Source organism: Bos indicus x Bos taurus, chromosome 8, assembly GCF_003369695.1.
Source record: "Bos indicus x Bos taurus breed Angus x Brahman F1 hybrid chromosome 8, Bos_hybrid_MaternalHap_v2.0, whole genome shotgun sequence".
Taxonomy (NCBI): Eukaryota; Metazoa; Chordata; class Mammalia; order Artiodactyla; family Bovidae; genus Bos; species Bos indicus x Bos taurus.
Window position 1 is genome coordinate 59,976,110 of NC_040083.1, and position 63,060 is coordinate 60,039,169.

The window sequence follows — 63,060 nt, forward strand, 5'->3', positions numbered from 1 at the left end:
TGATTTTACAGAATGGCTGACCACTAGGATTGATTTGTGATCATTTGACCTCTGTCTGGTCTTGCACATGTGGCACAAGCTAGCTGTCAACATAGCTGGTTGTCTCCAACCTCCGTTTTCCCCTTCATTCTCATTATTAGAACAACAGCAACAACAACACAGCCTCCCTCAGAGCTAGAAATGGCCAACAGAAGTGGGGTGCAATGTCTGGAAAATGTCCTTAAATAGGCAGGGTGTACTAGTCTTCTCTTTGATCACTCATAGCTAGAACAAATTAAACGGCAGACTAACCCATCTGTTCCTAGTGAAAGCACAGACCACTGGCAAGAAGCTTAGGAAGGTCAGTAATGGCGTGTGATCCATGAAAGAACTCAGCATTATTCAGTGATTCAGAAGGCGTGGGGGAGGAGAGTTGACCTCCACCTACAAATGATACACTTTGTAATATAAGATACTGTAGCCCCAGGTGCTACTGCCTGTCTGCCAAGAAGGTTGGTGAATAAGTAGACTTCTCTCCAGCTCTGAATTGGTTAGCCTTCTGATTTCTAATTTCCCGGGATCTTTTCTGGAATGTCTGTAATCTTCACTTTGTAGGAACCATACTCCTAGAAGGCTTAGAATGTACTTTATTGCTCTGCCAGCTTAGGGTGTAAATACTGGCTGAGGGAACAAGGGGATTCAGCCTAGGAACGAGATCATGGGAGGTGAACACTGGGGATCAGAGAGCCACTTTCACACATCAAAATAAAAAACGGTTTAGGCTTTTTCATGGAGACTGCCCGGGACCAAAATCAGGACCTATGTGTTAAGGCTGCCAATTTAACTCTTACCTAAAGAGAAATCTCCTACCTACTAGGGCTGGAAGGAGGTAGTGGAGGGGGCACGTCTCCAGTGCTGGGAATACTGAAGCAGAGGATGTTGAAGAAAGAATTTATCAACTGAGCAGCAGTTCCCAATTACCAAGCTGTACATTGGTACCTGTCCATAAAGTTTTCCAGGTCTCATTTTCCTATTAAGAAAGAAAAGACAGTGTGGTACATTTTAAATTTGCAATTTGAAGTACATTTCATTTATTCTGAGACTATGTTTGATCTATCTTCTTGTTGTTAAATAGTAGATAATAGTTGTTATTGTTGTTGTTTAACATCATAACTCAACAAAAAATAGAAAACCTCAACAACTCCATGTAAGTCGCCATTAAAAATAAATAAAATTTCTGTGAAATCTGGAAATCTGGTAACCCGCAAGATGGATGAAATGACTCTCAAACTTTCTCCGACTTGACCTTTCAAGGAGCTGTAGTTCATCCTAGTGGCCACTAGATGGCACTCTTGTGTATTTACAGCAGCTACTACCGCTGCTGCTAAGTCGCATCAATGGTGTCCGACTCTTCGCGACCCCACGGACTGCAGCCCACCAGGCTCCTCCTTCCATGGGATTCCCCAGGCAAGAGTACTGGAGTGAGTTGCCATTGCCCTCTCCGGTACTTACAGCAGATAAATAATTTCCGTGCAAATAGAGAATCCAGAAATGGGATCTACTTTGTTTCAGTTCTGTGCAGTCTCTCAGTCGTGTCTGACTCTTTTGTGACCCCATGGACTGCAGCACGCCAGGCCTCTCTGTCCATCGCCAACTCCTGGAGTTTACTCAAATTCATATCCACTGAGTCGGTAATGCCATCCACCCATCTCATCCTCTGTCGTCCCCTTCTCCTCCTGCCTTCAATCTTTCCCAGCATCAGGGTCTTTTCAAATGAGTTAGTTCTTCACATCAGGTGGCCAAAGTATTGCAATTTCAGCTTCAGCATCAGTCCCTCCAATGAATATTCAGGACTGATCACCTTTAGGATGGACTGGTTTGATCTCCTTGCAGTCCAAGGGACTTTCAAGAGTCTTCTCCAACACCACAGTTCAAAAGCATCAATTCTTCGGCGCTAAGCTTTCCTTATAGGCCAACTCTCACATCCATACATGACTACTGGAAAAACCATAGCTTTACCTAGCTTTGTTGGCAAACTAATGTCTCTGCTTTTTAATACGCGGTCTAGATTTTTTCTTTTTTTAACTTTTCTTCCAAGGAGCAAGCATCTTTTAATTTCATGGCTGCAGTCACCATCTGCAATGATTTTGGAGCTCCCCCAAAATAAAGTCTCTCACTGTTTCCACTGTTTCTCCATCTATTTGCCATGAAGTGATGGGACTGGATGCCATGATCTTAGTTTTCTGAATGTTGAGCTTTAAGTCAGCTTTTTCACTCTCCTCTTTCACTTTTATCAAGAGGCTCTTTAGTTCTTCACTTTCTGCCATAAGGGTGGTGTTATCTGCATATCTGAGGTTATTGATATTTCTCCCGGCAATCTTGATTCCAACTTGTGCTTCCTCCAGCCCAGCATTTCTCATGATGTACTCTGCATAGAAGTTAAATAAGCAGGGTGACAGTATACAGCCTTGACATACTCCTTTCCTATTTGGAACCAGTCTGTTGTTCTATGTCCAGTTCTAACTGTTGCTTCCTGACCTGCATACAGATTTCTCAAGAGGAAGGTCAGGTGGTCTGGTATTCCCAGCTCTTTAAGAATTTTCCACAGTTTGTTGTGATCCACACAGTCAAAGGCTTTGGTATAGTCAATAAAGCAGAAGTAGATGTTTTTCTGGAACTCTCTTGCTTTTTCCATGATCCAGCAGACGTTGGCAATTTGATCTCTGGTTCCTCTGCCTTTTCTAAATCCAGCTTGAACATCTGGAAGTTCGTGGTTCATGTACTGTTGAAGCCTGGCTTGGAGAATTTTGAGCATTACTTTACTAGCATGTGAGATGTGTGCAATTGTGCGGTAGTTTGAGCATTCTTTGGCATTGGAATGAAAACTGACCTTCTACAGTCCTGTGGCCACTGCTAAGTCGGTACATTAAACTTTACTGGGGCTTCCCTGTTGGCTCAAACGGAGAAGAATCTGCCTGCAATGCAGGAGACCCATGTTCAATCCCTGGGTTGCCCCTGGAAAAGAGAATGGTTACCCACCCCAGTATTCTTGCCTGGAGAATTCCATGGATGGAGAAGCCTGGCAGACTACAGTCCAGGGGGTCACAAAGAGTCGGACACAACTGAGCAACTCTACTGACAAAGTACTCATTTTTTCCATGTAAAGCAACGTTTTAATAAATACTAATTTTTATTATTGTTTGAAAACAACATTAACTTTCAAAGTTCTAAAAACAGAAATGGTTACTACCTTAAATGCATTCTCTAAATAAAGGTCTCCAGTATCCTCATAAGTTTAGTGTACCTGCAATAAAGTGTTCCTCTTGGTCAAAAGCTTTCCGTGAGCATCTCAGCTGGCTGATGACTTTATTCACATGAGCAGGGACTACGTCCTGCCCATTTTACAGAGCACACAGCATCTAGCACGACGTCACATTAGTGATCATAATCTGCATTTGTTTGGTGGTTTACACTTTACGGAGTCCTTATAGTTCATTCCCTCTCAATGGTAGTTCAAGTTGCAGAGAATGACCTTTCCTTTGTCCTTCTCTGTAATAAGTCAAAGTGAATGTAAAACAGGTTCTTCACACTGAAAGCTTTCTACCTCATTCATTCATTCAACAAACATTTATTGAGCCCTACTATGTATTAAGTGCTCTACTGTGCCCTGTGTTAGTAATAAACACTTTCATCTGTGGGAGCAATAAATCACGTTCTGTGTCTTCCAGGAGCCTGGTTGCTACAAAGTTAAGATTACAGACATTCCTAAAAAGATCCTGTGAAGCTGTCATATAAAACCAACATGTTTCAAGACATACAAAGCATATTTTGAAAAGCTAAAAATTACGCTTTTCTGCTGAATTTTACTTATTTAGAAGTTACTTCGCTTCTGAATGACAGTTGTATTGACTGGAGAGGGCTTTCCTTCAGCACTTCCTGCTGGTGACAGCATCAGATATCAGATGATAGCTGCTGAACCAGCAGTCCCCTTCTAGAACTCAGTCCTAAGGAAATCATTAAAAAAAGTGGATCAGGGGACTTTCCGGGTGGTCCAGGGATTAAAACTCTGTGCTGCCAATAGAGGGGATGTGGATTTGCTCCCTGGTCAGGAGCTAGATCCTACATGCCCTGCAGTGCGGCCAAAAAAATTATTTAAAAAAAAGTGGATCAAGTTTCCTCAACAAAGATTTTCATCTTAGAGTTATTTACAAGAGAAACATTGTTAGCAAAGTCATTATCTACTAATAAATGGCATCCTCAATAACTGTGGTATATTCATGGAAACAGAAAGTGGACAATTACTCATATTTAAGCATGTCAACAAAGCATTTGCGGTAACATAGTAGAGACGGTTTTGATATAAAATTCAGTGAATTGTAAGATATAAATGTGTACATACAATATAATCTCAATCATAAAAATATTTATGTGTAAGAATGACTGAACAGAAGGAAATTATTTCAAACTTTTTAGAACAGTTAACTATAAGGAGATCAAATTCCTTCTTATACTGCTTTGATTTCAGCTAAACTTGCTAAAAAGGCCACGTGTCATTTTGTGCTCTGGAAAAAAAAAAAAAAACCATCTTTGGATTGAAAATAATGAAAAAGAAATAGGATAAATGAAAAGAACTAACTTTGGCCTGAGGATCAGAGCTAAGGATTTGGGTCACTTCTGAGCTCACCTTTTTTTTTTTTTTTAATTAATTTTATTCTATTCTCAAACTTTACATAATTGTATTAGTTCTGCCAAACATCAAAATGAATCCACCACGGGTATACATGTGTTCCCCATCCTGAACCCCCCTCCCACCTCCCTCCCCACACCATCCCTCTGGGTCGTCCCAGTGCACCAGCCCCAAGCATCCAGTATCGTGCATTGAACCTGGACTGGCATCTCGTTTCATACATGATATTTTACATGTTTCAATGCCATTCTCCCAAATCTTCCCACCCTCTCCCTCTCCCACAGAGTCCATAAGACTGTTCTATACATCAGTGTCTCTTTTGCTGTCTTGTATACAGGGTTATCGTTACCATCTTTCTAAATTCCATATATATGCGTTAGTATACTGTATTGGTGTTTTTCCTTCTGGCTTACTTCACTCTGTATAATAGGCTCCAGTTTCATCCACCTCATTAGAACTGATTCAAATGTATTCTTTTTAATGGCTGAGTAATACTCCATTGTGTATATGTACCATAGCTTTCTTATCCATTCATCTGCTGATGGACATCTAGGTTGCTTCCATGTCCTGGCTATTATAAACAGTGCTGCGATGAACATTGGGGTACACGTGTCTCTTTCCCTTCTGGTTTCCTCAGTGTGTATGCCCAGCAGTGGGATTGCTGGATCATAAGGCAGTTCTATTTCCAGTTTTTTAAGGAATCTCCACACTGTTCTCCATAGTGGCTGTACTAGTTTGCATTCCCACCAACAGTGTAAGAGGGTTCCCTTTTCTCCACACCCTCTCCAGCATTTATTATTTGTAGACTTTTGGATCGCAGCCATTCTGACTGGTGTGAAATGGTACCTCATAGTGGTTCTGAGCTCACCTTTTAAGCAGGAAGGCTTCTTCCTCTGAGCCTCAGGTTTCTTACCTTCAGAATGTGGGTAAGAATTCAGCCTGTCTCCCTCTTGGAGTGAATGTGAAGATATAACTATTATGCCAGCAAAGGGGCTGATTCCAGAGGCAATTCAAAGACTGGAATGTGAGATGGGAACCCCAAGGCTCTAGGGAAGATGTCCTGCCTTCCCACGAGTGCAGAGTTAGTGGGAGAAGGTAACTGAAGAGGGACGGGTTTCATGAGTACAGCATCTCCTCTGGGTACCCTGTTTTGTGCCCCAAGGAAGTGGGCTCAGTCGTCCGCCGGGTGTGGGCCCAATCCTGACTCATTCATGCCTTAGCGCTTTGGTAGTTAGATGGGAGAGATCTCAGCACATATCTGATACTAATACTTATTGTATAGTTGTAGTTATTGAAAATTCACAATTCCTCAGGCACTGAGCTTGGTGCCTTTTTACTAATTTTGTTCATCAGTTCCACCCAACAAATATTTATTGTGCACCTTCTATCTGTCCTACCTGTGCAGTTGGCATTAACTCCATTTTTATGTGGCAGGATTTCCCCTCTCCTTACTCCTTTAGTAGGGCTCATCACACACCAAGTCTCCCTTTTGACATGAGTTAGACTCACCATACCAAGCTGGGATAACAGGAGTTCGCCTTTTGCAACACAAGTTGAAGCACACAAAGAGACAGAGACTTTGTGGCATAATAATACATACATGATATACTAAGGGAATATCAGCTACATGGTAGTGAAGCAACTTGCATTCATTTCTGCAGTTAAGTGATAGAGCTGAAGACAGAACCCAGGACTGTTTGTCTCTATAGCCTGTGCTCTTTATGACAATGTTACTTCACCTGTTTCCAGCCCATCCAGGGTGGGGGCCATTCTCCACAGCATCTTCCACTCAAGCTCTGCTGTCTACATACCTCCCAAGTCAGGGCATCCCATTGGAAGGTTCTTTTCCAGGAGGAGCTATAACTTCGATTCCTTCATCCTGTCTCTTGCTAGAGGAGTCTTCCCTGTCCACTATCACCCCAGGCTAGGTTAGGCAGCCTGTCCTGGATTACCGTCCTTCATGGCACTCACCATACTTACACTGGCTCCTTCAGTGTTCATCTTCTCCTCTTGGCCCTAAGCCCCACAGAGGCAGGGTCTTCCTTGCTACATTCACTGCAGTGTTGCTTGTCACTCAGGCTGTTTGCTTGATGTGGAGGAGGTGACCAGATCACTAAATAAGGATGAGTTCCCTGGAGGGCTGGCATCCTGGAAGACCCCAGTCAGAGGACCCATAAAGTCCTCAGCTCGAAGCCCATGGTGCTTTCTTTGGATTAGAGACACATGTGGTGGGATTGGTACCTAGGGAACCCTGCAAGAATTAGATTATTTCCATGGGGGCTGATATTTTAGAGGTAATTGAGTATTGGCAGTTATCTTTAAAGGCAATAGAATATGAAAACCAGTGAAGGCAAGGAGGAGATGTTTAATCTTATGAACAAAATTGCAACCTCCATCCTAGATCATAATGGGATATTCTTAGAATTGCTAATGAATTGCTGCTTTATCATTTTATCTGCTTTTTTTTCAACGTTGAAAAGCTCCTGAGATTTGGCCAAAGGGATTGGAATTCTAGGTAATGAGCACTAGGATGGAAGATGACTGTAGAAGAGCAATTGGAGTGTGGGTGGAGGGTGCCCAGCACAGGGATTTCAGCCATATGGAATGGCTCTCACCTGATGTTTATGGTCTGGTTCTTAGGGAAGGTGATGACATAGGGGCTTATGGAACTTGTCCTACTTAACTGTTTGGGTAAAAGCTATCTCATGGCAAGGCTTGTTTTCTATGATAATTTTTATTGATTTGTTATTTTTATTTTGTAAATCTAAAGATAAAAGGAAATCTAAATTTGCTATCTGAGGAGACTAAAAGGATAGATTTTTTTCTTCCATCTTGAAAAGAATGTGTGTTTATTCTTCAAGAATAAAAGTTAGTTTCTAATTCCCTTATTTATATTTTAATGTTATTTTCCATTTTTATTTGCATTACCTATTATGAAAGTCTCAATTTTCACTTATGAAACTACACTGATATTTTTTACCATGGTAAAATATACACAACATAATTTTTATGATTTCAAAGTGTACAGTTCAGTAGCATTAAGTACCTTCCCATTGTCCTGAAACCATGATTACTATCCACCCCTAGAACTGTTTGCATTTTCCCACACTGTAACTCTGTACCAGTTAACCACTACGTTCCCATCCCCATCCCCCAGTCCCTGGCAACCACCACTGTATTTGCTGTCTCTATGAACTTCAATACTCTAAGTACCTCATATAAGTGGAATCATACACTATTTGTCTTTTGGTGACTGGCTTATTTCACTTAGAATGTCTTCAGGGGTCATCAGTGTTGCAGCATGCATCAGGATTTTTTTCCTTTTTAAGAATAATATTCTGTTGGATGGATAATTTTTATTTTAAAAATTCTACTATGGCAAATTTCAAACATATATAAAAGCACAGAGAATAGTATATTGTGCTCCCAGGTACCCATTATCCAGCTTCAATAAGCTTGTTTATTCCATTTATATTTCCAGTCCACATCCTACCTTTGGAAGCTAATTCCAGAAATATCATTTAATCTGCAAACATTCAAGGATATATATAAAGGATAAGAACTTTTACTAAAAATGTAACCATAACACCATTATCATATCCTGAAACATTGAACAATGATTCCTTAAATCATCAAATATCAAGTCAGTATCCAAATTTCTGTGTAATTGAAAATGTTTCAGTTGATTATATTCTCTTATATTTGTAACTGGTCATTTTAGGCCTCTAAAGATCTGGATGGTAGTAGAGGGGATTTAGTTCTAAATCAAGACAAGTGGGATTTGAACTAATCAGGCTCCAGGTAAACCTCATGTACAGGTACTTTAAAGAATCTTTGCCTGGCCTGTCTGTTCCAGGATGTTTGCTTTCTTCTAATAGCACAAAGAGTAGTGAAACAACTGTGTCTTTGCAGTTGAGCACCCACCCCCCCAAATTTAACCTTTCCTTTATTTGTGCTCTCCAATTTGCATTTGGCCTCTTATATCCTTCCCTAGGGCAATTTAGTAGTTTCTAGTTTTGAAGCAGGTAAGAGGATGGACTCTGGAATGTACCTGGTTCTGTTAACTGCAACTCGAAACTGAAAAGACTTATGAATTAAAAAGAAAAAAAAGAGAAATGAATGGCTGCTATTGGAGGCTATTTGTAAGACAGACTCAAGGATAAGGGTAAAATAAAGGGACTAGCTGAGCAACTCCTGTGATAAACGGTTGGCAGGGATAGTCCCTGGAGGAAGGGACAATATAAAAGAGGAGACTGAAGGCAGGGTTTTTAACCACAATCCAAGGTAAATATTTCCTTTCTTCTCAGGGTTTTATATTAAATTTGGGCTGCTAGATAAAACATAGGTTGCTGGTAAAATTGCAATTTCAGATAAACAGAGAATGCTTTCCAAAGTTTAAGTATGTCCCAAAGACCCTTTTTCGTGAAGCATTTCTGCTGTAGATATCTTTGCTGCAAGCATTTTCACTGCGATATTTTTGCCACATAACTAATTGGCTCTAAAGCAATTTTGCATGAAAGAGGAAATAATGGGTTGACAGTTTTTGGTTTAACTGGTTGAAATGTGTTAGCATTGCAGTCAGTGACATTATTGATGGCTTTGTGGAGCTGACAGATAAGGATGATCTGCGGCCATAGTCGGCTTCCTGTTTTGAAACATACTGGGATGGCAGGGAAAGAGGCCTGGGACAGCCTTAAAGGCATAGAGTTGAACCCACATTTCCCACAGAACTTTGGAAGGTCTATCAACAGATGTGACGATGTGCCAAGAACAAACAACAATGGAGAGGCTTTCATAATGCAATACAAAGCTTGTTTACAAATATGCCTCATAGTATTTGCAAACTGATACCTCTCTTAAATTTATTCTTATTGAAGTATAGTTGATTGACAATGTTATGTTAGCTTCCAGTGTACAGTGAAGTGATTCAGATACATGTATAGATAGATATTCCTAATCTTTTCCACTATGGTTTATTAAAAGATATTGAAATATAGTTCTCTGGGCTATACGTAGGACCTTATTGTTCATTTATTGTATATATAATAGTTTGCATCTGCTAATCCCAAATTTCCAATCCAACCCTCCCTATACCCTTGACAACCACAAGTCTGTTTTCTATCCGTGAGTCTGTTTCTGGGAACTGACCTTCTCTTAACAAAAGAAGAAAGCAAAAAATTAAAAGCATGATGTTGAACAAGAAGAGGAATCAACAAGCAAAACAAAGGGAGACGGGGGCAGCGGCGGCGGCGGCCAGGGGGCGGGGGTGGAGGTGGGGTGGGTGCCATAAAATACTATGAATGAAAGATTCTGAGGACAAGGGCTTAGGTATGATGTGCAAATAAAATCAGTTATGTGAGCATTATTGCCATGAAATCTACACACATTTTAAGTATATTCAAATATTTTGTAATAAAGTCCTTTTAATTTTGCTATTCATTCCTCATGTTTCATTATGTCCTTTTAAATGTTCGTTCCCCTTTTATTTTTCGTTATTTTATCTTTTACTGCCAAACTGCCTTACGGCCAATGCGGGAGGTGGGGGTAACGCTTGCAGCAAAGGTGATTCTAGTGGACATACCAGACGCAGTCCAGGGTATGTTGATATCTGTACACTAAAAAATGTGTTCATTGTTTATCTGAAATTCAAATTCAATTGACCATTCTGTACCTTTGGGCTTCCCTGATAGCTCAGTTGGTAAAGAATCTGCCTACAGTGCAGGAGACCCAGGTTGGATTCCTGGGTCTGTAAGACCCCCTGGAGAAGGGATAGGCTACCCACTCCAGTACTCTTGGGTTTCCCTTGTGGCTTAGCTGGTAAGGAATCTGCCTGCAATGCAGGAGACCTGGGTTTGATCCTTGGGTTGGGAAGATCCCCTGGAGAAGGGAAAGACTACCCACTCCAGTATTCTGGCCTGGAGAATTCCATGGATTGTATAGTCCATGGGGTCACAAAGAGTCTGACACAACTGAGTGACTTTGACTTTCATTCTGTACTTTTATTTGCTAAATCTGGTAACTCGCATCAATAGGTAAGCACTCCACCAGTCAAACAGGGTGTTTGACCTTTAGGCCTCTCAAGGTTTTCTTCCTTGGAGGATGGTTGGATTTTCATTTCTTTATTCTTTCTTCTTGTTCTCCTGTCTACTTAATACTATAGCTTTATATAAAAAATTGATCTAATTTACATTAGCACCAATAGAATATGAGTATTTATTTCGCTCTATCCACATCAATATCTAAAGCTATTATTAGTCTTAATTTCTGCTAACCTTCCAGACAAAATGTTGGAGAATTGCTGGTTTAGAGCACTTCTTAAATGAGATGAACTTTTCTTTTGTGATTCCTAGCATCAAGATTTTGCTTAAAAAGAAGTTTAAATTTTCTTCTATATTGTGAAAAATTTTACAATGAGAGATAATGACTTACAACACATTAGCTGGTTTAAATTCCAACACTGGATTTCCCAGCAACTCCCACCAAAACTGATATTTTCTGTGCGTACTCAAGGCAACGCTCAAGAATTTCAAATTAGTTTTCACAAAAGCAAATATTTATATTTAAAAAAGAAAACATTTGAACTCAGAACTCGTTAAGATAAAGTTAAAAAGCTGAAGATGTCTTGTGAGTTAATGCCCCTAATGGCAAAGTCAGGGTCAGATAAATTGTAGTGACTTAAAACAGCATTCCTGCTGGCTTTGTGTAACCATATTTGTAAATGTTGCAATAAGGGATTTAAAAAGTCCCCTAGTCTCTCTACATTTCCACAAAAAGCTATTGAAAGAACAAATTTCTGCTCAGTTGTTTTTTCCTTTGCTTAAAAAAAAAAGGTACCAGGAATCCCACCCCACCTTGCTGCTGGGTAACAGTAAATCATTTATTATTCCTGGATCAAACACAGGCATTCATGTCTAGGAAAACATTTTGCAATGAATGGGATCTTGGTCTCTACTAAAAACAAAAAATGGCTAAAAAGAGACTTCAATTTATTTTCAAATTCTATGGCTAAATTCCTATAATTCCTAACTGGTGAAAATATTCGCAAGCTACTAGATTTTTACTTAGAATCAGATTTACTTCTTTGGTGTCTGCCCAGAGGAGCTATTGAGAGCTATTTGTAGCTAGCTTTTAAGAGACCAAATGGACCTCAGATGGAATGAGTGTTGACACGAATGTCCAGTGCACAAGGAAAAGCAGGAGAGAGAATTGAATACTTTTATTTTTTGAATAAGTATAACCAATTTTCACTTCAGAGTTTTAAAATTTGGCAAACCAAAAAGATTACTTCTCACAATGACCAAATATAACTTTGCATTTTGGTATTAAACTGGGAGTTATATATCTTATCAAAATTCTTATCTAATCAACTAATTTAGTCTCACCAAATACAGTCACTGTCAATCCAGACATACTCAATAGTCTTCTTTTCCTCAAGCCTAATTAGGCCTAAAGCTAATAACTTCCCCTAAAGTAACCAATTCCCCTCAAAGTGATCAAATTCCTTCCCCTAGCATTCCCAGTCCGAAGCAGGTGATGGCACCCCACTCCAGTGTTCTTGCCTGGAAAATCCCATGGACAGAGGAGCCTGATAGGCTGCAGTCCATGGGGTTGCTAGAGTCGGACACAACTGAGCGACTTCACTTTCACTTTTCACTTTTATGCATTGGAGAAGGAAATGGCAACCCACTCCAGTGTTCTTGCCTGGAGAATCCCAGGGATGGGGGAGCCTGGTGGGCTGCTGTCTACGGGGTCGCACAGAGTCGGACATGACTGAAGCGACTTAGTAGCTTATCAGCAGCTTTCCCAGTCATCTAGTCAACCACTAGTCATGCTCTTGCAGTCATTAAATAAATGTCATTGCAGCAGAGACCAACAATCTTTCAATATACATTTTTCATTTCCCCTTTCAATAAATAGAAACTCCTAAATTTTAACTAAGCTCTGACTTCCTGGCTGGACACTCTATTTCCTACCATTCTTTGTATCTGGGTGGCCACGTGGGATTGAGTGGAAATGTTTTCAAGTTCCAGGTCAAGTCCTTGAGAAAGAAACTGTCCATGCCCTCTCTGTCCCCGTTTATTTTGGCTGGAACGTTTGAATTGAAGAGATAAACCAGCTTTGATCAGTTGGGTGACGATAACAACATGGGGAGAGTGGAGCAAAAAGAAAGAAGTGGGTTCCTGGATCACCTGGTGGAGCAACATGACAGAAATACCGGTAAAGTCTCGTGGGCATCCTTTCCAGATGCATGTAGGCCAAGGGCCATTTCTTTACACCTACAGTCAAAATACAGCATCTTCCTATCTGACAGGTCAGATCCCAGTGTGGGCAACCTCAGCCAGGTTTTGAAGGGCTTGGTACTTTCCAAGTCCATGTTACTCAGATGCTGAAGCCTGTGATTAACCAACAGGATCAGAAGTTGGCCCCCAAGTACTCCCCGCTTGTAGTCTAGGAAGATGAAGTCACCTAAGACTTCTGATGAGAACTTTATGTTCCCTTAGAGGTGAGCGTTTGTGAGAAACTAGTGAGATCCTTTAGAGTTATAGGCTAAACTAAATCTGGACTGTAAATCTGCGTAGAGTAGGAGCCTTTAGCAAGATCTATGGGTCATAACTATAGGCATTTAACACCTGTGGATGGGTCAAAATGTTATCAGTTCTCAGTATTTTCAAATGGATGGTGAACCAGCCTCAGACACCTCTCTGTAGTCCCTGCAGCCTCCTTGTATGCCCTTGAGTTTGGTGAAATTGGTTTGATTATATCATTAGGCCCAGATACCTCTTGTGACTGGGGATTTTCTGCCAGAACATTCAGTTGTGCACTTTGAGGACTGTTTGCAAGAGTCTGTGAAGTAGAACAGTGAAGTGTTTCATTAGTGGGAGAATCAATTCTGTTCTAAAGTGGTCTTTATGCTCTTACACAGGAAAATTATTAGAGAATCAGAGTGTATGCAGAGACATTTAGTTAGAGTGCAGTATAGGGAGAAGGGAAACTTTGCATAGATTGTCTCCTTGGACAGAGATGAAGGTGAGGTTTATAAAAACAAAACCTGCAGATGATCTTTGTTTGGGGGTAAACTGAATGGCTCCAAGGAAGGAAATTTGTCCTTGAAAAGGGCTGACAGAGTTATGAGGAAAGGCAATTCTTAGTTGTGGGTGGGTTTTTCTGAGAATCCTTATGGTTTCAGCTATAGTGAGTTTGCTCCGTGTCCCTGTCTGTATCATAGCAGCCAGTGTCCTTCCATTGGTACCTGCATGATTTTTCTCATTGGAATTTCTTTGGGGGATTAATAATATGGGAATTCCATGATGGTCCTTTTGGACCCAAATTGAAACATAAACATATATATGTCTGTCATTGCTGTTGATCTCTAGTTTACAAATAAGGGTATGAAGCGAGCATGCTGCCTTTGTTATAAGACTGTAGGTCATCTGGCTGTATGCTTGATGTGGTACAACACATGATGAGCTCCTAGGCAGCCTAGATGCTGGGGAAGAGAATTGTGATAACTATTATAAATACATTTCATATTCTCCAAGAAACACAAAGTGAAGCTTTACTATCATACTTGTTGGGAGCATGTCCCAAAAGGTAAAAGACATTTTAATTATCTGGATCCACTCAAAGGACCTGACTCCACATCCAAACGTATTATTTATTATTTTAGATGTACACATAATCCGAATCATAGTTATGCTACCCAGGTCCATCTCTGATGAAACTGAGTGAGAATTAAAAGTGAAGAATATGTTGATCACTTGATGAAGAAATTTGTAATGCCATATTAGCTAAACTTGATGTGTATTGCCCGTAGTTCAAAGATGTATAATAGCTAATTTATCATGATCTGGCATTGTCCTGATGATTGTGAGACAGGCTGGGAAACAGATACATATGGAGATTTAATTTTTAAGAAACTATTTGGTAACTCTTATTTTTTTCCCAATGCAACTAAGTTTCGATTGACAAAGAGCTTTCTGGGAGTAAATGGCAGCTTTTACGTTTAAAGCAATACAGTGCAGAATTAGAATTATGAGGACTTTGTGGTCAAAACTGTTTAGAAGGAGAAAAAGTGGAAGCAGTAACAGATTTTTACTTTTGAGGGGGCTCCAAAATCACCGTGGATGGTAACTGCAGCCATGAAAAGCAAAAGATGCTTGCTCCTTGGAAGGAAAGCTATGATAAACCTGCTGCTGCTGCTGCTAAGTCACTTCAGTCGTGTCCGACTCTGTGTGACCCCATAGACGGCAGCCCACTAGGCTGCTATGTCCCTGGGATTCTCCAGGCAAGAGTACTGGAGTGGGTTGCCATTTCCTTCTCCAATGCATGAAAGTGAAAAGTGAAAGTGAAGTCGCTCAGTTATGTCCGATTCTTTACGACCCTATGGACTGCAGCCTACCAGGCTCCTCCATCCATGGGATTTTCCAGGCAAGAGTATTGGAGTGGGTTGCCATTTCCTTCTCCAATGCATGAAAGTGAAAAGTGAAAGTGAAGTCGCTCAGTTGTGTCTGACTCTTCACGACCCTATGGACTGCAGCCTACCAGGCTCCTCCATCCATGGGATTTTCCAGGCAAGAGTATTGGAGTGGGTTGCCATTGCCTTCTCCATGATAAACCTAGACAGCGTATTATTAATAAAAATCAAAGATGTTACTTTGCAGACAAAAGTCCGTGCAGTTAAAGCTATTGGCTTCTCCAGTACTCATGTATGGATGTGAGAGTTGGGCCATAAAGAAGGCTGAGCACTGAAGAACTGATGCTTTTGAATTGTGGTGCTAGAGAAGACTCTTCAGAGTCCTTTGGACTACACAGAGATCAAACCAGTCGATCCTGAAGGAAATCAACCCTGAATATTCATTGGAAAGACTTATGCTGAAGCTCCAGTACTTTGGCCATCTGATATGGAGAGCTGACTTATTGGAAAAGACCCTGATGCTGGGAAAGATTGAAGGTAGGAGGAGAAAGGGGCAGCAGAGGATGAGATGATTAGCATCATCAGCTTAGTGGACGTGAATTTGAGCAAACTCTGGGAGATAGTGGAGGACAGAGGAACCTGGTGTGCTGTAGCCCATGGGGTCGCAAAGAGTCAGACATGACTTAATGACCGAACAACAACAATGACATTCCTTCTTTCAAAAATCAAAGAATCCCCCATTTTTAACTAGGTCAGATGTTTGCCCAGAATTGAGGATGTATTTCTCAGCATCTCCTGCAGTTAACTACAGCCACATGACTAAGTTATGGTTAATGGGTTGCAAATAGAATTGAAGCATGACAGTCTCTAGAGACCTTTCTTTTTTAATATAATTTTATTTATTTATATATGTCTGGCTGTGCTGGGTCTAGGTTGCTGTGTGGTCTTTTCTCTAGTTTCAGAGAGCGGGGGGAGCTAGTCTTTAGCTGTGGTATGCAGGCTTCTCAGTGCAGTGGTGTCTCTTGTTGCAGAGCATGGATTCTGGGGTGCACGGGCTTCAGTAGTTGTGGCTCCTGGGCTCTAGAGTACAGGCTTAATAGTTGTGGTGCACGGGCTTAGTTGCTCCAAGGCATGTGGAATCTTCCCAGACTAGGGATTGAACCCATGTCTCCCACAATGGCAGGCGGATTCTTTACTACTGAGCCACCAGGGAAGCCCTAGAAACGTTTCTTATAGGACAGCTGGCATGTGCCCTTGCACCCTGTATTATTCAGAATTCTCCAGAGAAGCAGAATTTATTATGAGGAATTGGCTTACACAAGTATGGAGTCTGGGAAGTCCCACAATATGCTGTATGCAGATCTTGGAGACTCGGTCTGTATCCAAAGACCTGAGATCCAGGGAAACTGATACCGAAAATCCCAGTTTGAGGCAGGAGATGAGATGAGACATCTCAGTGAATTCCTCCTTCCTCCACCTTCTGTTCTAGTCACACCCTCAACATAGTCAATGATGCTGACCCTCATTGGGAAGGGTCGTCTGCTTTATCAAGTTCACAAACGGAAATGCTAATCTCATTGGGAAACACTCTCACAGACACATATAGAAACAGTATTTAATTTGAGCATTCCAGGGCCAGTCAAGTTGACACAAAAAATTAACCATCACCCTCCCTTCTTCTTTGTCATTCTTTCCGTCCCACCACTGTGTGGTGTGGTGTGAGAGCTGGAGCTCTAGCTGCCTTCTTGGACTATGAGGACAACACCACTGGGATAGGAAAGCAGTAAACTAGAAGGAGGTCAAGTCCCTGGAATCTTTGAGGAATAGAGATCCCACAGTATCCCTGGGTTACCTGCCCTGCAGGTCTTTTCACAGGACAGAAAGGAACTGCCGCCTTGTGTGAGCATTGCTAATGTGATGCTCTGCTATATCTGATTAAACCTAATCCTCACTGATCAATAACCTCAGATATGCAGATGACACCACCCTTATGGCAGAAAGTGAAGAGGAACTAAAAAGCCTCTTGATGAAAGTGAAAGGGGAGAGTGAAAAAGTTGGTTTAAAGCTCAACATTCAGAAAACTAAGATCATGGCATCTGGTCCCATCACTTCATGGGAAATAGATGGAGAAACAGTGAAAACAGTGTCAGACTTTATTTTTCTGGGCTCCAAAATCACTGCAGGTGGTGACTGCAGCCATGAAATTAAAAGACACTTACTCCTTGGAAGGAAAGTTATGACCAACCTAGATAGCATGTTCAAAAGCAGAGACATTACTTTGCCAACAAAGGTCCATCTAGTCAAGGCTATGGTTTTTCCAGTAGTCATGTATGGATGTGAGAGTCGGACTGTGAAGAAAGCTGAGTGCTGAAGAATTGATGCTTTTGAACTGTGGTGTTGGAGAAGACTCTTGAGAGTCCCTTGAACTTGCAAGGAGATCCAACCAGTCCATTCTGAAGGAGATCAGCCCTGGGATTTCTTTGGAAGGAATGATGCTAAAGCTGAAACTCCAGTACTTTGGCCACCTCATGCGAAGAGTTGACTCATTGGAAAAGACTCTGATGCTGGGAGGGATTGGGGACAGGAAGAGAAGGGGACGACAGAGGATGAGATGGCTGGATGGCATCACCGACCCGATGGATGTAAGTCTGAGTGAACTCCGGGAGTTGGTGATGGACAGGGAGGCCTGGCGTGCTGTGATTCATGGGGTTGCAAAGAGTCGGACACGACTGAGCGACTGAACTGAACTGAACTGAACTGAATCCTCATTGATACAAAACCTTATCTTGATGTTCACTTGATTCTTCATGGGCCTTATTCAGCAGGTCTCTAGCCATTTCCTCTCAGGGGTAAGAGGCCAAACCTTGGTCCTTAGGATAACAAACCCAACAGGATAAGAACAGGGACAGGTCCAGTGAATGTCTCAAGAATTTAAATTTTCTGGCTGTTTCAGTTGGTTCCGAAGAGAATAGTCATGGGCTCTGTGAGGTAATATGACTATAGTTTTTTTCTTCAGAGAGCATTGCTGATGTAAAATATATACCTATCCTCTGCTTAAAGATGTCAATTTGTTTCTGAAAAACACTGCTAAGGGAAAAAGGCCAATAGATAGAATTTTTTTCTATTGATATTATTCTGTTGTTGTTGTTACTTTGACTTGTTTAGCCACTAAGTCATGCCCAACTCTTTTGTGGCCCCATGGACTATAGTCCACCAGGCTCCTTTGTCCATGGGATTTCCCAGGCAAGAATACTGGAGTGGGTTGCCATTTTCTTCTCCATCTATTCATTTTAATATGAAAAATTAGGATATGTTTCATCCTGACCCAGGATACCCTAACAATATTCACAGATAGAAGAATATATTAGTTTAACAGTGAAAGCAGTTTTATGCAATAAACAGCAGTTAGAAAGCAAATAGAGTTTATATGTAAAAGGTAGTATAATGAAGTTTACAGTACTTTCCAAGGGAGGAAGAAAGACTTGATGGTGGTGGGGCTGGGGTGAGAAGGGATTCTTTGGAAGGTGCAGTCTTCTTCCTGCCCTATTCAACAATATTTCAACATTTTGGAAGTTCATAGTAATTGTGCATTCAAACTGTACTATAAAGTCATATCACAAAATATATGTCTAGGGCAAAATAAAAATAAATACACCAGCGCTTCAAAGCAAAAAGAACAATGCGTGTGCCCAGCCCACTGGAGTCTCAGGAGGTACTGCCTTTTCATCGGTCTCACTTGGCGATGCATTTCAGGTTCACCCCTATGTGTCAGGCAGTTCCTAGCTGTTCCATCTGATACTCTCCAGCTAGATACCACTGTGCTGAGTTATAAGTTACTCATCACAGTAATAAGAAGTTGATGACACTTGATGGCAAGTGTCTTTGCCTGAAACCAAAACCTCAAAATATTACTTCCTATAGTATACTTCTCTGGGTAAAAACATGGTTATTCTGAAAAAAAAAATTTTTTTTTTTAAATTAAAGGAGTCACTGTCTGTAAAGTGGTATAACCTTCAAAGCCATAATCAGATCAGATCAGTCGCTCAGTTGTTTCCAACTCTTTGCAACCCCATGAATCGCAGCACGCCAGGCCTCCCTGTCCATCACCAACTCCCGGAGTTCACTGAGACTTCATGTCCATCGAGTCAGGTGATGCCATCCAGCCATCTCATTCTCTGTCGTCCCCTTCTCTTCCTGTCCCCAATCCCTCCCAGCATCAGAGTCTTTTCCAATGAGTCAACTCTTTGCATGAGGTGGCCAAAGTACTGGAGTTTCAGCTTTAGCATCATTCCTTCCAAAGAAATCCCAGAGCTGATCTCCTTTAGAATGGACTGGTTGGATCTCCTTGCAAGTCCAAGGGACTCTCAAGAGTCTTCTCCAACACCACAGTTCAAAAGCATCAATTCTTCAGCGCTCAGCTTTCTTCACAGTCCAACTCTCACATCCATACATGACCACAGGAAAAACCATAGCCTTGACTAGATGAACCTTTGTTGGCAAAGTAATGTCTCTGCTTTTGAACATGCTATCTAGGTTGGTCATAACTTTCCTTCCAAGGAGTAAGTGTCTTTTAATTTCATGGCTGCAGTCACCACCTGCAGTGATTTTGGAGCCCAGAAAAATAAAGTCTGACACTGTTTTCACTGTTTCCCCATCTATTTCCCATGAAGTGATGGGACCAGATGCCATGATCTTAGTTTTTTGAATGTTGAGCTTTAAACCAACTTTTTCACTCTCCACTTTCACTTTCATCAAGAGGCTTTTTAGTTCCTCTTCACTTTCTGCCATAAGGGTGCTGTCATCTGCATATCTGAGGTTATTGATATTTCTCCCGGCAATCTTGATTCCAGCTTGTGTTTCTTCCAGTCCAGCATTTCTCATGATGTACTCTGCATATAAGTTAAATAAACACGGGTGACAATACACAGCCTTGATGAACTCCTTTTCCTATTTGGAACCAGTCTGTTGTTCCATGTCCAGTTCTAACTGCTGCTGCCTGACCTGCATACAAATTTCTCAAGAGGCAGATCAGGCTGTTCTGGTATTCCCATCTCTTTCAGAATTTTCCACAGTTTATTGTGATCCACACAGTCAAAGGCTTTGGCATAGTCAATAAAGCAGAAATAGATGTTTTTCTGGAACTCTCTTGCTTTTTCTATGATCCAGCGGATGTTGGCAATTTGATCTCTGGTTCCTCTGCCTTTTCTAAAACCAGCTTGAATATCAGGAAGTTCATGGTTCACATATTGCTGAAGCCTGGCTTGGAGAATTTTGAGCATTACTTCACTAGCATGTGAGATGAGTGCAATTGTGCGGTAGTTTGAGCATTCTTTGGAATTGCCTTCCTTTGGGATTGGAATGAAAACTGACCTTTTCCAGTCCTGTGGCCACTGCTGAGTTTTCCAAATTTGCTGGCATATTGAGTGCAGCACTTTCACAGCATCATCTTTCAGGATTTGGAATAGTTGAACTGGAATTCCATCACCTCCACTAGCTTTGTTCATAGTGATGCTTTCTAAGGCCCACTTGACTTCACATTCCAGGATGTCTGGCTCTAGGTCAGTGATCACACCATTGTGATTATCTGGGTCGTGAAGATCTTTTTTGTACAGTTCTTCTTTGTATTCTTGCCATCTCTTCTTAATATCTTCTGCTTGTTAGGTCCATACCATTTCTGTCCTTTATCGAGCTCATCTTTGCATGAAATGTTCCTTTGGTATCTCTGATTTTCTTGAAGAGATCCCTAGTCTTTCCCATTCTGTTGTTTTCCTCTATTTCTTTGCATTGATTGCTGAAGAAGGCTTTCTTATCTCTTCTTGCTATTCTTTGGAACTCTGCATTCAGATGCTTATATCTTTCCTTTTCTCCTTTGCTTTTCCCTTCTCTTCTTTTCACAGCTATTTGTAAGCCCTCCCCAGACAGCCATTTTGCTTTTTTGCATTGCTTTTCTATGGGAATGGTCTTGATCCCTGTCTCCTGTACAATGTCACGAACCTCATTCCATAGTTCATCCAGCACTCTATCTATCAGATCTAGGCCCTTAAATCTATTTCTCACTTCCACTGTATAATCATAAGGGATTTGATTTAGGTCATAGCTGAATGGTCTAGTGGTTTTCCCTACTTTCTTCAATTTAAGTCTGAATTTGGCAATAAGGAGTTCATGGTCTGAGCCACAGTCAGCTCCTGGTCTTGTTTTTGCTGACTGAATAGAGCTTCTCCATCTTTGGCTGCAAAGAATACAATCAATCTGATTTCGGTGTTGACCATCTGGTGATGTTCATGTGTAGAGTCTTCTCTTGTGTTGTTGGAAGAGGGTGTTTGTTATGACCAGTGCATTTTCTTGGCAAAACTCTATTAGTCTTTGCCCTGCTTCATTCCGTATTCCAAGGCCAAATTGCCTGTTACTCCAGGTGTTTCTTGACTTCCTACTTTTGCATTCCAGTCCCCTATAATGAAAAGGACATCTTTTTTGGGTGTTAGTTCTAAAGGGTCTTGTAGGTCTTCATAGAACCGTTCAACCTCAGCTTCTTCAGCATTACTGGCTGGGGCATAGACTTGGATTACTGTGATATTGAATGGTTTGCCTTGGAAACAAACAGAGATCATTCTGTTATTTTCGAGATTGCATCCAAGTACTGCATTTCGGACTCTTTTGTTGACCATAATGGCCACTCCATTTCTTCTGAGGGATTCCTGCCCGCATTAGTAGATATAATGGTCATCTGAGTTAAATTCACCAGCAAGTTATTACTGACCTGTCATTGTTGGGGTAAGTGTGTGGCTGAGAAGGGAGAGATCAGGGAGTGGCAGCAACTCAAATCTCTTTACAGGGGTCTCATACTTGGTAACAGTGAGCTGAGTCTTTATGAAGTGTGGTATAGACCCAAAACTGCCACACCTAGTCTTTTTGCCAGGGTTCTGGGCCTAAAATCTCTCCTATTTTCTTTCAGCCAGACTTGAGAGATATGAGGTGTGTGTTTCCCCTTCTGGGAGAAAGACCAGGATAATTCATGGGTACCTGCTTGCTCACCTCTCCGTTTCCCTGAAACCTCCTGAACGTTAGCAGGGTCTATGCTGGCCTCGGTAAGTGCTGCTGGAGCCAAAAGCATGGACTTTGGAGTTAGACAAAGTTGGATTCAAATCCTGGCATTTCCTACTCTGAACATTTTTAAGTCTTTCTTATTCAGCACCTCCCTCTTCCTTCCCCTCCAAACCTTCCTCTGACCTTGCATTCTCCTCAAATTGCATCATATCGTGTTTTTCCTTCTCTAACTTCACCGTGTTACAAGTGTTCAATCTGCCGTCTTATCAGAAAGACTTTTTGTGCTGGAGTTGACCTCCTAGAGTGCTCTTGGAATGTTTTTGTTCCTCTGGCAGTTCACTTACATCAGGAATCTTGTTTCTCTAGGTTCTGTGTGCGCCTCTGTCTGCCTGCTGGGTGCCCTGCTGCTGGCACTCTTTAGGCAGCCACATCCTGGGAGTGGGGCAGACACTGTAGTCCTCATGTGTGTATTAGAGTGTGAGACACTGGCCACTGTGAGTACTTTAATAGGCCCCTATTACTCACCCCTGCGGAGGTGAGTAAAACCTGGGGCATTCTCTGCTCTGGGCCAGAAAAACCCCTGGGCTCCCTTGGGCTCTTGCAGAGACCCTGACATGGAAGCCATAGCCCTGCCCCTGTGTGGTCCAAGAATCGCCCAGCCTGACTCTCTTAAGACAACCACGGAGTTTCGTCCCTTTCTGCCCCAACACCCTGATGCTTGTCTCCAGGATCTCCTTATACAGAGGAGTAAAATTCCTGCACCACTTCCAACTTTTAGGATCCTAATATAGCCTTAGAATTTCCCACAGCTTTTGAGCCTCAGCAGCTGCTTGTTCTCATAAAGTAGAGCAGATGGATTAGGATTTGATTGTGAAGCATGGGGTTGAACAAGAAGACCTATTATGCGACTCCCCAAGTATCTGAAGTTTGCTTGTATGGCCGCTAGATGTCGCTCTTGTATGTTCGCAATAGCAAGGTTTTTTTTTGTTTTGTTTTGTTTTTCGCTGGGACATAGCAGAAATCAGAAACTTGACAGACTAACAAGATAGTGAAACTTTATTCACAAAATGTGCATCCCTATTTTATACAATTCAATTTTAATAAATATAAAAACTTAAATATCATTTGAAGTAAACATTTCCAAGATCTTCTATATATGCAAAGTTGGGTTTTCTTTCTAAATTTTCTTTTTAAGTTTTCCAATATTCTCAGAACTTTATATAACTTGTCATAAAACTGCTTCTATTCACTTACTGCCATCTTGAATGTCTCATCCATCTTCTGTGTCTGTTTTGGATAGGAACTATATCTTGCTTTGTTCCATATGGCACATTATACTGCATTCATACTTCTAACAATATCTTACATTTCTATGATGCTTACTATTTACAAAGAATTTATTTATGGTATCTTATGTATTCCATGTAAAATAAAGTGGTGATGTTTTCATGAAGAAATAAGCTGAAAGGTGTTAAGCAACCTGCCCAAGGTCATAAGTAAGAAAGTGCTTCCTGGTTTTATTGTGTTAAACTATAGAGATGTTCTTTGGAAGGAATGATGCTAAAGCTGAAACTCCAGTACTTTGGCCACCTCATGCGAAGAGTTGACTCATTGGAAAAGACTCTGATGCTGGGAGGGATTGGGGGCAGGAGGAGAAGGGGACGACAGAGGATGAGATGGCTGGATGGCATCACTGACTCGATGGACATGAGTCTCAGGTGAACTCTAGGAGTTGGTGATGGACAGGGAGGCCTGGCGTGCTGCAGTTCATGGGGTCACAAAGAGTCGGACACGACTGAGCGACTGAACAGAACTGATGGAGACTCAGAGAAGGCAATGGCAGCCCACTCCAGTACTCTTGCCTGGGAAATTCCATAGATGGAGGAGCCTGGTAGGCTACAGTCCATGGGGTCAGGAAGAGTCAGACACTGAGCGACTTCACTTTCACTTTTCACTTTCATTCACTGGAGAAGGAAATGGCAACCCACTCCAGTGTTCTTGCCTGGAGAATCAGAGGGACAGGGGAGCCCGGTGGGCTGCCATCTGTGGGGTTGCACAGAGTCGGACATGACTGACGTGACTTAGCAGCAGCAGCAGCAGGGAGACTCAGGAAGTGCTGTAGACTTTATATCTCTTAGACATTCACAGTATACATTAGTATATTAAAATCTCTGAGAATTCCTGGAGCAAAGAAACTTGTCAGACTTTAACCTACCATCCCAAAGTCTTCAAACATATTTAGCCACTATCTCTCTCTTTATCTATCTATCTATCTATCTGCCTATCATCTTTTTTTTTTTAAGAATGTCTTATTCATTATGTAATAGAATACTACCTTTTCTATTCGGAATTGCTGTAAGTGATGAAGATCAAATTCAAACCCTATACTCCTTCTTCAATTTAATTTACTATCAGTGTTTCAAAATGTGCAGTCCATCAAGAAAAAAAAAAAAGGTCTCAATTTTCTCATAGCTAAAAAGAAATTCATTTAATCAAAATAGATTATTTCCACCCAGAGGCTTTATATGTGGTGAACTTTTGTCTCTTCTGAGCACTTCAGGCAAACTGAATGTAATATACAGGAGCCCCAGATGAAATGTCTATTTCCTCCTTGTTCCTCCGACTCTCCCGATGATTCCAACAGGGGTAATAAAGCTGCTGTGAGAGCCATCTCACCTCTCTGTACTAATCTGCAGTTTAGACACAGCATGGACCGTTAGGCTTGCTCTAATGGTCCCTGTCTCCTTGGTTTTAGCACGTGTTCAGAATGTCTTCATCATTCAGTTAGAGGATTTGTTGTCTGGCATCTGTTGAGTGTCAGACATGTGGCCAAAACCCCACAGATAAACTCTGAAAAGGTAAACATTCCCTGAAAATAGACCTTAGGGCAAGAGATCACTCCAGTTAAGTTGACTTGTTGGCTTTTGAATGGCAGCTGTAATGAGTGAAATCCTTTCCTCCATGGGGGTGAGAACCACAGAAGACTTCTCCTACATCATCTCCTGAAGCATTTCTGACTCACCAGGTTCCGCACAGCAGCCTTCACGTCATTGTTCCTCAGGCTGTAGATGATGGGGTTGAGCATGGGGATCACCACCCCGTAGAAGAGGGGGATGAGCTTGTCTGCAAGGTCCTCTTTGTCTGCACCCTGAGAGTCCTTAGACTTGGGCTTTCCATACATGAAAAATAAGGTCCCATAGAATATTATCACCACAGTGAGGTGGGCAGAGCAAGTGGAGAAAGCCTTTTTCTTCCCCTCAGAGGAGGGGATCCTCAGGATGGTAGCAATGATGAAGACATAAGAGACAGAGATGAACAGAACTGGGACCCCCAGGAAGATCACATTGGTCACCTCCATGCTGATCACACTGATGGAGATGTCAGCACAAGCCAACTTCAGGACAGCCAGGATCTCACAGGTGAAGTGGTTGATGATATTGGCCCCACAGAAGGGCAGCTGAATTACCAAGGATGTGTGAACCAGAGAAGCAACACCACCAATAGCCCAGGAGCCAGCAGCCATGGGCACATAGACAGCCTTGCTCATGACTACAGGGTACCTCAGGGGGTTGCAGATGGCCACGTAGCGATCAAACGCCATCATGCTCAGGAGCACACACTCTGTTCCTGCCATGGAAAAGGAGAGAAACATCTGCACGGCACAGGCTGAGAAGGAGATGGTTTTCTGGGGGGTCAGGAAGCTATCCAGGATCAGTGGGACTGAGGAGGTTGTGTAGCAGATATCCAGGAAGGAGAGGTTCTCCAAGAAGAAGTACATGGGCGTGTGCAGGCGGGAGTCAAGGATGGTCACCAGGATGAGGACCCCATTGCCCAGCAGGATCACCAGGTACATAAGCAGGATGAGCACAAAGAACATTTTCTCTAGCTTTGGGTGGGCTGACAGGCCCAGGAGAACGAACCCCACCAGGGGGGAGGTCTGATTAGGTTTTTCCATGTGATATTCCCTCTGTCATCAGCACATTACAAAAGTATCACATCAGGCTTTCCTGAAAAGAACCCCAGCTATCTGGTACGAGGCCAGTCCTGCTGCGTAATAGGAGAGCATATGTGTGTTAGAGAAAACAACTGAAAGAGACAGCAGGGTTGGGCTTCCCTGGTTGTCCAGTGGATAGAAATCCACCTGCCAGTGCAGAAGACATGGGTTCTCTCCCTGATCCAGGAAGATCCCACATGCCTCAGGGCAACTAAGGCTACGTGTGCTGCAGCTACTGAGCCTGTGCTCTATAGCCATGACTGCTGAGCCCATGTGCCACGACTACTGAAGCCCGCACCCCCAGAACCCGTGATCTGTAGCAAGAGAAGCCACCCCATTGAGAAGCCTGGACTTCGCAACTAGAGAGTAGCCCCTGCTTGCTGCAATTAGAGAAAAGCCGTTGCAACAACGAAGACCTAGCACAGCCAAAAATAAATAACAATAGAATTTTAAATATATGTATACATTTTAAAAAGAGGCAGCAGGGTGTCCTCAGCTCTAAAGATGAGCGAAGGTCAGAGCTGGAGCAGAGCTTACAATGGGTCAGTCCTGGGCGAGGGCCTCAAACAGTCTAGCTGTGTGAGGGATTTTTCCCAAGTTGCTGCATCCTCTCATTGCCCACAAAAGCAACTGAAGTCTCAAAAGGGAAGTGACCTGTCCAAGACTTCTAAGTTGGTGACAGAGACAGGACTTGAGCCCAGTGGAGCGGATCCCCAGTCAAGGAGAGCCTTTCCTCAGCATTATGATTAATGACTGGATTTCCCAGGTGGCTCAGTGGAATAGAATCTGTCTACCAATGCAAAAGACTCGGGTTCATTCCCTGGGTCAGGAAGATCCCCTGGAGAAGGAAATGGCAACACATTCCAGTATTCTTGCCTGGAAAACCCCACGGACAGAGGAGCCTGGCAGGCTACAGTCCATGCAGTCGCAAAAGAGTCGGACACGATTTAGCAACTGAAAAACAACAACAAATAATTAACAGCGAGAAAATCCTATGAATGATTTCTCTTTAATGGAAATGTATAGTCTTTGCATTTAACCTGAGTTTTCTGAGATTCCCAGGCTGGTCCAGTTCTCAGAACCAGCAAATTTTAAAACTTCTTTAAATTTTGCCTACATTTGGAAGAAACTTGTATAAAATGTCAATTCACCTCCACACAGAAACAAGCCTGGGTAAAAACTCAACGATATTGAGGATGACTTCTTCGGTCTGCCCACCATCAGTGACACAGACTTGACCACTATCAGCACTGGGATCGCCCTATTTTAATACAAACTGATAACAGTATATGGGGAGGTACCTATACGGGGAAGAACTTTATGAAGTCAACACAAAGACTGATCAGAATGATTAAAATTGGAATGATTAAACCCACTCTAGGGGCTGACAGCTCTGCAGCTTACTGACCAGTGAACTCAATGATTAATAGCTATGTGAACTACACTTATCAGATGATAGGCTATACAGCATTAACCTCCAACCCCATTTCACTAGAATATTGGTGAACTTCTTAGCCAGAGATAACTCAGAAATATTTTTTTTCTTTGTCCTTTTATGCTCATATTATATTCTTGTGTGGAACCCACCCTTGGGTTCCATACAAACAACTAGCTTATGGGGAGACCTATATGCCTTTGTGTAGAGGATTTTGAATCTCTTAGCTGCCATTGCTCGGATTCTAAATGCAGATTCCTCACTGATAATATTTCTCGAGGGATTCCTCTTTGTATTCCTCTTCAGTATTACCACATCTTCTATTAATACAATGGGTACAGATCACTTGGTATTCAGGGTGGGGGAAAAGTCTCAGTAATCATGAAAGGAAAGTGAAAAAAACCAGAAATAACTAGCCGTTGATAGATTGGGAAACCAGAGGGACCAAGCTTGGGTCCACTCACCCTCTGACACTGAGGAAGGCCCCTTCTTCCCAGAAGCCTCTGCAGCAGGGGGATGATGGGAATCCCACACACTCCCTGGGTTCCTGTGAGGAGGAGCAGCAGGGCAGACAGGGGCTGGGAGAGCGTGAAGGAAGGACTGCCTGGCCTGGAGCTTACTCTCAGCTGTTCCTCCCTGCTTCAGCAGCAGCTGTGGGAAGGTTTCTGAGAGCAGAGGCAGAGGAGAGGAAAGTGTGTCTTTGAGAAGCGCTCTGCAGAAGGCAGGCATGGCTACTGCCTCTGTCCCATCCTGGCTCAACTCTCCCCACCTGCATCAGGTGCTTCTCTGAGTCTCCTGATCCCAGATTCTTAACTCCTCACTGCACACCAGGACCAGACCCTGGATGCGAGAGAAAAACCCAGACTCTCCTGCCTAACTTCCTTTACCTCTGAGACTCTCTTTCTTCTTGTCCTCCTGAATCTTTGGGGGAACTTTAGCCTCTGGTGGGTGTTTCTCTCCCATCCTTCCTCCCGGCTGTGTCCTGGGTATCTCAGTGACAGAATCTTCATGTACAGGACCTGTCATCCTGGTCTGAGCCTGAGGAATCCCATGGGCTCATTTTCCCCAGCAGTGAAGGGAGTCCTCGAGCTGCAGCCGTAGACTCCTACAGGGACCCTGCTAGTCCCAGAAGCAATTTAGTTAGGAATGTTGAGTGTTGACAGGGCACTGGGGCTCAGCATACTGGGGGCTCCAGGGGCCACATCCCTGCCATCAGTTGCAATTAGAGACAGTGACTGGGACATGCCCAACTGGAAATGGAGAGGCAGGCACAGAAATGCCAGCTTCCTTCTGAGCCTTCCCTGGGATCTCAGAGAAGCCAGTGTCCTAACTCACTGGCTAAGGCTGAAAGTTTTTTTTTTTTTTTTTAACTACTAATCGATTTATTTATTTGTTTGGCTATGCCAGGTCTTAGTTGCAGCCTTCAGGATCTTCAATCTCCACAGTGGCATGCAGGATCTTTTAATTGCAGTATGTGGGATCTAGTTCCCTGACCAGGATACGAACCTGGACCCTCTGCACTGGGAGAGTGGAGTCTTAGCAACTGGACCAGCAGGGAAGTCCCTGAAAGTTTGTTGTTTTTTTTTTTTAAGCCATGAATTAATGTTGTTTTTTTCAAAAGCTTCCTCTGTTTCATTTGGTATAATCATGTGATTTTTCCTAATTAGCCTGTTAATATGGTAGTTGGATTGCACTGACTGATCTTTGAATATTGAACGAGCCTTGCATTGCTGGGAGGAGGGGATCCTCCTTACCGCTGGGCAAGGAGTGGGAGTTTCAGCTCCCCACTGAGGCTGTGCTGATCCCCTTCTGGCTGGCAGTGCCAGGAGTGCCTAGTGTTGTCCCCATGCCCTCCACTGACACCATGGGAAGGGGTGGCCTCAGGAGCACAGGCATGAGCCCTGACTCTCCCGTAGGCCCCTTCTGATACCACCCAAGCGGGAAGAAGAAGGAGCTTCATACATGCTCTCTACTGACTCTGTGGGGGAGAGGAGGACCTGTTACTGCCCAGCATCCCATCTTCCTATTCAGCCTCCTTTGACACCACGTTGGCAGGGGAGTGGTTGGGCTGCCTTGTCATAACTTGGTGAGAATAGAAGTCCAGGCTATCATTTGCTCAGCCTTTGCTGGTGGGGTGAAGGTGAGGCCATTGTTTTTTTGTTTGGTTTTTTTTTTTTCTGAGGTGTTTGGCTGGAGTAGAGTGGTTATTGTCAGGAATTAAATTTTATCAAGTACTTTTCCTATATCTGTTGAGATGTGATCATTTGGGTTTTATTCTTTAGTTTGTTGATGCCATAAATTTTTAATGTTCACCCTATCCATGCGTTTTTGGGGGGATTAATGCAACTTTCTCACAGAGTATTATCCTCTAAATGCATTACTATATTTGTTTTACTGATTTTCATAATTTGGCTTTTTGGCATCAATGTTCATGGAGAGTACAGGCCTGAAAAGAGTTTAGTCCTTTTGTTTTATTTGAAAAAGAGCCTGGGATTTGACTAAGACTCCCATCCAAGTACTAACCAGGCCCAACCCTGTTTAGCTTCTGAGATCAGATGAGATTGGGTGGTACAGCCATAGACTTAATCAAGACTGGTTTGCAGTTTCTTGTATCTCGGTTGGAAATGATCTCCTATGTAATATAAATATAACATTGCAGTTGGAGTGTGCAGTGGTCAGCAAGAGAAGGTGACTATGTAAAGATACTTTTCCTTTGGGCTTTGTAATTGTCAAGACTTTGTAAGTTTCCAGATAGAAAACTTATTCCAACCAACATAATCCCAATACAAACTATAATGCTCATAAAACTGAGAAGTTTAAAGGTGGATTCAGTCTCAGGCACAGTTGGAATTAGGGACTCAACATGTCTTTAGGACTCTGTCCTTTCATCTGGTTCTTATCTCTACTTGTGTTTTCCTGGCTTCATTTTAAACAGACTTACTCACATGCTAGAGAAGAGAGCTGTCAGCAGCCTAATCCACATTCTTCTGTCTTAGTCTCCAGATGAGAACAGAGCCCTGGCCAACGCGTTAGACTGCAGCTTTGCAGAGGACTTGCTTGAACTCCTAACTCATAGAAACGGCAAGATTATAAATGGGTATTGTCTAAAGCCACTAAGTAGTGATCTGCAATGCAGCATAGAAAGCCAATAAGGACCCCTTTTCTTCTCGTTCCAATTAAAATATGCTGTGGAATGGTTTTGATTAGTTTGACCAAGGTCACATGCTTTCCCTCAGACTGATTGCTGTGGCCAAGGGTGGGTATACTACAGTTGGCAGTCCCCTGGAATCACATGATGAGAGTGAGAGGGAGCAGTTTCCTCCTGAAACAATAGATGCACAGTACAGATGTAAGTGACCTCTGTGAGGGCATCCTTAGACACTCCAGCAATGCTGTGACTGATGTGTGCGTTTAGTAGAGGTCGCAAATTGCAACCCATAGCAAAAGTGGCTGAGGAACAAATTTTGTTTGATCTTAGAATTCTTACACTGCTGTAGAATTCTGGGAAGCATTCAGCTCTGCAAGCACCAGAGGGGAACGTGGAAACTACAGCATGGGGAGCAGCTCTTTGCATTCCCTCCCCTTCCCCTTCCTGCATTCCTGCCTGGCTGGAGCTTAGGAGGAACAGGCAGTTAGCTCCTGCTTCCCCACCTGGTCCTTCCCCTTAGTTAAAGTCCCTGTCCGGCATCTGGAATGCTCTGATTGAAACTGAGTGATTATGTTATTGACATGTTGCCTGTGATCATCTTTGATGTTTGATTTGGTCATATTTTGTGATAACTTTCATTGGATACTCAATTGTCTTGAAGATTTTAGGGATTGTCCTAAATTGAGAGAAATGGTTACCTGTAGTAATCAGGTGTATAATCAGCCATGAAATTAAAGGATGATTTCTCCTTGGAAGGAAAGCTATGACAAACCTAGATAGCATATTAAAAAGCAGAGACATCACTTTGCTGACAAAGGTTCTATGGTCAAAGCTATGGTTTTTCCAGGATCATGTACAGATGTGAGAGTTGGACCAAAAGAAGGCTGAGCGACTGAAGAATTGATGCTTCGAATTGTGATGCTGGAGAAGATTCTCCAGAGTCCCTTGGTCTGCAAGGAGATCAAACCAGTCAATCCTAAAGGAAATTCATTGGAAGGATTGATGCTGAAGCTGATGTTCCAGTAGTTTGGCCACGAGATGTAAAGAGTTGACACATTGGAAAAGACCTTGATGCTGGGAAAGATTGAAGACAAAAGGAGAAGGGGTGGCAGAGGATGAGATGGTTAGGTAGCATCACTGACTCAATGGACATGAATTTGAGCAAACTGCAGGAAATAGTGGAGGACAGAGGAGCCTGGTGTGCTAAAGTCCATGAGATTGCAAAGTCAGACATGACTTAGTAACCGAACAACAACAACAAAGTAATCAGGTAGAAATTAATCTGCACATCTAAGTGGTCTGGTCTAAACTTTTTGGTTATCTCCAAAACCAGGGCTGGAGTAAAAGCTGGTTTTTGTTTCTTCTTCTTTTTTTTTTTTTTCAATTTGCTTTAAATTGGAGGATAATTGCTTTACAGTGTTGTGCTGTTTTCTGCCATACAATGAGAATCTGTCATAAATATACATGTATCCCCTCCGTCTTGAGCCTCCCTCCCACCCACCCAAATCCCACCCCTCTAGGTCATCACGGAGCACTGAGCTGAGCTCCCTGTGCTGCTCAGCAGTTTCCCAGTAGCTATCTATTTTCACATGGTACTGTGTATATGTCAATACTATTCTTTCAATTCGCCCTACCATTTCCTTCGCCCCGCTGGCTGTTCATTCTTCTGAGAACCTTTGATGAGTGAGCCTTTCTGTTTGCTTCCAAGCCCTGGGCTTGGACCTTTTCCCAACAAATAGAATGGACCTGCCCTCAGGATGGGAAACTGGATGTAGCATGGGTCATCCCAACCTATTAGAAACAGTTTTGGCTTTGAATGAGGGCACTTGGAGGATACTCCAGACTGTCTTGAAGCTTACATTCAGGTCTTTTCCTCCCTCCAAAATGAAAACATATTTAAAAAATTTCTTCTGTTAATGCATGACCATTGTAAATATCTGATAAACTCAAATTCTTTATGTATTTTTCCTAGGTCTTTTAAAGTTGCTGTGACTTGTGTAAATTATATACAACCACTTTACTTTCTTTAAATTATATACAACTTACTTTAAATTATATACAACCACTTTAGTTTTGTACTTGATCAAAATTTTTTTCTCAGTAAACAACAGTAGTTTACTTACTGAATAGTTTTCTTCTTTTCTGTATTTCATTCCTCATTTATTTTTCTGATCTGGTTTAATTAGCTAGACTCTGCAGAATGATGCAGATATTGAAAGATGTCCTAATCCAGGTTGTAAGCATGTTACTAATGTTTTGCCGTCAAATGCACCCTTTGCTGTTGTTCTGATCATTTCATTCATGTCAAGGATGGATTCCTCTATTCAAATCCACTACTTTAAGAGAGTCAGAAATAGATGCTAAATTTTACCAAATTATTTCTCAACATTTGTGGGTGAGATTACTTTTTCTTTTTTAATCTGTTAATAAAATGGTTGCAGTAATTGATCTGATGTTCAAAACCTTGCATATCCTAAAAAAAAAAAAAAAAAAGCGGCCGCTGGGTATTATGTATTATCTGTTTGTTTGTTTTTTTTTTTTTCTTCAGTTAAAGGCTCATTCATTTATTTTACCTATATTGCAATTAGGTTGTTTGCTTTTTTTCTTATACTTTTGTAGTTTGTTATTACTTGCAGGTTTTACATTATTATTATTACGTTTTTTTTTTCTTTAATAGAAAATTATTTAATTAGTATACATGTGTTCCCCATCCTGAACCCTCCTCCCTCCTCCCTCTCCACACCATCCCTCTGGGTCGTCCCAGTGCACCAGCCCCAAGCATCCAGCATCGTGCATTGAACCTGGACTGGCATCTCGTTTCATACATGACGTTTCACTGTTTAGTATACAGTGATTTAAATTCCCTCAGGTTCAATAAATGAGTTTTTTCATTTGATCAACTTTCTTTGTTCTTTCATAACCCTCTAGTTCTTTCAAAAACTTCACCCTAATACTTGTTGGTATTTATTCTTAAATTTTCAACAAGAATATTAAGACTTTTGCTGCCCTTCAGTATCAGTGCAATGGACTGTATTTATAGGAACCCTTCCCACCATATCCGATGAAGCCTTTAGGGGTGTAACTTTCTCTTTCTTCATTTCCCAGCTAGATGAATTCATCTAGAATTATAAATGGAGCTCTGTCATTGCTTCATCATCATTATTCACCTCGACACGATTGCTAATAATTCCATCATGTATTCATCTTTGCAAAATCAGTATAAGAATTGACTAGACTTGATCGGTCCTATGTATTTCATCATTCCCCACTGTTTATTCTATCACTTCCTTTCAATTTTTTATTTTTAACTGTTTGTTGGGACAGCATTCTAAATAAATTATTTTCATGAAGAGATTGTATGGATATGTGCTTTCTATGCTTACGCATGACAGCAAGTGGCTTTTAAACCCTTGTATCTGTGCAAAGATAAGGAATGTAATAGAATTCAGGATTCACAACCCATTTCCTTTCCTCCCTCAGAACTTCAAAAACCTTATTCTGCCAATGTCTACATTTAGGGTTGGGGAACAGCAGGCCATTGGCAGACTCTCATTCCTTATTAGGAAATATGCTTTTCTTCTGTGGAAAAGTCTGCAGGATTATTTTGGTATGTATAGGAATTAAAATTTATCTTTGAATCTAGGTAGGTGGGTCTTTTGCTATAATTTCTTATTGGGTATTTGATGAACCTTTTATGAACAAAATATCTAAACTTCTATTCCGTGAAAAAATTTTTAGTTATTATTCGTCTTTCATCTGCTCTGTGTCCTTATGAATTCCATACTGAATCCAAGTAAGTGGGATTGTTTCCCCTGAGCAAATGTTCTTATTTCTCAGTTATCTTTTCTCCTAGCCTCCTTTTTTAGACTGCTCTTGTTGATTCAATACCCTCTTGAATTCCACTGAAAAAAACTACTGAGAATTTTCTTTAATTTCAGACCATCTTCCTGAAATAACTCTTTTTCAGCAAGGGCTGGTTGCTTTGAGTGGTAGTTGTTTCCTCTCTGTTGGATTAAAAATTCATATCAACTGTCAGAGGTTTTCTACTTTGCCCATTCTTTTAGTTGCGCTTCTAGATGGATAACTCTAGGGAATTCCTCACCAGTCATGAAGGCGATTGCTATGCATCTCTTCCTTCATCTCTGAGCACCGCCACCTCTCCCTCTAAACACTGACCGTGTGGCTCTGGGGATTCTTAGGTACAAAGGCAAGTGATGGTCACCTCTTGGCTGCATGCTCGGTCAAGCCAGGTCAGGTATTTAATAGAATTTATTTGATTACCCTCCACATCTCTCAGTTTCCACAATCCTCTGATGACCCATGGGAAGCCAGTGTTTTCTAGGGAAAGAAGCCAAGGATGAATAACATTTTCAGAAAAGGAAAAGAAAAAGGCCTGAACCTTTTACCTTTGCATCAGTCTGCCACACCTTGTTTTTCTCTCAGCTCCAAGGATGTAAATGATTTTCTGATTGGGCCCTTGGTTAAGGGCAAGGGAAAGAGGCTAATTATGGAGACATAGGAAGAGAATGATTCAGGAAACAGTTTTAAGAATTAAAATGACAATAAAAATAAAGTACAATGAGGATAAAGATAAAAATATTACTATTGTTTGATATGGAGTAGGAAGAGCTGACAGGTGACCATAAAAGTATGGACCCATTCAAATATGGTCAGCGAGTGAGCCAAGGAGTGACTGAATTATAGACTATGAAAAGCTCTATAGAGCAGAGCTTTTATGAATTAGAAAATAAAACTTGAAGAGTTACTTTTCTTTGACATCAATTTGTTTAGTATGCATGGAAGATACAGAGAAGTAAAAGGCTAGATCAGCAAGAATATACTTTTGTATAATTGCCTAGAGATTGATGGGAAAATTCACACTGACTGCTTTTCTATTCACACAGAGTTCTTGGGTATAATGAGGTTTTGTGTAATTATATGTACCTATGGAAACTTGCATGAACTTATCCCTTCATCTTATGCTCTTGAGACCCTCAGGTGAACTATCAGGACCCCTCCACCATCACCAGGTGAAGCGTTTCTGAGTCACCAGGTTCCTCACAGCAGCCTTCACATCCTTGTTCCTGAGGCTGTAGATGATGGGGTTGAGCATGGGGGTCACCACCCCATAGAAGAGGGAGGTGAGCTTGTCTGCAACATCCTGTTTGTCTGCCCCCAGAGGGTCCTTGGATTTGGGCTTCCCATACATGAAGAGGATGGTCCCGTAGAAGATGACCACAACTGTGAGGTGGGCAGAGCAGGTGGAGAAGGCCTTTTTCCTCCCCTCAGCTGAGGGAATCTTCAAGATGGTAGCAATGATGAACACACAGGAGAAAAAGATGAACAGAACTGGGATGCCCAGAAAGATCACATTGGCCATCGCCATACTGATTATATTGATGGAGATGTCAGCACAGGCCAACTTCAGGACAGCCAGGATCTCACAGGTGAAGTGGTTAATGACGTTGTCCCCACAGAAGGGCAGTCTCATTGCTAGGGATGTCTGCACCATGGCACTGGTGCTTCCAGCTACCCAGGAGCCAGCAGCCATGGGCACATAGACAGCCTTGCTCATGACCTCAGGGTACCTTAGAGGGTTGCAGATGGCCACATAGCGATCAAACGCCATCATGCCCAGAAGCACACACTCTGTGGCCCCCATGGCAAAGGAGAGGAACATCTGCACAGCACAGGCTGAGAAGGGAATGGTTTTCCTGGGTGTCAGGAAGCTGTCAAGGATGAGGGGGACTGAGGAGGTTGTGTAGCAGATGTCCAGGAAGGAGAGGTTCCCCAGGAAGAAGTACATGGGTGTGCGCAGGCGGGAGTCAAGGATGGTCACCAGGATGAGGACCCCATTGCCCAGCAGGATCACCAGGTACATGAGCAGGATGAGCACAAGGAACATTTTCTCCAGCTTTGGGTGGGCTGAGAGGCCCAGGAGAACGAACCCCACCAGGGGGGAGGTCCAATTGGATCTGTCCATAGTGTCTCCTCTCTGTCACCTGTTTGAACTCAAAAAGCCAACTTCATGATTCTCTGATACCCAAAGAGGCCAGAAAACCAGTGAGGAAACTTGTCCTGCTGAGCGCTTAGAGAACTCTTCTAGCAATCTGGGCAGTTCTTTGTGTTGTTCTAAGTAAAATGGAGAGAAATTTTTCAAAATCTACTTTATGGTGTTTGGCTGCCCATGAAAGTGTTACCAGATTGGGTTGAATTTTTCTAATCATGTTCAAGGTTGATGTCACACATTTACTTCAAGTTATACCATGTATGGCCAATTTATTTTCATCAATTTTTTGAGAAGTGTTACATTCCCTTTGTATGATTTCACCTGCTTTGGGGCACAGGACTGGTGGAAATAACTGATCTCCTTTGTGCTTAATTCCTGACCATTCCCCTCCAAGCATTTTTGGATGTTACCTTTCTCCTCTTTCACAGTTCCCTCTCTTACAGCCCCCAAGTCCCTGGGATATTCATTCATTTATTCCTTCGCTCACCTTCCAAAGCTCCTCAGAAGCATTTACCCAAAGAGCTGGCCTTTGCCAATCACTCATGGCCTGGCAAAGGCAATGGCAACCCACTCCAGTACTCTTGCCTGGAGAATCCCGTAGATGGAGGAACCTGGTAGGCTGCAGTCCATGGGGTCGCTAAGAGTCGGACACGACTGAGCAACTTCACTTTTCCTTTTCACTTTCATGCATTGGAGAAGGAAATGGCAACCCACTCCAGTGTTCTTGCCTGGAGAATCCCAGGGACGGGGGAGCCTGGTGGGCTGCCGTCTATGGGGTCACACAGAGTTGGATACAACTGAAGCTACTTAGCAGCATGGCCTGGCAATCGTTAAGTCCCTTTTCCTCTCTGGCCATCAGCTCCCTCATACTCACTCTGGAATGGATTGTTTTGAAAGGTATTCCATCCCAGGGACTAAATGACCTCTTGAATTTCTTGTTCTTGAACTGTCTGTCACTAAGATGTCCTTTATGATGCTGGGTCCACAACAGTTAATGTATATAGTATTGTGTGTGTATATATATATATATATATATATATATATATATAGGGTGTTCTCTTACCTTTTTTGTAAATAGGTCAATAAAGTAAATCACTTTTCTTCTGTCTGAGGAAGAAGCCTAAAATAGCCAATCGAGTCTGAAAGTAGCAGCCAGAGGAGTTAGCACCTGAGATGGATGAAAGCTAAATTTTCTTGGCTTTGTTCTGTTTCAGAAAAAATACACAAAGGACTGTCCATTGCATACCAGAAGCCATTTAAATCCCACTCTGCTCCTGGGATTACTCTAGTCCCTGAGGTGATTTAAAGTTTAGAAGTTGAAGTGACAAAATTTGGAAACTCTGTACATCTGAGATTATGTCCCCAAGATCCAATTATTCTGAAGTCCCGCCAGAAGCACTTTCTTTCCCCCTCCCTCTCTTTGTATCCATCCTGCTGAGCTAGTAGAAAGCATTAGAGAAAAAGGGTCATTCTGGTCCTGCCAGAGTTAACCTGACCCCCCCCCCAGTCAGTGAGAACTCTCAGCAGAGCCCACAATAGAGCTGGAAGAATGTGAAACCCACAGGACAAACCCTTTAGCACCTCTGGCATTTCCAAATTTAGAATCTCAGGACTGGAAAAAAGCAAGTGTCCTGGAAGGTTCCCTCTTGTCTGTGTCCCACCAAACAAATTCAGAGTGCCTACAACAGGCCAGGCCTTCACAGGGCGCTCAGTGGTGAGGGGTTGGGGCGGTCATAAATGAATCTGGTTTCACAGGTAGTGCAGCTCTGGACCCGAAAATGGTCAGCTGATTGCAGAAATGATGTCCTTTTGTTTGAAATCTTTCTTTGGTGCATGTGTCTTATCCTCTCCAGAGAATAAATTTTTGTTAAGGTAGGTAAGGGATAGTCAACCAATGTCACAGAATGAGGGAGGGGGTGTAGGACCTGTGTTTCTTAGAGTTTTTTTCCCAATCCTCCTTATTTCAGCAGCATCCATCTTTATCCTTGGTCCCAGAGAGACCTGGTACAGCGGGTCCTCGGTGCTGTAGGTCTGGTTGTGGCTCAGCTCTCCTAGTTTCTGGCTTAGGATTTGGCTCTATTAGATCAGCCACTAGCCCATTCACTTTCCAGCGTTCAAAATGTCTTCACTCTGATATCTCCCTTCTTCTCCTTAACCTTGTTGATTTTGTCATTAAAAACAAAATTAAGCAAAACAAAGACGTATTATGGTAGTTTTTGCGGGTTTCACAAAGGAGCAAAATTCTTTATGCCTCAGTCCTGAGTCCATGCAGTTTCTAACACCCTCAATTGTTTTTTTTATACATGTTAGTCATTGTTTCTTGTCTGTTTCTCTCCTGCTAGAATGTCAGTTTCACAGAGGCAGAGGTTTTTTTCCTGTATTGTTCACAGATGTATCCTAGAAATATGAAAAATGTACCAGACTCACAGTAGGCATCAATGAACAGTTGCTAAATGAGTTATTAAGTGAATTTGTGACCTACTTTTGTTTTCTTTTTTCCCCGTGTTAACTCTTATTTTTTATATTTTATTTATCTCTATCCATCTTTTTAATTTCTGTTTTTGTAAACATTTTATAATGTGCATCCTAACATATTGATATAGAACATCTATACATTTATAAATGAATAAACAAACATGCAGTGTAAATTGTTAGAAAGCATGATTTTAATACCCTGGAGACCATTGACAGTAGGTACCAAGCTTCTGGCTATGGTTTTGAAGGAGGAAACAGACAGAGCTGGACTCCATCTTAGGCCAGGCTGCGAACATTAGGCTACACGCATGGTCACCCTCCCAGTGGACTCTGAACTTTGTGCCCAGTGTCTATAGAAATGGCATACCAATGGAAAACCAGACCCCCAGATAAAAGAGCCTCAGGACTTGTACTTGGACTCTCCGTTGCCTAAAAGAATATGCTAATTATCTCTGTAGCAGAACAAACTGGTAAATTCCATTAAGTTTATCGGGATATGACCACGGGTCTATTGATAAATATCCACTTTTATCTAGTCTTGTGACACATGAATCATGGATTAACTTTGATTGTATCTCTCTTTTACCTTATTCAGACTAGTTTCAAGGAATTTGGGGAGGTGAGTTTGAGCAAATACACTTAGGGTATATAAGGTTTTCACAAAAACTGGTCGGGGTCCTTGGCTAAGAGGAGACTCTGCCTTGGGCCTGCCGGTGTAATAAACTGCACTCCACCATCTGCATTGTCCTTCTGAGTGAATTTGTTTCCTGGAATGCATGGCTACAACATTTTCACCCTTTCAAATATTCAACAAACATCTCTTAAAGTTTGGAAACCTCTATCTTGAGCAGAGCAGCACTGCAGAATTCAGGACTTTCGGCCTCATTCAGAGAAGACCTGCTAGCTTCCTTCTGGTCTGTACCATATGCCTTTTGATCAGAGACCGCTCATGGTGAATAGGGACTGGTGACTGTGCTCACCAAGATTCTGGGAGGTCAACCCTGAGCTGTAAGATGCCTTTGGAGTCATTCTTTCCCTCTCCTCCCTCTTTGGGTTTCTCCCTGAACTCCTCCCCAGCCCTTTGCCCTCCAGTACTCTACATATGAGCTTGGGTCTCCTCAGGAAAGCTCAGGAGCAAGAGGAAGAGAAGGGCACACGCCGTGCCTCGGTTGTTACAGTTGGCCTAAGTACTGCCAGGCACAGGGGAATCAAATATATATCAAAGGGACAGCTTGACTTGCTTCTGCTCTTTATAGAAGCTGTCTGTGGTGGCTCGTGACATCTTACTGTGTTGATGTAACTTTAAGCCCTCTCCATGCTTTTTTCTGGAATGAGGATATACACTTAGGGGAAGAAGTCAGTGAGGTTAAGTAAACATTCTGTAGATCTTAATTTGAATTGTACATATGTATTCCACTGAAGAGGCCTAGAAACTATGACATCTCGATAGCACCCCTAGCATCCAGACTGTGGTTTTTGAATACCAAAGGAAACAAGAGCTCCTTAGAAAAAATGGTTGTTTCCAGGCCTGGAGAGGAACTGTACACGTTGAGCCTGGAACAACTTGACATAATCAGAAAGCAAGAAACCATCAAAAATACTTGGGCCCTGTCAAAAGATCTCAGAGCCATGGGCTCATCACTACACTGAAACAAAAACCTCTCAAGTATGTAGATCTGATCATCAATTAATAGGAAACACAGGGACAGATACTACAGGACTATAATCAGCAAAATATAAACTAAGATTCTGTGACATTGTGATTTATACAAAATATATATTTGTTCATTCAGATGACCAAGATATTTTTATCACATATATTTGGACTTTGTCCACAGCATCTGGCTTACAACTGCCAAGTCCTTCTGCTGCTGCTGCTGCTAAGTCGCTTCAGTCATGTCCGACTCTGTGCGACCCCATAGACGGCAGCCCACCAGGCTTCCCCGACCCTGGGATTCTCCAGGCAAGAACACTGGAGTGGGTTGCCATTTCCTTCTCCAATGCATGAAAGTGAAAAGGGAAAGTGAAGTCGCTCAGTCGTGTCCAACTCTAGCGACCCCATGGACTGCAGCCTACCAGGCTCCTCCGTCCATGGGATTTTCCAGGCAAAAGTACTGGAGTGGGGTGCCGTTGCCTTCTCCGGCCAAGTCCTTCACAGCTCTTAAAATCCTGGGAATTTCCTTAGTGATAAGAACAATGGGAGCAACTTCCATCATAGTGTTTAGTCTTCAATCCTCAGTTTCTGAAAAACACTTTAGAGCCATAAAGTGAAGGGGGTATCTTGTTATTCTTAACAAGCCCAGTTCAGCCACAACTGGGTCTATGTTAACAAGGTGACTTTTGGAAAGCACCTAAGACTGAAGTTGATTGCCAGGGGAACCAACTCTGAGTAGAGGGTTGGAACTCTCAGTCTTAACCCCTGATTTCCAGGGAGGGGAGGGCTGCTGGAGGTCACATTGATCACTAGTGATTAATCATGCCATTAAAAACCCAAACTTTTTTTTATACAAACTCTATTATTTTCTATGTGTTTTATGGCAAGAAAAAGATTGGGAAACATTAAACTAGAGAGATGGACAGGGGAGGGGAGCTAATGGGAAGATTTCAGAGAAGTTAGCATACAGTATAAAACAAACTTCAAGGTTACAACCGTGATGAAGAGAGGAGCTATAATCTAACCAAGGTCTGGTTCCAAAGCTTCTGATGCTAACACAACATGGTGCCACCTCATCCACCTACTATTCTCCATGATTTTGCTAAGTATCAGCAGTGTCCAGGATTCTAAAAAGATAACACATATTACTTGAGCATTGGACTTTGCATGGTGTCACAGTTTGGTTTTGCCCAGAGGCAAACTCTGAGACAGAGATTGGAGTTGCTGCTGCTGCTGCTAAGTCACTTCAGTCGTGTCTGACTCTGTGCGACCCCATAGATGCCAGCCCACCAGGCTCCCCCATCCCTGGGATCCTCCAGGCAAGAATACTGGAGTGGGTTGCCATTTCCTTCTCCAATGCATGAAAGTGAAAAGTGAAAGTGAAGTCGTTCAGTCGTGTCTGACTCTTCGCGCATCCACAGACTGCAGCCTACCAGGCTCCTCCGTCCATGGGATTTTCCAGGCAAGAGTACTGGAGTGAGTTTTGCCTTCTCCAAGAGATTGGAGTGCAAGAGGTTTATTAGGGAGAGCTCTTTGGTTCAATACTGGTGGAAGAGAGGATGAGGATGGAGGATTTGGCAGAGGGGGACGATGGGCTGTGGTGCAGTCTCAACAAAGGCCTCAGTCAACCCCACAGGGACCCTGGTACTGGGATGGCTGTTCAGAGATGTCTCTAGTAGAAGGAGACGTTTATATCCCTTTACCAATCAGTCATTGGATATAGGCTGCCTTGGGGAAGGGAGTATGACCTTGAGTGAGTCAAGTCTCTTCAGCTAAGAGCCCTCTTATCGAATTTCCAAAGATGACTGACAGCTGAAGGCTGTCTGCCAGCAGCTCTTTCAGTAACTAGAGGAACACCTCCTTGGGTCCTTTAGAAAGATGTGGGTGGGAACTTGGCATAGATCTCCAAGCCAGAAACCAGTGAAATGAAGTGTGTTGAAAAGGAAGATTGCTCTGCAAGTACCTTTCATTTTTAAGTAAACTCTTGATTATAAAGGTCAGAACTAATCTCAAGTTGATGTCCTCCTCCCTTTAGTGAGCTGAGAAGGGCATGAGTGGACTCTGTGCTCAGTAGGGAAAGGCACATCCCCCTAGGGTGGGACAGATAATACTGGGTATGAAAGGGTGAAACGGGAACATGCCCTGCGCTCCTACAGCCCGGAGACTGTTGAAGGGACCACAGGGTGGTGACTGTGTCTGGGTTTCTGCCCACAATGCACAGGAAAGCGCTGTGGGGCCCACAAGAGTATGGCTGGCCACTTCTCAGGCAAGAGGACCCCGGACATCCCGGCAAGGCAGGCTGAGAGCATGTGTTTTCATTGCAAAGTTTTGATTCTCAGGGAAAAATGGGCATCTGATCGCCTCAAGGAAAATAAGGCAATTTCCTTCCCTTACGTGTTTTTGTCCCCTTTTGCGTCGCTACTGACTGAGATCCTCACACATTTTACCTCTGGACCTCTTGTCAGTACATATGAATGGGCCCCACCTTTCAGTTTTGCCACCCAGTTCTCCTCAGCCCAGCCGCCTTGCTCCATCTTTTGCTGGTCACATCTGAGCATCTTGACTCCAGCATCTCTCAAATCACCGTGCTGCCCCAACTCTGCTCTTCCCATAGAACCACCCTTTAACTCTCCAGACTATAGCACCAGACTGTGTACTCAGGATTTACCAGGGGCAGGAAAGCAAAGCTTGCATCCAGATGCAAGGCTAAGACCCTCCACACACGTGTTGCAGGATTCACCTTAATTGCCCTCAGAAGAAGCGCCCTGTGTATAATCTACAAGGTCCCAACTTCTCCGTCTCAGAGACAGCTTCTTTTTCATATCCAGTCTCAACCTTGCCTCCAAGACAAATAAAATGTGAAGATGTGCCATTTCACCTACAGTGAAGACTATTTTTTGTACTGCTGTCATGAAGTTTCACCCCACACTGTCTTCAGTGCCTCCTTTTAGAGCAGTATTTTGAATCTTTATGTAACACAAAGGTAAATTAGTCTGTTTTTCTCAAAGCAAAGGAGCAACTTGCTCACAAAGGTGAATTCAGACTTGCCCAGTAGAGAAGCAGGACATCACAAATTGTTCTTTCAGCTGCATTCCACTTCTATCCCCTCAAGGCACACTCCCATCAGGTTTTATTTAGGTTTCATTGTTTCAAAGATTAAGTCCAGTAACGGCTAAAATTCTCCCTTGTATGTGTAATTCAATTTTCTGGTGATGACTCTTTACACATATCTTCTTTGAGAGGCACATTCTTCTGAGATTCACGAGTGAAAGTAGCCAAGAGACGCAGAACTACAGGGACATCTGTCCTCCAAACATCACCAGATGAAGCATTTCTGACTCACCAGGTTCCGCACAGCAGCCTTCACATCCTTGTTCCTGAGGCTGTAGATGATGGGGTTGAGCATGGGGGTCACCACCCCATAGAAGAGAGAGGTGAGCTTGTTTGAAAGGTCCTGTTTGTCTGCCCCTAGAGGGTCCTTGGATTTGGGCTTCCCATACATGAAGAGGATGGTCCCATAGAAGATGACCACAACTGTGAGGTGGGCAGAGCAGGTGGAGAAGGCCTTTTTCCTCCCCTCAGCTGAAGGTATTCTCAGGATGGTGGTGAGGATGAAGATGTAGGAGACAAAGATGAGCAGAACTGGGACCCCCAGGAAGATCACATTAGTCACCCCCATACTGACCACATTGATGGAGATGTCAGCACAGGCCAGCCTCAGGACAGCCAGGATCTCACAGGTGAAGTGGTTGATGACATTGTCCCCACAGAAGGGCAGCCTCATCGCAAGGGATGTTTGAACCATAGAAGCAGCCCATCCAGCTGCCCAGGAGCCAGCAGCCATGGGCACATAGACAGCCTTGCTCATGACTATGGGGTACCTCAGGGGGTTGCAGATGGCCATATAGCGGTCAAATGCCATCATGCCCAGAAGCACACACTCTGTGGCCCCCATGGCAAAGGAGAGGAACATCTGCACAGCACAGGCTGAGAAGGGAATGGTTTTCCTGGGTGTCAGGAAGCTGTCAAGGATGAGGGGGACTGAGGAAGTTGTATAGCAGATGTCCAGGAAGGAGAGGTTCCCCAGGAAGAAGTACATGGGTGTGTGCAGGTGGGAGTCAAAGATGGTCACCAGGATGAGGACCCCATTGCCCAGTAGGATCACCAGGTACGTGAGCAGGATGAGCACAAAGAGTGTTTTCTCCAGCTTTGGGTGGGCTGAGAGGCCCAGGAGAATGAACTCTGTCACAGAGGCTGTCTGGTTGGCACTTTCCATGGTATGTCTCCTCTTTCAACTGAATAAAATACTCAGTGATCCAGACTCCACATCCGTTGTCTCACACAGTTCCAGGGCATCTGTTCAGGAGTTCCAGTCTGGCTGAGTGGTTAGGAAACAGTTCTGAAGGCAGTCTCTATTTGTTTCCAAGAAAAAGGAGCAATAAAATTAGAAACTACTTTGGGGTCATAGAATATCAAATTTATACTGTTTAAATGACAATTCTGATTATTTAATGCATTTGATCAGAGACAGTATACACAACACATTCATTTAAGTGGTTCTATGTGCTATATGGCAATTGATCTCATTAAACTTTGGTCAGAAAAATGACTTTTAAGTTTGCTCCATGTTCTTCCAATTTGTGCTAGGGACTAGGGAAATCATTAGCTGTGAATACTCTGTTTCTCCAGATCATTTTCACAGAAAACATATTCCTATTGTTCCCAAGACCTCTTTTCCTCATGAGCAATGCAAACTCCAGGGTTATCCATTCATCTGTCTGTCCAGCCACCTGTCTTGTCTATCCATCCATCCATCCATCCATGTTTGAACATCGATCCACTCATCAAAACGCCTGTTGATCACCCGGTATATGAGTGTGAGAATTCCTGTGAGGAACAGGGGTGACCCATGGCCCAAGCACCTGTCAGAGAGGGTAAGCAGAAGGATTTTGGAGGGGCTAGGACATCCAAATGGGCATGCAGTGTAGAACAGGGGTCATGAAATAATCCTTAAGTGGTGTAGAATCTAGCTTGGCTTTTAAGGACAAAGGACACCGAACATGGAGAGAGAACTTGGGCAGGCCTCCACAGTAACTTTGTGATCTGGAAATGCTGTTATGTTCCTAATAGTTTGAATCTGATGTTCTGCGAAGACAGACAGAGGACTGTCTCCAGAAATCCACAGTGGGTCACAGTTTCTGGAAATCTAGTTTTCTTGGATAACTAAAACAACGATTTTTTCCAGTCTTGAATATGTTTGACACATAATATGTAAATTTAAGGTGTACAATGTGTTACTTTGATACATTTATATATTGTAATATGATTGTTGTCATGATATTTATCATATCACGTGATTATAGTACAGTATTGCTATCTGTATTCATTATACCATGCGTTAGATCACTGGGGTATTTACTACTTGTTGCAAGTTGTAGGCTTCCCAGGTGGCACTGGTGGTAAAGAACCACTTCCTGCCATACAGGAGACGTAAGAAATGTGGGTTCGATCTCTGAGTCAGAAAGATCCCTTGGAGGATGGCACGGCAATCCACTCCAGTATCCTTGCCTAGAGAATCCCATGGACAGAGGAGCCTGGTGAGCTACAGTCCATAGGACGGAAAAGAGTCAGACATGACTGAAGGAAAAAAAAAGTCTTCCCTGGTGACTTCGATGGTAAAGTATCTGCCTGCGATGCAGGAGACCCAGCGTCAGTCCCTGGGTTGGGAACATCCCCTGGAGAAGGGAATGGCAAGTTTGTACCCTTAAACAACATCTTTGTTATGTTACTATTTTTTTTGTTGTTGTTATCATTCCCTCTTCATAAATGTCCACTCAGGAATCAGTGGACACTGATAGTCCTTGAATCTTTTGGCTGAGCTTCTAGGTACGTCATTCAGACTTATATCCTGTCACTGATTATGCCCCCCAAGTAATCTAGTCCAACTCTGTCTCCCATTGTAGATCTTTCTCTGCACCACACTGATGCATGGTTTTTCGGTTTCAATTTGATTTCCTCTAGTGATGAAGAGCCCACTACATTCCTAAACAATCTCCTCCATATTTTCAGAGCTCTAGAGTATTAGAAAATTCTTTTTCATATTGAACCAAGCAGGTAGTTTTCTAAGTTTTTCTTGTCCATATGATGGTTGTCAGTGGTCAGCTTCCTTTAAAAATTGCATTGAATTTGTGCAAATACATCAGGTCTTTAAGCACAGAGATTTGGGCTGCATTCTAACCTGCTGTGTAGACTTCAGTGCTCCTTCCCTCTCTTAGACTCTCAGGTTACCCTCTTCTGCTTTGGAATTGGAACAGATCAATGATGTTCAAACTCTTTAAGAGAAAGAATTTTTGTTTCCTTAAATTCAGAACCCCCACTCCAAGTATATAGTGGGCTTCCCAGGTGGCGCTATTGGTAAAGGACCTGCCTGCCAATGCAGGAGACATCAAAGACATAGTTCCATCCCTGGGTTGGAAAGATCCCCTGGAGGAGGGCATGGCAACCCACTCCAATATTCTTGCCTGGAGAATCCCATGGACAGAGGAGCATGGCAGGCTACTGTCCATGGGGTCACAGAGAGTCAGACATGACTGAAGTGATTTAGCACAGCACACATCACACCAAGTATAAAGTAGAGCTGTGCTTGTTGAAGTGGGCCAGGAGGGCTCAGAAAGTCTGGGTTGTTCAGCCCATGAGGCCTGCCAGAGACCAGGCCATTGACGAGCAGCTCTCAGAAACTGTTTTCATTACAGGCAATATAAATGGCACCTCTGGAGTATAACAGCAGGACAGCTGCAGCCATTTCTGTGGCTATAGTGTGAATGGTGCTCCCTGGAGTTGTACAGAAGAGGCTCTGAAACTGTGGGACCATCTCATCCTAGGGGTGTCTCTGAAGTTAGAGGAATCCATGAAATGAGACAAAAGTTTCAGAGGCTTCTTGCCATCTAGGTTTTTCTAACCCGGGGTTTTGAATGGCCCTTGGTCTTTGTGATATCACTGAAATTGTTTCATTTCCTCCCTTCCCAACCCCCAGGCCCTTCAGAAAATCAAGTCAGAAGCTGGAAATATCCCTGTGCTGTTAAAAGGTTGAGGATTACTCTTATAAGAACCCTCACTTACCTTTTTTAGGAACCTACTGGGAAAGGGTCCCTATGGTCTGGGAACAGTACATGGGCCAGAAATATCATCACTAGTTTGAAAGGTCCAGGCTGAGATGTCCAGCTCTGATGAGAAGAAGGGGTGAAAGCCAATTCCTCCCACTCTGTCTTACTTCTGTGTTTTAGGCAAACTTTCTAAAGGAACAACCAGTCCATGTAGAAGGCAATTTGAAATCAGAACTGCAGTTGGGACTATTGTGTTCCCTAAAGTGATTAAAAGTTCGGAAATGAAAGCATACAAAGTTAGGGAACTTTTTATACTTTTGGGACAATGTCCCCAAGATCCAATTATGCTGAAAGCACTCCAGGAAAAGCTTCTTTTTCTCATTCCTTTGTTCCTGCTGGAACTTTCCACTCTGAGGCCACTGAAGGGCATCAGGGGAAGCATTTCCATGTGCTGCTTGAATTTGTACAAACTTCAAAATGTTTTAACTTCTTGAAATCAGCAGCTTGGGAGAGAAGAGTTATTTAGGAATACTCTGTGTTCACAGCATTGTGGAATCAGCCTCTATGGACACACTGTTTCTAAACCAAGTGCTCAAAGTCATGATTTGTATGCTTGGGGGATCTTCCACCCAGAGCCATGGGGAAACTTCAAGGAGGAGATATTTTCTGGCCAGGGAGAGTAAGGGCGAATTTACACATGAAGAGACAGGCAACGGATGGGAAAAAGGGACTTACCATCCTGGGGATGGAGGTTGGCATGGGGCTTGGGCTTGAATATTTCTTCCACAGCCTCAGTATGTCATATGTGTGAAAAACATCATGGGACAGGAATCTGGGATGTGATAGCAGCCTTTAAGATGACCCCAGTAATTCTTTCCTACTGGATTTCATGGCCTTATGTAACTCTCTTATATAACCAGTTACCTTTAGTAACTGCTTCTAACCTAAAGAATGAGTCACACACAACTGAGCAACTGAAAATCAACGACAGGACATGGTTACTTCTTCTTTTACAAATTAGCCCTTCAAAGATAGGAAGACAATAAGTCATTACAGATGTGCTCAGTTACACTGAAGATGTGAGCCTGAACTAAGCACAACCATCTACAATAACTCAACAAATAATAGAAATTAAACAGTAACTCAATAAGTATATAATAAAATCATGACCAAAAGCTATCCTGGCAAATCAGACTCTGCCATCAGTCCAAGAAGCCCAGGGAATCTCAGGCCCTAGATGACCTACTTATAAGAGGAGCTTTTCACTGTTATTTATGGGAAAGAAATAGTAACAAATACAAGAACAAGCACCCGATGGGATACATCTTCCTTCTATAATGAAGCTGCTAGAAAGTTTACTAGACAAATTTGTGGCTTGCCAATAGCAGTCACTATAAAAAGTCTGTATATTTAGACAGACAGACAGATAGTTAGTAGTCCACTTTTTTGGGTAGAATCTACTCACAGTGAAATGCATAAATCTTAAGTTCATTGCTAACCCAATAAAATCAATCCATAGAATCACAGAATGGAATGTAGTTGCCAGTGACCAGGAGGAGGGGCAAATGTGAGTTACTTAATAAATGGGTATAAAGTTCCAGTTTAGCAAGATGATTAAACTCTAGAGATCCATGTACAGCATTGTACCTATAGTCAACAGTAGTGTAATATACACTTAAAATGTTGCTAAAAGAGTATATATCATGTTGTGTTCTTAACCATAATAAAATAAATCTTAAGTATATCATCCAATGAGGTTTTACAGATGTTCACACCCATGTAACCAAATCTTATCACTACAGAATGTTTACAGCACAACCAAGAGTTTTCTCATGCCCCTTACCAGTCAGTCCTCATTATTATGATTATTAGCAGTCTCCTAATATTTTTCACTCTTTGTAAAGTATTACCTTTTCAGAAACATCAAATAGATGGAATCATGTGCAAGTCTTTATATTCAGAATAAGGTTCTTAACATCTGTCATGTTTTTACATTTTTTTTAGCTTGTCCCTTTCTATTACTGAGTAGTACTTCATTAAATGAACATCTTTGTTTATCCTCTCCTTCTTGATGGACATCTGAGCTGTTTCTAGTTTTGGCTGTTATGAATAAAGCCATTATTAACACTTTCATACAAGTCCTTTTGTAGATGTATATTTCAACTTTTCTTGGCTAAATATCTGAGAATGAGATTCTGGATCATAACACAGGTTTACACTTAGTTTTCTAAGAAATGGATAGGTCTTTTGCCAAAGCATGTGTAATATTTTACATTCTTATCATAAAAGGACAAGATGTCTCATATCACATCCTTGCCAACATTTGGTGTTGTCAGTCTAAAATTTTAGCCATTCTGATAATGTGTAGTGGTATCTCATTGTTGTTTTCATCTGCAACAGCTAGGGCCTTAGCTTTCAAAAGGCCACTATGTCAACTGTGTTGGGCCAGCTACTTCTGGATGGTGCATGATGTGGAAGGGTCAGTGGAACCCATAATCGTGATTCCACAGCAGCATCTACTTTGGTAAATGAGCCCCTTGGTCTGATGAGATTTTATGCAGGATTCCATGCTGTTAAATCAAACCTTCCATGAGCTTTCAGAGAGTGATATTTGCTAATACCCTACAGAGAGGAAAGATGACTTATACTCAGAAAAGGTGTTGATTTTAGTCAAGGTGAGTCTCTGTCCCTTCCAGAAGGAAAATGGTCTAATGCAATCAGCTCACCACCAGGTGGCTGGTGAGTCTTTTCAAATGAAGGTTGGTCTCTTGCTGCCAGTTTGAATATTCAGCTGCTGAAGTAGCTACATCAGCCTCTGTGAATGCGAGGCCCTGGTGGTTAGCCCATAGATAGCCTTCTGCTATCATGGTTACTCAGTTGTACCAATAACAGAGGTTGGATAATATCAACTTCTTGAATCATTTTATTGTTTGTTGAGCCTAGTGGGGAAGATGGAGACTCTGAAGAATCTCCTGGAACATAGAGTGTTAAGGAGGTGAGAGATCCCACACTCAGCTTCAAATAATTAAATACTATGATAAGACATTGCTGTGTTCTCTTCAAGGCACCATCCCACAAGAGAAAGGAACCATAGGTTCAGGGAAATTCACAGGTGGGGGTCACCTGAGATATTCTGTAGGCCCCCTTCATTGTGAGAATGAATATTTTTCAAGCACAGAGGACACCCAGCTCTATGTGGGAGGGCAAAGATTTGAACCTAGACCTCCTGTAATACATCAACCCCTAGACATGTTCCAAATTTACGGGTGATAGAATCGACAGAGAGCAAATCCACTGTAGCAGGAATGGATAATTGATTGCAAGAAGCACTACATGTTGACTTCAGAATGATTATTTCAAGACTGATTTCTAAAAGACTTTTGCAGTGCACAAGGCCTGGCACTCTGCACTTGCACAGGAAAGAGCGTATCTATTTCACACCAGTTAGTAATCATATTAGATGTGACTTTTATTACCCCCCTCAAAGCAAGTAACAATCTAGATTAGTGAAAAATAGAATCTAGTATCAGGATGCAGGGGTGTCCTTTGGAGGCAAAAGTGCAGTAATGTGGCCAGATTGAGGGGAAAAAGGAAACCAAGAACTGAGAACATAGGAAGATGCCTTCATCTCCTGTCTTTGCTCTTTGGCTGTTCTTTTATTTTTGCAGACTTGTTTTCTGTTTAACACTCTCTGCCAAAATAAACTTTAGTCCCTATCTAGACTTAATATCTACATTAACTATATATTATACTATAGAATATATATTGGTTTATTATGTACAGTTAGTTCCCCAAGACATATGTTCAAACATGATTTCCTTGTAGCTCCCATGTTTGCATGTTATAGATTCAGTGAGTCTTTGAGCACTAATGATAATCCCCAAAACCTGGCAGAAAGAACCTGCTTGTTCTAGACAGAGTTAGCATCAGACAGCACAGACCTGGGTCCCTCATCTCTGTGGATGAGGATGAGGGGTGATGGGAAAATGCCCAGAGAAATTGTTGGTTCATAAGCTAGAAATCTAGCTAAAACTGTGCTGCAATAATAAACTGAAATTGATCCAGTTAAGTGTGATTTTGAACTGTGTCATGAAGTTCCCTCAAAGGAATTATTTAACATATTTCATTAATAATAAACACTGTTCATTTATTAATTGAGAGGCTATTCTTTGCTGGCCACTGTGCATTTTTAATATATATGATGCCCTGTTTTAATTTATTCCCCACCATAACTCCTTGGGGTTGGTTTAATCATCACTGTTTCACACATTAGAAAACCAAGAGTCTATGATATTAAGTCATGTTTGTAATGTGCCAGTCGAGTGTAATGTCGAGTCAGGGGCACTCGATATGAGTCTGGCTTCACAGTCTATGCTTTTAACCACAAGGGTTGTTACAGATAGATTTTTTAGCAGCTGGTGCCCATGTCCAATCCAAATCTTAGACGTGATCAAGTATGACCACGGAGGTTTGGATGGTCGCAAACATTAATTCCAGGGAAAGGAAAGGACTCAGAGTATCACTGTCCCAAATGGATATGAGTTTGAGCAAACTCCAGGAGGTAGTGAAGAACAGGGAAGCCTGGTGCACTGCAGTCCATGGGGTCACAAAGAGCTGGACATGACTGAGCAACAGAACAACAACAATAATTAAATACAGACTTCTATAATATTTGCCCTTGGCCTGCAATATCTAATTTCAGTTGGTGTTGAAACAACTCTTCTGCAAATCTGGATATGAATAGATGTGCTCTATGTACAGAGGAGAAGAAGGAGTTTCCAAAAATGGGCGCTGGGATTTTATATTTGGGATATAAAATTGGCTCTGAGAAACACTCTGAGCCCCTGCGGTGAAAAGGGGGTTAAATATTGTCATTTGGGATGTTTTGGTTTTGGTAATTTTCCAAAATGGCAGATTGGGTTTTGGTTTGGACACCAGTTAATCAATGACTTTTCAGAAAGGAAGTTTAAGGGGGGGGGGACTTATGTATACCTGTGGCTGATTCATGTTGATGTATGGGCAGAAACAAACAATATTATAAAGCAGTTATCCTCCAATTAAAAAGAAATAAATTTTAAAAAGAAGTGACTTTTCCTCACTGCCATGCTCCCCATTATACAGTGAGCAGAAAACAGCATGATTACACGTACAAATTGGAGCTAGTCTGCACATGAACAAAGAAAGAAGCACTTTTGTATAAAGTTTTAATTTTTTTTTCAGAATAAAATAAATTGTAATAGTTACTTATCCTTGCTTCTAGGTGATTTAGCATAGCCCCTCTTCATTCTAAAGACTTGATGTTCCATTTTCAGATATTCAGAAAAGCCCTATCTATATGTGCATCTTGGGGATCAGTCTTGTGATGATACTGTTGTGGAGGGTCATGGAGCCAGTCTATACTTACCAAGTGGCCATTCCCTAGGGGATCTCCTGTGTGCAGAGAACTGCAAGGTACACTCACTGCTCTCTCCCGCTGTCACCTAGGGAAGCATTTCTGACTCACTAGATTCTTCACAGTGACCTTCACATCCTTGTTTCTCAGGCTGTAAATGATGGGGTTGAGCATGGGAATCAGCACCCCGTAGAAGAGGGAGATGAGCTTGTCTGAAACATCCTGGTTATCTGCCCCCAGGGAGTCCTTAGATTTGGGCTTCCCATACATGAAAAGAATAGTCCCATAGAAGATGACCACCACAGTGAGGTGGGCAGAGCAGGTAGAGAAGGCCTTTTTCCTCCCCTCAACTGAGGGGATCCTCAGGATGGTGGTAAGGATGAAGATGTAGGAGACAAGAATGAACAGAACTGGGACCCCCAGGAAGATCACATTGGCCACCCCCATACTGACCACATTGATGGAGATGTCAGCACAGGCCAACTTCAGGACAGCCAGGATCTCACAGGTGAAGTGGTTGATGACATTGTCCCCGCAGAAGGGTAATTGTACTGCAAGAGAGATCTGTACCAAGGAGTTAGCTCCACCAGCCAGCCAGGAGCTGGCAGCCATGGACACATAGACAGCCTTTCTCATGACCACAGGGTATCTCAGGGGGTTGCAGATGGCCACGTAGCGATCAAGTGCCATCATGCCCAGAAGCACACACTCTGTGGCTCCCATGGCAAAGGAGAGGAACATCTGTATGGCACAGGCTGAGAAAGAGATGGTTTTCCGGGGAGTAAGGAAGCCATCTAGGACTAGAGGGATGGAAGAGGTTGTGTAGCAGATGTCCAGGAAGGAGAGGTTCCCCAGGAAGAAGTACATGGGCGTGTGCAGGCAGGAGTCAAGGATGGTCACCAGGATGAGGACCCCGTTGCCCAGTAGGATCACCAGGTACATGAGCAGGATGAGCACAAAGAACATTTTCTCCAGCTTCGGCTGATTCGACAGCCCCAGCAAGACGAATCCTGCCACAGTGGATTGGTTGGCCAGTTTCATTTTAAATTATCTCTTCTACCCTCAGGAAAACTGAGGACAGGAAACACATATTTATGGGGATCAATATGTACTTCCAGAACTTATAATTAAATTTGACCTTTGACATGCTAACTTATAGTATTTGCATCTAAAGGATGAAATTCACTGTTCACTAAAGTTACCTTAAAAGTCAGGATATATTAAATTTAGAGCAGGAAAAGTAGACCCTGGAAATCTAATTAAACCATGATATATGATAGAATTTTAGCCTGATCAGTAATGTTAACTCACTTGAAGAAAGGGATGTGTAAGGATGGATCCCCATGAGGACTGTAAGAGAGGAATTCTGAGGGTGTGCTGCCTGATCCAGGCCTGCCTGTCCCCACATTGTCCCTGCAGGTCCTTGGGGGCTTCAGGCTGTCACACTTAGTGATGCTGACAATTGCTATCACCTCACTCACTTTCCTGGCTCTAATTCTGTGCTTGTGTAATACTTTTCTGATGATAATTTGGCTCCACATGGAGTCCTACACAGAATGTGGTGAGCAGAGGCCAGGAGTATTAGGGTCTGCTTAGCATCAACATTAGTTGCTTGGTGCCTGGCTAATACTTCATTTCTTGTGAGTCTGGTTGGCGACCTCCCTTTGTTGCACTGTCAATAAGGAGTTTCTGGTCAGAAGACCACTGCCAGTCCATATCCCCTCTCTCTACCCATGGCCTTTGCCCCCAGAACTGCAGTTTCCTCAGGCTTTACCAGCTCCTGGGGCTGGGAAGCAGGGACAGGGTCCAAGGACAAGTGTCCATCATGCCTCCAAGTATGAGCATCAGTGACTTTTGGACCAAGCTCCATGCTTTTGGAGCGGTTTTGTAAGTCACAGCTCCTAGCTCAGGTCCTTCTATTCCTGAGCTGATTAAAGCCACTGCAGTGCTATGACAATGCTTTCTCCCCCACAGAAAAAATTCTACCCAGCTTTGCAGAAGAGTGGCTCAAAGGAGACATGCAAGTAGGATGCACTTCAGTCACCATAGAGCAGTAGGTCTAGTACATTAGAGAAAATCTCAAGCCTGGAGTTCTCACACTAAAGATGAAACTAAAGCTCAGTGAGGATAGGGCTAGGTTGGAGCCTGGCTCCTCACCTTCTCCCTTCATCTCTCTGAATGTAGTTTTGCTCCATTCGTGCCAGAGCAGGTCTACTGAGGAGCAAAGGACTGATTATGAAGTCTTGGTCATCCTCACTTCCCCAGGACACTCATGTGAAATAGAGGTGTCACACCTTTCTCCAAGACATCTGCCTCATAGCAGTGTGTCCCTGGGCTTCATTCACTGCATCTGTGACTATTACACTGGTGCTGGCTGGGGGAAATTGGGTGGGAGAAACCAGGCAGAGTCTCAAGCTACCCTCATGCAATTATTAGAGGAGATTAACTGTAGGTGTCAGGAACATTTGAGAAAATGACTAAAGAGTGTCAGGCTAGGCAGGAATGTTGTAAAATAACTGGTCTTGCCTCTTTCGCCTCCATTGTGTAAATACTTTCTATGAGACCCAATTTTTCCAATTGCTCCTTTGAATACCTTGAGTTATTTGAATACCTTGAATACCTTGGCTCCCACTCCTTGATCAGAGATCCTCTATTGTTGGAAAGTTTTCCTTTAAACTGAACAGAAACTTCTTTTTTCTAATATCATCCCCACTCCTCAACCCTGCTCTGTCCCAAAGTGGGTCTAGGCTTCCAGGCCGTGCCTGCTCCCTTCCCTTTAAAACCCTTCAGAGAGATGGAAGCTGTGACCAGTCCCCACTCGTGCCACCTGTCCTCTGCTCCCCACCAATCTGAGGAAGGTTTGGCCACAGAGAAAAACAGGTCTGCGCCCACGTGGGGATGAGGCCATGGTGGGGACAGGAGCTCACCTGGGCAGGGAAGATGGCTGGGAGGTGATGGCTTGAACTGCCTGCCCTGACCATCCCCTGCTGGTGAGGCTGTGCCTGGAAGCATGCAGCAAGTTCGGTGTAGCTGCCTTGGAGCCGAGCAGTCCCTTCAGAGTTCACAGCCAGTGAATGAGAATTGGGCCTTGGCCGTAGCTGCAGGGGCTCTGATTGCTCCCTTCCCTGGCCTTGTCCACCTGCAGTGAGCTAGCAGGAGGGAGAACAGCTCAAGGAACTGCTTTCTGAGGTCCTGGCGGTCATGCTCTTCGCCCCAGCCCTCTCTCCAGAGGTTCTGTCAAGGAGCCATGGAGCAATCTAGAGCTCTAGTTGTTCGGGGCCAGTTTTAATCCCAGAAGCAATTTAAAGTTTGGTGGAGGCCTCACAGGAGTGTAGGGCCCGTGTTCCATAAACCCAATTAGATAAGCTGCAGACAGCTCTGTGTAAATCTCAACTCACTAATATTCCTTAGATTAAGAAGTTTCCGTCCTTGCCTTGCTGACTTTCCTGGGAGGAGAGGAGAGAACTAAGGTCTGATTGTGCTTTGACCACAATGGTATCTATTAAAGGGGACTCTGCCCTTGTCTCTGCAAGGCTAAAGGTGGTCATCCCTCTGCTCCAGAGGTGCTGGCCCTCCCTGCAGTCCCTCAGCATCATACTGAGCTGAGTGAGGATTACAGGCTAAAGCAGAGGACATGAGGGGCCAAGAGAGCTCTGGGTTTGGTGAAAGAGCAACAGGGTCATGCTGTAGGTGGAAGTTGCTCCAGAGTTACAGGCCAGGCAGGTGACTGGCTTCTGGATAGTTGGAGATCTCTGGTGGCTAGGAACATGGAATCTTTCAGGTAGTCTCACCGGGGGCCAGTGAGGTGAGTCAGGTGGTATGGGACATGACAAAGCCTGCTTAGGAGGCCTGAGGATGGGGTGTTTCCCTTAGAAGTGGATGAGGGGGAAGGCTGGGAGGAGGTGAGGAGCTTTAGATTGAAGCCTAATCTCTATCAAAAGCAACTGATAAAGACTGGTCTTAGTGTGTGTGTGTATATAACTGATCACTTTGCTGAATATCAGAAACTAACACAACCTCGAATATCAACTATACTTCAATTTAAAAACGAAAATCTGAAAAGGGGGTGCTGAGTCACAGGCCCCTGCAAGGGTAGCCTCGTGAGAGCCATGTTCTTGGGGAATACCTGACCTTGATTAGTGGTGAGCACGCTTCTGAAAATATAAAAACTGACTGCTGATTCGTTTACCTGAAAGTCAGATGTAAGCATACGTAGGGGAATAAGAGAAGAAATGTGTAGTATTAAAAAAAAAAAAGATTTGTTTTAAAGAGAAGTAGGATAATTTGCTAATAAAAAGATCCTAAGTACTAATGCTTCATTAGTAAGATGAAGGAAGTTGCAGTCCGAGTTCTTTCTATATGCTTGTCATCCCTGCAGGCATCATAGTCCCTGTTAGTACACGGGAAATGCAGAGGTCTCATCATAGAGTGTGGGTTCAGCCCCCTCCATCCACGCTTTCATCATTTTCATAAGGACTGAGAAGAAGGGGCCCTAGAGCCCCTGCCTGGGGATCTCTACCACCCACAGGTACAGGCTGGCATGGTTAGGGTTATCTCTTAGGGAAAAGTGTCCCCATCTTGGACCTCGCAAAGAAGTCTACCAGCCACACGCCCCACGTCTCTCTGAGCACAAGAGGTGAAGGTGGGCAAGGGAAGGTTGAAAGTTAATTGGGGAGCGAAGTCTGTGTGTCTTATTGAGCACCTGTGTGCTGATTAAATTTTAGGCACTACAACCCAATATATCTGTAACTATCAGGTCCATATGAAGGCTGTCACAGGCCTGGGGACTCTCAGAGTTCCCACCCCACAACATGTCAAAATGTACCTACATCTCATTATAAGTTTTTGTGGTAAATCTGAAATAATTTTTCTACTTCTGTTATTAAAACTATTTGACTTACAAGTGACTTATTTAATTTGTAATTCTATGTCTTCTCAACAATAATCATTAAAGCCCAGGAGTTCCTATAGAAGTACCTAAGTACCAAGTGTTTTAAAATATGGCACGTGAATACCGAAATTTACCCATTACTGTGGTTGACATATATTCCCCTTTATAGGCATGTAAATATACAATTATTAAGAGATTTTTAAGAGTTTTTAATTTAATTTATTTTGTTTGTAGTTAAGAGCCAACATATTTTCCAGACATCAAACATCTTTGTCCTCGGATAAAACCTCATAGACCTGATACCGCACTCATATGCCCAGGGTGTTGCCAATGCTCTGAGTTGGAGTAAAGACACTCATACAGTAAATACAAATGAAGTTCCATTCATAGAACTGAAAAGTAAGAGAATCGAATTTAGCAAGTTGTTTGTAGGGGATAATTTTTTCTTTGTCTGAACAAAAGGAATTTGTTGAGTTACTTTCCTTGGGAGTCAGGCTGCAGGAAACACTTGAGAAGAACGTGCTCTGGGAACCCCACATGAGGTTCATGTATCAGTGCCGAGACTGACCATTATTCTCTGTCCCGGGTTGGGTCTCCCAGGAAGTCGGCTCTGGTGGGGAGATTTTCATGCAGGATGCTGACTGGGGAGTGCTGCTAAGATCAACACCTGTGGAGTAGGGGGTGGGGAAGGAAGCAGGGCTGAGCAGAGGAAGAACTCTGTCATGAGGAAGCTCTCAGGGTGGGATGGCTCTTTAGAGTCATCCCCATCAGAAGCAAGGAAGATCAGGACTCTATATTGACAATGACCAATCAGTGGATGTGTGCTGCCTCTGGGAAGGGAATGTGACTTTGGGTGAGTAAACTCTCTTGGACCAAGGGCAGGCCAGCAGAGGGACTCACTGTCAGCACTTTGAGCAGCTGAGGCTATGAGAGCTTCAGCCTGAGGTAGGTGAGAGTCGGGTCTGAAGGAACACCGCACATCCACTGTATACTCTTTATATACAGAGATATATTATTTGTTTATTTGGCCATGTCAGGCCTTAGTTGCAGCATGCGAGATCTTTGTTGCATCGTGTGGGATCTTTCAGTGTGGTGTGAGAGCTGTCTAGTTGCGGTGAGCGGGCTTAGTTTCTCTGCCACATGTGGGATTCTAGTTCCCGGATCAGGGATTGAATCAGTGTCCCCTGCACTGGCAGGTGGATCCTTAACCACTAGACCACTAGGGTAGTCCCCCACTGTACACTCTTAACTAATACTTCCCAATGTGTACTATGCATATGAATTACCTGGGGAATTTTGTTAAAATGTAGATTCTAACTCAGTAGGTCTGGAATGGGCCCCAAGATTCTACATGCCCAATAAGCTCCCAGGTGTTGCTGATGCTGCTGCTCCATGGACCATACTGTGGGTAGCATGGCTCTAAACTGAGTTTGCCCCTCACCTGGCATTACTTCGCATTGGGATTTTCAAGTGACAGTCATCAGAGTGTGCAGATCATATCATGGGACACATCCCACAATCACTGAGTGGAGTGTTTCTGAACCACGAGGTTCTTCACAGCAGCCTTAACATCTTTGTTCCTGAGGCTGTAGATTATGGGGTTGAGCATGGGGGTCAGAAGTCCATAGAAGAGGGAGATGAGTTTGTCTGCAAGTTCCTGTTTGTCTGCCCCCAGAGGGTCCTTGGATTTGGGCTTCCCATACATGAAAAGAATAGTCCCATAGAAGATGACCACCACAGTGAGGTGGGCAGAGCAGGTAGAGAAGGCCTTTTTCCTCCCCTCAACTGAGGGGATCCTCAGGATGGTGGTAAGGATGAAGATGTAGGAGACAAGAATGAACAGAACTGGGACCCCCAGGAAGATCACATTGGCCACCCCCATACTGACCACATTGATGGAGATGTCAGCACAGGCCAACTTCAGGACAGCCAGGATCTCACAGGTGAAGTGGTTGATGACATTGTCCCCGCAGAAGGGTAATTGTACTGCAAGAGAGATCTGTACCAAGGAGTTAGCTCCACCAGCCAGCCAGGAGCTGGCAGCCATGGACACGTAGACAGCCTTTCTCATGACCACAGGGTATCTCAGGGGGTTGCAGATGGCCATGTAGCGATCAAATGCCATCATGCCCAGAAGCACACACTCTGTGGCTCCCATGGCAAAGGAGAGGAACATCTGTATGGCACAGGCTGAGAAGGGGATAGTTTTCCTGGGGGTCAGGAAGCCATCCAGGACCAGGGGGACTGAGGAGGTTGTGTAGCAGATGTCCAGGAAGGAGAGGTTCCCCAGGAAGAAATACATGGGTGTGTGCAGGTGAGAGTCAGACACAGTCACCAGGATGAGGACCCCATTGCCCAGCAGGATCACCAGGTACATGGACAGGATAAGCACAAAGAACGTTTTCTCTAGTTTGGGGTGGGCAGAGAGGCCCAGCAAGACAAACTCTGTCACGCTGGATTGGTTGGATGCTTCCATTTCAATCTCTCTTTTTCATCTCTAGGAATACTGAAGGCAGAAAATACATGTTTGATTTCTAATGGCTTGCTTATGTCAATACAGGGGGATCATAATATGTATCATGTCTCTAATTTTAAGCCTACACTGTAGGATTCAACTAAAAAACCACTTATCTAAAAGCCAGGTTGTGTTTCAGTCAAAATCATGAAGAACAGACTAAAAATCTCATGAAACTTAATAAAATGAAGGACATTTTTGTGTAGTCAATGATTCCTAAACCAATGTCCTATGTCTATATATGTTGTGTATATCCAGAACTTACCTGCAAATCAAAGGCTTCTGAATAACTTTCTTTGCCATGTAGTTGGGGTCCTCAGGCTATCACAGTTCAGTGATTCTGGCCATTAAGGCCACATGGCCCATTCCTCCAGATCTAGTTCCTGTTTACATACCAAGTTTCTATTTTAATTCGACTTCCCAGATAGTCTTATAGGGAGAGATGTGCTGGCTTAAAAACATGAAGTTTTTCATCTCTTGAGCAGGTTTATTTCTTATACAGTATCTGTTTTACACTTCAATGTTTTGTGAGTTTAACAAGTATGAATTAGTTCATTTGATTTTAACCTTCTTTGAAAAATCTGATGAAATTGAATTTTTGGAGCCTGTAACATAGAGTGTCCACCAGAGTCTCCAGAAATTTGATCCGCAAAGCAGGTCTTGTGCATTGCCCGCATAATCATACCATGCCTGCACCTTGGCTGCTCTCACACTTGGCCTAAGGGAATAAAACCTTACCTGACAGTCAGAGCCCACTCAGAATTCACATTCCCAGCCTACACTGAGTGGGACCTTGAGTCACAAGCTGTCTAGTGCCATTTAGATGTTTTTCAGACATTATCACATGTAACTCTACTCAGCCTCTCAGAATATCCAGAGTCACACTGTAGATCATCACAACTTCACTGCCAAAGAAATTAGAACACAGATATCACCACACCCTGCTGCATGGTTCCCAAAACAACATGGAACTGGCTGTCTAATAGCTGCCTGAGTGCTGGTTACAAATATAGATTGCTGGGATACAAAATTAATATACAGAAATCTGTTGCACATCTTTACGCTACAAATGAAATATCAGAAAGAGAAAGTTTAAAAAAATCCTGTTTAAAATCACATAAAAAAGAAACATAGGAATAAACTTTGCCAAGGAGGTGAGAACAGTATGCCGAGAACTGTAAAACATTGACAAAGGAGATTGAAGATGATTCAAAGAAATGGAAAGGTATCCCGTGCTCTTGGATTGGAAGAATTAATATTGCTAAAATAGCAATGTTACCAAGGCATTCTACAGATTTAATGCAATCCCTATCAAATTACCCATGGCAGAAGTAGAATAAATTACTCTTAAATTTATATAGAACCACAAAAGACCCAGAATTGCCAAAGCAATCATGAGGAAGAAGAACAAAACTGGAGCCATAACCCTCCCAGACATCAGACAATACTGCACAGGTACAATAAATCAAAACAGCATGGTACTGGCCCAAAAACAGACACATGGATCAATGGAAGAGAATAGAGAGCTCAGAGATAACCCCCCACATCTATCATCAATTAATCTTTGTCAAAGGAGAAAAGTATATGATGGAGAAAAGACAGTCACTTTAGCAGGTGGTGTTGAGAAAACTGGACAATCACATGTAAATCAATGAAATTAAAACACTCCGTCATACCATATATACAGTAAATTCCAAAATGGCTTAAAGACTTGAATATAAGACATGACATAAAACTCCTAGAACATAGGAAAAACAATCTCTGACATAAATCATTGCAATATTTTCTTAGTTCAGTCTCCCAAGGCAAAAGAAACAAAAGTAAAAATAAATAAATGGGGCCTAATCATATTTATAAGCTTTTGCACACAAAGGAAACCATAAACAAAAGGAAAAGGAAAAAAAATGAAAAGGCAACCTTAAAACTGGAAGAAAATGTTTGCAAACAATGCAACCAACAAGGGCTTAATTTCCACAATATACAAGTAGCTCATACAGCTTAATCTATTTTTTAAAAATTCAATCAAAAAATGAACAGAACTTAAATAGACATTTCTCCCAAAAAGACATACAGATGGCCAACAGGCACATGAAAAAGACGCTCAACATCACTGATTATTAGAGAAATGCACACCAAAACTGCAATGAGGTAGCTCCTCATACCTTTCAGATTGACCATGATCAAGTAGTCTACAAATAATACATGCTGGAGAGGGTTTAGAAAAAAGGGAATCCTCCTACACTGTTGATGGGAATATAAATTGGTACAGCCACTATGGAAAATAGTATGGAGGTTCCTTAAAAAACTAAAAATAGAGAT

The 63,060-nt window shown here is 42.8% G+C and overlaps 5 protein-coding genes across 5 annotated transcripts; all 5 read right to left on the bottom strand.

Annotated features, from left to right (window-relative positions):
* Positions 1–25,119: 25,119 nt before the first annotated feature.
* Positions 25,120–26,079, bottom strand: LOC113897843 (olfactory receptor 2S2). Its single transcript, XM_027550804.1, has one exon. It carries the CDS (start codon positions 26,077–26,079, stop codon positions 25,120–25,122), a length of 960 nt encoding a protein of 319 aa, XP_027406605.1.
* Positions 26,080–35,724: 9,645 nt separating this feature from the next.
* Positions 35,725–36,684, bottom strand: LOC113897844 (olfactory receptor 13C7-like). Its single transcript, XM_027550805.1, has one exon. It carries the CDS (start codon positions 36,682–36,684, stop codon positions 35,725–35,727), a length of 960 nt encoding a protein of 319 aa, XP_027406606.1.
* Positions 36,685–44,156: 7,472 nt separating this feature from the next.
* LOC113897845 (olfactory receptor 13C7) lies at positions 44,157–45,154 on the bottom strand. The gene has a single exon (XM_027550806.1). It carries the CDS (start codon positions 45,114–45,116, stop codon positions 44,157–44,159), a length of 960 nt encoding a protein of 319 aa, XP_027406607.1. The 5' UTR covers positions 45,117–45,154.
* Positions 45,155–53,419: 8,265 nt separating this feature from the next.
* On the bottom strand, positions 53,420–54,376 carry LOC113897846 (olfactory receptor 13C7-like). The gene has a single exon (XM_027550807.1). It carries the CDS (start codon positions 54,374–54,376, stop codon positions 53,420–53,422), a length of 957 nt encoding a protein of 318 aa, XP_027406608.1.
* Positions 54,377–59,745: 5,369 nt separating this feature from the next.
* On the bottom strand, positions 59,746–60,705 carry LOC113897848 (olfactory receptor 13C7-like). Its single transcript, XM_027550808.1, has one exon. It carries the CDS (start codon positions 60,700–60,702, stop codon positions 59,746–59,748), a length of 957 nt encoding a protein of 318 aa, XP_027406609.1. The 5' UTR covers positions 60,703–60,705.
* Positions 60,706–63,060: the final 2,355 nt, after the last annotated feature.

Excerpts from the sequence above, each read along its gene's own strand:
- LOC113897843 (XM_027550804.1), bottom strand. The coding sequence starts at position 26,079 with ATGGAAAAACCTAATCAGACCTCCCCCCTGGTGGGGTTCGTTCTCCTG.
- LOC113897844 (XM_027550805.1), bottom strand. The coding sequence starts at position 36,684 with ATGGACAGATCCAATTGGACCTCCCCCCTGGTGGGGTTCGTTCTCCTG.
- LOC113897848 (XM_027550808.1), bottom strand. The coding sequence starts at position 60,702 with ATGGAAGCATCCAACCAATCCAGCGTGACAGAGTTTGTCTTGCTGGGC.
- LOC113897846 (XM_027550807.1), bottom strand. The coding sequence starts at position 54,376 with ATGAAACTGGCCAACCAATCCACTGTGGCAGGATTCGTCTTGCTGGGG.
- LOC113897845 (XM_027550806.1), bottom strand. The coding sequence starts at position 45,116 with ATGGAAAGTGCCAACCAGACAGCCTCTGTGACAGAGTTCATTCTCCTG.